Source organism: Limanda limanda, chromosome 2, assembly GCF_963576545.1.
Source record: "Limanda limanda chromosome 2, fLimLim1.1, whole genome shotgun sequence".
NCBI lineage: Eukaryota > Metazoa > Chordata > Actinopteri > Pleuronectiformes > Pleuronectidae > Limanda > Limanda limanda.
In genome coordinates, this window is record NC_083637.1 from 14,331,558 (window position 1) to 14,403,646 (window position 72,089).

General features: G+C 43.0%; 1 protein-coding gene and 1 long non-coding RNA gene across 3 annotated transcripts; one reads left to right on the forward strand and one right to left on the reverse strand.

Annotated features, from left to right (window-relative positions):
* Positions 1-4,395: 4,395 nt before the first annotated feature.
* Positions 4,396-46,008, reverse strand: ndst3 (N-deacetylase/N-sulfotransferase (heparan glucosaminyl) 3). 2 transcript variants are annotated; one of them, XM_061090943.1, is made up of 14 exons: positions 44,767-46,008; positions 33,423-33,510; positions 31,509-31,663; positions 29,519-29,704; positions 23,902-24,030; positions 15,218-15,400; positions 14,591-14,687; positions 12,553-12,676; positions 11,835-12,009; positions 11,274-11,444; positions 10,206-10,315; positions 7,077-7,179; positions 6,078-6,188; positions 4,396-5,492 (listed from the first exon to the last, which is right to left on the reverse strand). In XM_061090943.1, exons 1-14 carry the CDS (start codon positions 45,763-45,765, stop codon positions 5,463-5,465), a joined length of 2,661 nt encoding a protein of 886 aa, XP_060946926.1. In that variant the 5' UTR covers positions 45,766-46,008; the 3' UTR covers positions 4,396-5,462. The 2 variants fall into 2 exon arrangements, with proteins under 2 accessions (XP_060946926.1, XP_060946934.1); XM_061090951.1 differs by having other exon boundaries at positions 5,454-5,497.
* Positions 36,666-38,747, forward strand: LOC133028449 (uncharacterized). Its single transcript, XR_009683303.1, has 2 exons — positions 36,666-36,736; positions 38,164-38,747. It is a non-coding gene; the product is annotated as an uncharacterized LOC133028449 (long non-coding RNA).
* Positions 46,009-72,089: the final 26,081 nt, after the last annotated feature.

Consider the following 72,089-nt stretch of genomic DNA (forward strand, 5'->3'; position numbering starts at 1 on the left):
AACCTCATTTCAAGAATTTGCCATAACTTAATGTCATGTGTGATGTTTTCTTGTGATATTGCATACCACACTGTCATGCATTTTTCTTTCTAGGAATCATTTCTTGCATTTACTATTTTGTTGTAATTTATGATATTATTATTGTGAAAAGGGACCAAGTACAAATACAAACAAGCATGCATGAAAAGTAAGCAATGGCATGGTATGAATTTGCAGACTTGCACGAAGAACTCTCATTAGGTACTTAACGCATGTGGTTCGGTGCTTTTGTGTCAAGCACAATAGTCATATTGACGTCACAAGTGAATTATGTCTTTAAACTTCAAGTCACTCTGGTTATGAAAAGTTACTCCATTGTACTTTCTGTTTTTTGTGTGAAAGGCAGATTGCTGGTCTTGGTAATTACTCAGGCATTTCTAATTTATATTCAGTCAGTATTTGTCCTTGTGTCTCCAACAGTATTTCTAAGTGTTGATTTGTTGTATTGACACTGTCATTTCATGTTCTTTAGTCTTTGTGGGATGGTGAAGTGTTGTCGTGGGTTTTGACGGCACTGAAGGAAGACAATCTGGTACACTTGAAAACAAACACTACACTGCCTTCTCTTTTGGTGTTTATTGAATCTGTTATGTTTTAATACTGTAACATTTCTTCATAAAATAAGATTTTGTAGAAAAACTGGTGTGTGTTTGATCTAACTTTGTAAATACTTGAGTCACAATCTCTTGATGTACACTGTTACTGTATATACTCTCGAAGAGGTTACACGTTTCCATCATTCACACAGACATTTTAAGTTGACAGCCGTTTGAACAACAGACTTCTTTTAGCCTTTACTGCAAACTGTTAAAGTGAGCACCACCGTGTCAGACAATGCGTATGCACACACACTCGCACACTGTCTCACTGGTATGTCACACAGTGACAACAGGAAAGGCAGCCACTTTCCTGAGAACTGGGACCAACTACTACAATGAGAAGCTGCATGGAATCTTGGAAAAAAACATACATTGCATTTAAAGTACATTATCCTGGGATTTTATATTTTTTATGCGTTTAAAAAAAATTGTTGAAAGGTTATCATACATTTTCTGTTTGTTTCGAATGAGATCATGTTATGCAATTGTGGTACAGTTTATCTCCTCATAGGACAAATAAATAAAAATATATTTATATAGATATATACACAATATATATGTATTTATAAACACACCATTACCATGCTTATTTTAATGGTACCTGTTCTTGTATCTTATAATGACGAATGCATCATCAACCATATGCTAAGATTTATGTTCAAAGGTTGTTGAGAACTATCATAGAGAGAATAGAGTTGTAAGACTTGATGGTGCGTGCATGACGTTTAGTTCATCTGCATTTGTTCATGTATCTTATTGAAAAATGTAACTTAAGGGGGGGGGTCACCTAGTTTCATTGTCTTTCATGAACAGATGCAAATAAATGTGTAAGGTTTGGGATCTTATTGTTCGATATTCAATGTTGTCTTATCGCTGTTAATGTTTCATCACTTTAATTCCTCATATACAGTTGTTTTGATCAAAATTGTATTATTTTATTAACCGGACTCAATAGTTCCACACTATTGTAAAAAGTATTTTGCACAAACATTAACCTCCATGTAAATTGTGTGTGCATATTACCTTTACAATAATGTGTAACTATTGAGTCCAGTTGATACAAATAAATAAATACCAGAAGGTACAACATGCTGCATTCAGATCTTAAAATATGCAACAACAAAATGATCATTTATCTGCTTTTACTTTGGCTGAATTAATTCCCTGGTCTAACAAGAACTTACAGCTCCAACATCTTTGTTGTAGGAGAGCACCCCCATGTGGCAGTTATCACACATTAAGAAAGAGACATTTATAGGAATATTTATAAAGCTCTATTATTGCAGAAACAAAAACTTTCAAATATTCGGTGTGAAAAGACATTGTGACATACAACATTATTAGAAACAATAAAAAAAAGGTTGATCACAGATAATTAAAAAGGACATCAATTGTAAAGAATTAAACACAGAATATAAATGAAAGATGTTTAATTTAATTTTTGTGTAGGTTGTTGTGTTATTTTAGTTTTTCAAACCTTTGTGTTTCCATTTTATTTTAGTTATTCAGCATAGGGACATGCTAATAACAACCTTCCACAGACATACTCAAACAAAAACGATAAAAGGAAGCAGAAAACATTTCCCCTTTTAATCTTTCATGGATTGTCGTTTTTTTTTTTGCTATTCACATTGAATCTCCATCTATAGATCTCTGCACTAATGAGTCTATATGAGATGTCACCAGAGGTGGTGCAGCACAGAAGGTCTCATTATATACGGATAATTTATTTCCACCCATTTCCTTAAACTCTGGCATCACTTGGGGAAAGCAGTGGGGAAAAGATCTGAGGATAGTGATTAAACCTGAATAAGGGGGATCTCATGCACATCAAATTGGCTGCTATGGAGACTCCCTCCTCGACCAGCTTTGAAAGTCGCTGCAAAAAACACTCATGAGCTTGAGATGTGTCGTTATTCATATACATCTATAACACTTGTGTGTACTTCTTTAACTGAGGCGGTTTCTCTGTTGTGTTGGAGGGGTTCAAGAGGGACTGGAGTGAGAATAACAACTCTGTGGTTACATGCCTTTGCCAACTGTGAAGTTTCAGGCTATAAGCTGTTTTCAGACGTGACCAGAGTTATTTATTTTCTTTGCGTCTGCAGGCTTTAGAATCATCATCAACCCTTTTCTTGTTACTTTTAACAAGAAAAGATTGTGTAATTGAAAGATTATACAGTTGAGTTTCTTTGCATTGAAAGGTTTTTGGTGGGTATTATGTGTTTAATCCCTTTGTGTTTGTCTTCAAACCATAAAAAATAAACAGATCTCCAAGGGAAAAAAGTGCAAATAAAATAGTATTGTCCGACCTCCCTTTAAACGGCACCAAAATGCACACATCAGCATCCAGATGAATCAAGGGCATCCACAATACCAATGAAGATGTAGCAGCAAATGAAAAAGCTCAGTGAAATGAAGAAATTGTCCCTTAAAGTTTTACTGTGTGGAATTTGTCATAAAAACTCAAAAGGTGTCTAGTATATCCAGTTTGGACTACAGTAATAAACATGGCGACTCCGTAGAGAAGACAGGCTCCTGATGTAAATATAAAGTCCCATCAAAGTCAGCATCAGTCCCACTTCAACTCCTACACAGTTAGCTAAAGTTGTTTTGTTTTCCTACTTTGTGTGGTGAACACGTGTTGAGCAGCTGAGGAGGTTTGAACGCAGCAGCTCAGCAGCACCTGGCAAGAGTTTGCAGGTGATGCATTTAAGGGACTTGTGTAAACCATGTAAACTACAAATACCTTCAGGTGCTGCATTTAAAGAACATCTGCAAATACTTGAACATAGTCACCTGGACACGCTTGTGTTTCTTGGGCCTTTCGCATATGACGAACGCAGCAGCAGATTCTCCGCTCGGACGCTGACATCTCTGCAGTTTTCAGGTGAGGGGGTGCTGGCTCTCATTTACATCTTTCTCTGTCTCCTACGTGCATGGCATCACTTTTTCATACCAATATAATTCTTTTCTTTTTCATCAACACGCTAACTTACTCATGGTAAGTCCTGCGGTGGGTCTCCTGCTGTATTCTCGCATCCGCTCCATCAGTCACTCTGCGGACTTAATCCTCGGGGGCTGGCTAGAGAAAGTCAGCAGGAAGTCGGTCTCAGTTGCACATTTTGCATTTACACATCTCTGGAGTTCAGTGAATGTCTGATTCAGCAGCAGCTTTGAAGGCATCACCTCTCATCCAAAGGGCTCCTTCAGTCTGACTGACTAATGACAGGTTTCAGACCTCTGTGGGTCGCTGAGTCAAAGTGTGAATGGCCGTTTATACCTGATACCTAGCCAATGTATCTCAGAAGCAAACAGGTCTTATTTCATCTTAAATATCACAATTGCTTTATAGTTTGTATTAACTATTAGTAATTTGAATCTGCAAAAGTAACATATTTTACCTTGACCTTTACCAGTCCACCAAAATCTTATCAGTTCATCACTTGAGTGTTTAATATCCTGTTCACAAAAATGGGACTTATGAAAAACCAGGACATGTAACGCCTCCGTTCATTGGCTGTTACCGGTGCAGAGTCATAAACACAGGAATCTTGAATATGGTTTTTGTTTGAGTGCAACATTATTGGATAGGTTATTTAAATGTGAATATCTAACAGCCAACTTGCATGCATTTCATTTTCAATTATCTCTGAGGCAATCACACATTTAAACCCAAAGATTGAGAGACGAGTGTGCGTGTACAGTCTGTTCATGTGTGTTGGCTTGTTTGATAAAAAAGAAAAATAAGACAGTGTCAGTCATATCCATTTCTTTAATTTTGGTTTCTGTGTTTGACATTTAGGGAGTTTTTTTGCATTCAAATTGAAGCTTAACAATGTAGGCCACCGGTTTTTAAAAAAAAGGAAACAGAAGGAGGGTGAGACACTGACAAAACATAAGCAGTTAGAGTAGCTACTTAAAAGAGTCTTGGAATTAAGTGCCATATCCATTAGGCTCAGTTTGGTCAGGTTGATCCAACAAGCTCACGGCTCCTCGGTCCTCAGCGCTGAAATCAGCAGCACTCATGCTTTGCTAAATAGACAGGGCGTTCTTCTGCTTTGCTTGTCAGAGGAAGATAATGAGCAGGCAAATATAACTTGGTTCAGATAATCATTTCCAGTCTAAGGGTGTACAAGGTTACCAGATCTACCAGAAACTAACCAAAAAACCTATGAGAACCTATCCCGGGAAGTAACAGCCTGTCACTCACCCTGAGTCTATGCACATTCTCTCTCAATGAGACAAAAACAACCTTTAAAAAATAAAACCACATAGGATGCATCTGTTTGTCTCGGAGGAAAAGAACTTAGTGCAACATCATCTCTATGGGAACCACACACAGCTGACCAGCGCTGTTCTGGGATCATAAATTAAAGGTTAAAATAAAATGAAACAACAAAAAAAAAGAGAATAATCAATGTCACTGCAGGTCTGCACAGGAGTTCACCACAGTTCAGGGCAGGGTTTGGGCATCGAAGACTTATCAAAGCCATATGCGCCTCGTCGCATATAGTTCTCTTTGCCGTAACATAGGGTTTCTCCTCCAAGTCCCGCTTCCTTTAGAGCTGTCTGAGTCACCTGAAACTGTCCATCCATCAATCCATGAATCCATCCATTCATCCATCCGTCCATTTAGAAGTTCAGTTCCAGCACTTCCTCAACTTCTGCTCTCTCTCTCTCCTCCAGCAGCGTCACAGTCACGAGGAGAAACAAGACACCCTGTCCTCGCCGTCACCTCAGGGTTCACTTAAAGGCCACAGACAGTGTGCATCTGAAGGTCAGCTGCTCCTGGTCGCTTCCCGGTCTTCGACCCTTTGACCTTTAACCCCGGCTCATGGATGCAAAGGTTATCTAACCTTAAGTAAGAGGTGGAGAGAGGGAGGGGATTGAGTGGGAATCACAGGTGGGAGGGGAAAGAGAGAGAGGGAGGAAAGTCATTTCATTTCATTCCTGTTTACCAGGACAACCATGAAAATGAAAGAAGAAAACCTGCTGTGAATGGACTGGATGGACTCCCTCTGATTTAGAAACCTTGTTTACTCAGTTCAAGAGTGGGATTTAAAATATACTATGACCCTGCCCCTTCTCCCTGTCTCCCCAGCCTCACCGATTGGTGTTTAGGTTTGTGACATCACAAACACCGGGCGTTTGAATTTGTGTTAAGGTGGAAATACTCAGCCATGCTGCTGACAGCTTATTTCACTCAAAATATATCTTGTATCATATAAAAGGCACAAGAAGGACATGTTTATGTGTTTAGAGACTTGTTTTTTTACCAGAGAGGGACTTAAATGTAACAAAGAACTGATTTAAGGGCCTTGAAGGACTATGTTTTCATGATTCAGTCTAACCAAATCCATCTGAGACAATCATTTTTAGCTGATCTTCACATTTACATGCAGTGAGATGAGTGTGATAGAGTTTAATGCTGCTGACCTTCTGCAGCTCCTCTCTTAGCCAGGAAGGAAGGGGCTGTCCGAGGCGATGCAGCAGCTTTGACAGCTCCACGTTGTGTTCCCTGTAATACCTGGAGAGAAATGCATGAGCCTGCAGAGAGAAGAAGGGAAGACAGGAGGGAGGAAGTGCAAGGATGGGTAAGGGAGATGGAGAGAGGGAATAAAGGGAGAGAATCAAAGCGGTGGAAGTGTGGAAGGATGTATGGAAATAGGTCAGAAAGGAAAGGAAAGCATGAACAGAGGAGAAAAAGAAGGATAGAAGTGTAGGGAGTGGAAAGGTTTGAAAGGAGGAAAGTTTAGAATAGAAAAATAAGAGTAGAGGGAAAACAAAAAAAAAGAGAGAGATTAATTATACGTCACCATTTTTTGTTCTGTTTATTTCTCCTTAATAGGGCCACTAAATACAGAGTGGTATGAAAAGAAAACGACATGAAGGATGCATGATAACAATTATCGCTCTCCCTACTGTGTGCATCCTCCCTCTCTTTCTCTCTCCTGCCTCAAGTTCTCGCCATCTCCTCCCTCGTCATCTGTCCCCATGCTGGAAACTCAAATGCGGTTTAATTACAGTGAGGTGCAGCCATTAGCCACGTGTGAGCGCATGCGGGAGGACAAATTGTAGATTTGTGCGTTGGTCTCTGCGGGAGAGCCACTGAGTGCGTTGTCTACAGATCTGGTGTCTCTTCAACAGCGAGGCCAAAGAATTATGGATCGGATTTTCTCCGTCTACTGTTGTTTCTCCGTCCTAATCCCCCACATCCTTTCTCTCTCAAAGGCGTTCTGTCACTCCTGAGTCCTCGTAATTAGGTTGTAACTTTCTGGCTGGATCTGAATGGCTGACAGTTTCCAACCCTGTACTGACTCCTGGGGGAAATGTTGCCAGGTGATGGAGGGTGGTGCGATGCTGCTGTCAGTCATGTTGGCATGTTTTCTTTATCCCTGAGCATAAATCAGTTTTGATTAAAATGTATAGGTTTACCTCTGGATCCATAAGAGGGTATTTCCTCCCTTTGCTCTTTCCCAAACATTTTGTCTTTCCTCCCTCCAGGAGCTGGCACCAGAAGCCTTTCTGAGGGTCAAACCTGAGAGAAGAGAGAAGCAAAGGCGTCAGACAGAGGAAGATCGTGAACATCAGCGCTGCCACATTGGACATGATATTCAGACGTGAGCCTTGTTTTGGAAATTAGACCTGAAAAATTGAGCCGTCTTCCTCTCACAAAGCAGACATAAATGTCATGACGCATTGAGCACACTCACTGCCTGTCGCTTACTCTTTTGCTGCCGGTGTCTCTCTGACATTCAAGCTGTCTTCATTCATCTCTCTCTATCGTTCTCCCTCTCCATGACCCCCCTTTCTGCTTTGCAACATCTCTATCTCTCTCTCTCGCTCTCAATGCAGACTCACAATGGCTGCACACAAGGATATTCGCAGATGAAGTTCAGTTTTTATTGTCGATTATGTGTCTGTCACAAGGATAACTTGAAAGCTACTGAGCTCTTAAAATGGACTAACACATATGAAATAAGGCTTCATATTCTTAACTTAACTCACCTGATTTGAATACCTGGAATTTGGTTATTTATACCAGTGGATGCATATATATTCATCCAGTCGCATATGTTTTTCCTTTATTAATTTCTTCCCCTCCTTGGGGAACACCAGCGGGTACAGAGGGTGGGTGTGTGACTACACTTCCATCACATATTTATAGACACACTTCCACTTTTATTTTATTTTCATCTAAGCATAGACACAAACCCATTTGAACACTATCAAATATGATATATACACAGTATGAATTTTTCATAATAAATGAAGGGCATCTGACTGTCATGACCAGTTAAGGAGAGGGATCTTCAACATTCATATCAGAAAATTAGGTTCTCTAAAGTAGTATAAATAATAAAAGACTGTTGTCCCCCAGCAGCATGTTGCGTGACAGACAGCCTGTTATATACAAGGACACGGTGGGAGACTTTCAGAGCCACGCGTCATATAATATAAATACGCATTGAATCATTAAGTGTAAATATACAGTATAAATAATGGAATTTAAAGGGTACATGTTTCTCAACTCCATCTATAATGATTTCTAAAATACATTTCAGTTATTTATTCATATAACTATTATAAATATCTGTGAATTATTATAACTGTATTTATGCACCTTGCTTCCGCAGTAGAAGCAAAGATATGAATAGATAATTACTGTCATTTTGCAGAGTATGAGGGTTAATGTGCAAGTGACTGAAAGATGCAAATATGGTTCTTTATCTGCATGTTTCGTTGGGTGAATAAAAGTTAGAATAAACGAGTTAAGTGGTTCTCCTTCAGTTTTTCTGTGACAGGACAAGAGGACGGAGGGAGAGGGGGGATTAAATAAATAGGCTCCAGTGTTGAGGATCTGTCAGACTGCTGCGATGTCAGAAGAATGAGAAGGAGAAAGGAAAGATTAGGCTTTAGAATAACGCGTTCTCCACCCAAAACACACACACACACAGCGTGGTTATTATTCTGTCAAAATGCATCTCTTTACAATTTATTTGTATGCATGTAGGCTTGTGATTCAAGACAGAGGCACTCTCTGTCCCGATCTGAGCTACAACTTCTGATGTCCCTGTCTGGAGATTTGAGGGCTCGCAGGCCGGTTGCATTCTGATGAGTGGGGCTTGAGAAATAAACTGTTTACCACTGTGCCCAAACTTTACGGTCACATGCAGCATTACTAATGGAGGATGAGTTGAAACTGAGTTGGACTGGCTGAAGGTTTCTCTCTAAAGAATTTGGTTGACATGCATATAATAGGAATCCTTCCCAACAAAGCAGCAACAAAGATATACTGTATAACTGCAGTGACACTGAGTAGAGTGCATAACTCGGCCAGTCCCCTAATGGAAATTTAAAGTCACTAGATCCTGATTTTTATTTGGATCTGCACCAAACTCTACAAGCTCAGATATCAGTCCCATTCCTGACTTTTTCATCAAGATCAATGAATTATTGATTATTAATGCTGCTAACTAACAGACCAACAAATAAACAAATGAACAACGTGGTTTTAACGTAGCTTGCATCTACGTCTCAGAATAAATAAAGTGTCATTTAGATATTGATCTCTGATTTTGTTGTTTTGACAGTTTTAAATTCTTCAAGTGAATTTTAAGTATACAAACAGGATATGTTGGTTCAAACATGGTTCACAATTATACCGATTGTTTATCCTCTGCTCACTTGCCCTTTTCTTATTTACGGTGCAAAACAGCAAATGATAGATTCAGTTTTGAAATGTCACATTAATAATTTAATTTGGTTCCTGGCACGGGTGTCTTTGCTGTTTTATTTCTTCTGGATTGACACTGTGCACAGCGCACTAACCTTTTCTAATTGTCAGACAGCTGAGACACAGACAGGCAGGATGTGTCAGTGAGACCACAGACCTGTTGGGACTCGATCCCAGACCAGCAGCTCAGGACGCTGACACTTCAAGTCAGCGTCTCTTGACAAAAATCAAATTTTTATAGCAGAAAAAAAACTAAATTCAAGTTGTTGCATAATACAAATATCTTTCATAAGTCATGCATGACAAAATTATACAAACGATGTTAGTGCGTTTGTAAGCGTTGCCGGAAATGAGAGTGCCAGCCAAATGTAAGAGTGGAATTGATTTGTGACAATCAGAATAAATAAAGACTTTTCAGGTCATTCTTCATTCTAAATAAGACATTGGAAACAATTACTTGCTGTAATTTCTGACACACACCCTTGTTTTGTTTATTTGCCATTGCACTGAAGAATTTCTGCCTCCTACATTTACATGTGACAGATTTGAAATAAAATGACGCTTATACTCATTATGTTACCATCGCTCCGTTGTGAGCTGCTATTGGTTGATGTTTGGTGCCATGTTTTTTTTTACTATTCACAGCACCATGGAAGAGAAGGATATTGCCAGTAGATGTCAGGCTTCACACAGATTTGGGTTGAGGTTCTTCTTACTGCTTGAATCTGTACATTAGTTCTATTGAACCTTGAATTGATGACACTACGGAACAAAAGTTCGAGAGGGGCAGAATGACAGAGAGATACATACTCGAGTGAGACACTTACGTAAGAGCCTGGGAGTAGTTGAAATGGGGCGTGACTCCCAGGAACTTCTGCACCTCGTCCATCACCGCTGCAGGGTCGGTTCTCAGCTGGTGACCATCTATGATCATCACCTTCACACAGATATAATCATACTGTAACACTGCCTGCTATTGACTAATGGGTTAATGCATTAAAACCTGTTCAGGTGGCGAGTACAAATAAATCACACTACGCCACAAAAACAGAAACAGAGAAAAGAGGTATGTAATTGCTGCCGGCAGTGTGCAGGGAATTGTGGTTCTCATTCAAAAACTCAATTAAAGAAACTATATCCACTCAGTGACCAATTCATTAGGTACACCTTTACTTTCTAATGCAATTCAACTCAACAGAAATTCCATCAAATAGTGATTTTAACGTGATTTTTAATGAGAATTGTGTAATACAGTAACAGCATAAGCGGATATTAAGGTGCTATTGTTTTTTTTTGTCATTTACATTCATCAACTTTGACTTGAATGTTCCCGGTTTGAATCCCGATTTGGCCAGTGTCTCTCTGTGTGGAGTTTGCGTGTTTCTCCCCACGTGTGTGTGGGTTTCCTCCGAGTACTCTGTCTTCCTCCCGCAATCCAAAGACATGCAGGCTGGAGTTGGGTTAATCGGTATGTCAGCCCTGTGATGCTCTGTCGACCCCGCCTTTCGCCCAATGTCAGCTGGGATGGGCTCCAGCTCCCCCCCCCGCGACCCTCAAGAGGATAAGCGATATAGATAATGGACGGACGGATGGATGGCGCTATGACCTCAGACCTTAAATCTATAATTCAAATCTATGACAACAAAAACCGAGCCCTGCAGGATCAAGACTTGAATTGGATTACATCAGACCGCAGAGGTGAAGCTAATGAGGTGGCCGACCATTCCTTCAGATGTGTGGCCTATTGCAATAGATTTTGATGAATTCAGTTAATCTCCATAATCAACGTCGAATCTCACTAAACCAACACAAGGCTTTTGCATTAAATATGTATTAAGCGTTGCCTGTGCATGTGTTTGGTTTCCCCGTGTGTCTGCGAGCGTGCCAGTGCATACCTGGTTAGCAGGGTAGTGCGTGAGCCATCTGTCTAGGTGCGTGGAGTAGAGGCCGGGGATCAGGCAGCGGCTCTGTAGGGATCGCAGCTCGGCCGGTGCTCCCGGTCTTGCGCTGATGACATCATAGAAGGTGAAGCGCAGGGCGGCGTGGTCCTCATGGGCCCTTTGATGCTGGGAAGGTTAACAGATGCCGTCAGACAAGCTTCAAAGGACTCGTCTTGCTCGTACAAATTGCTCAGTCTCTCGAACGTCACGTAATGTATTCACAGCCATTTATATTGCGGACAAATAAAACACGGTTGAGATTCATGTCTCGCGCGTGAAAGATGTCAGGATCGTGTGACATTTAGCCCACTGAGATTTACACGGATAAAGTGGCCTCATCGACTGCACACTCAGACAGAAACGGGAATACAAACACAATATTGGAAAATAACTCAATTCAAATCAATACAGAGATGAACCGTGTCATTTGATGAAGAAGGCGGCTGTAGAGAGTTTAAAAAAAAAAAATACATGTGGTATCCAATATATTCTGTGTGTGTGTGTTTGAGTGTGTACCTGATACCAGCTGTAGGCCCTGTCAGCAGGGTTGATGAGCAGGGTGATGATCTTGGCCTTGGGCAACAGGGCAGCACCTCGCCTCGGGGACTCCTCCGAGGGGAAATAGTTAGCGCTCTTCTCAAACAGAAAGTCCGTGCTCACATTAGAGGGCACGGGGAAAAACTCCATATACCTGCGGCAACAGACACACAGGAGCGAGAAGAAATATGAATGCGTACCCTTGTGTAAACATGCGACATCCTTGCTGCCAACACAAGTCACCCAGAGCGCTTATTTTTCTAAATACTCCCAAATTTTGTCACACACAACTTCTAAAGTCAGAAAGTTTGAGCCGTCGTCTGTGTTTAGAAAATGAGCCCAAATAAGCTTGATGATGTAGTTTCCGCTGTGTTTAATGACAAATTTTCAGAGTCGAGTCTTTTTTGGATGACTTCAGAGAACGCACCAGCTGTGTCTCTGACAGTTAAGTAAGCCATTTATGGGTCAATTTAGGCAGCCATATGTCTGCTGGCTTCAATTCCAAGGATGAAAAGATCATTTTAAAGATGCCGTTTGAACTGTTTCAAACCTGCTTAATGCATCATTGACGACGCGTCTCCAAGACACGTGACAACAACATAAATAAGGGTTGTTTACAATCTTTTACTTCACCTTTGGGCTTGACTAAGGAAAATACAAAGAATGATAGTGTGTGTATGTGTGTGTGCCTCCTCACCAGTCAATTCCTTTGTGGTAGTTGTTGGTGTTGAAGAACTGGACCTCCTCATACGTCTTTGGACTGGGGAAGTTACTGGAGATGGAGGGATGCATGAGCAGGAAGAGATAAAGTGCTGTCGTTCCTGAAAGAAAGGGCATAATTCATAACCGGCTCGTTAATTCAGCTCAGCTGAGAGTAGCCGTGTGTGTGTATGTGTGCGTCCGTGTGTGTGTACGTGTGCGTCCGTCAGTCAGTCATAGACGCGGCTTCCCTTTGCTGCACCAGACAAATTTTCTTCCCCCATAAAGAATTACAGCCTAAATGTGTCAAACGCTAATTTATGTCTCTCATATTTCCTTATAGCATTAATTATATATGATTTAATAACCTATGTGATTGTCAGAAATAATAAGCCTGGCTCGTTAGCCTGTATGCAGTGGTGGGAAGAGTAATGGAGAAATGTTTGCTCAAGTTTAAGTGGCTGACAATTACTCAAATTTACTGAAGTAAAGTTTAAAGTTCAAAATTACTACTTAAGAAACAAACCCAAGTAAAAGTTGTGAAAAGAAAATGATGCTGTTCATACTCAACTCAGCTGACTCAGATCTTTACAATTTATCACCCACAATTGCTCATCATAGACTAAGAAACTTGCTTATTAACATGGACAAGTCATAGTTTCTGTGAAGTACATGAAAGTAATTGTAATGAATTTATAGAGGCATAAGGGCAAATATATCAAAAATACTTCCTTACGAGTAAAATTGAAGTTCTGAAATAGTGTTGATGTTTTCATTTTCTCCTATTTTGGGTTAGGGATGGTTACAGTATTAACTATAGTAGGGTGGGTTCTATTTTTGACATGTATGACTAAGGTAAAAAACAGTTCTCAGTCAGAAGTGGTCTCTCCTTCAGAAAAGGACGCCAAGACTTAACACTTTTTATTTAAGATTTAAGAATGACACTCTGTAAACATCTCACTCTTACTTTCTTCATAGCTGCATATATATTACCTCAGCCAAGGAGGTTATAAATTCAAAAATGGCTTTAAAAATCATACATTCCCTATAGCGGTGAACTTATATTAATATATGTACAGTATATACATTGCTTTACTTATTTGATATTTGATATTAAAACCTTGGGTTGGCCTCATAAATAGCTCACTGCTGTGCTGGGCAGTTCTGTCAAGGACCACGCAGGAAGTGTGTGTGTGTGTGTGTCCGTGTGTGTGTCCGTGTGTGTGTGTGTGTGTCCGTGTGTGTGTCCGTGTGTGTGTGTGTGTGTGTGTGTGTGTGTGTGTGTGTGTGTGTGTGTGTGTGTGTGTGTGGTCACACGAGCACGCAAAGATCACAGGCCTCAACCATCAAATGATTCAAAACCATTTGACACCAATCAGCACTGGGGCTTTGGTTGTGCCCTCTGATTCACCCTCAGCATCTCTCTCTGCTCTCTCCGCCCCGCTCGCTCCACCGTACATTACTCCCATACGCTACCCCCCCCACCCCCATCCCCACTCCCAGCCTGTCTCCTATTAGAGTCAACATCTCTTGACACGTGAGGCTCAACCTTGAATACAATGAGAGACGTACTGATGGGCTGAGGTCTACTGTTATTGTTGTTGGTCTGCTAATGTTGGGAAATGATCAGCTGTTTAATGAGCAGCATGACTGACCTTCCTCACCTCTCACACCCAAACACCAGTAATTAGAATTCCTGGAATCTCACTGAGGCATCACTCACATACTGAAAACAGATGAATAGATTGATAACTGTAATGATCTCCTCCTCTCTGTGTACCTCTGACAGAGATGGAGCAGGAAACAGAAGGAGGCAGAGGGTGGCTGCACGGTACAGTATCTCCATGCATCTAAAGCAGGTAGTGTTTGGGTGGAAGAGAGGAGGTAAGAGCCTCCTCCTTTGTCTCCCTCTGACAGGACCAAAGGAGCGAGAGCCGGGGGGGATTAAATGAATGGGCTCTGAAGTGGAGTATGCAGACACCTGGTTACACAGAGTGGGTTTCTCTGCCTCATGTGCGTGTTTGTCTGCAGCTTACCTGTTTTCTGTGGTCCTATGACCATGAACTTGGGTAACCGGTCACAGGTTTTCTCTTTGGACCAGATGTCTTTGTGTCGTTTGTCATCACATGGGTTCTGCAGGATTAGAAGTCGGAGCAATGAACACAAAGCAATGCATACAAAGATAAACGTTCATGTGTAGAATAAATGTAGAATCAACAAATTACATTTTTGTTAGGTCATGCATATCACATTTTCCAGCCTGCATGTGATTACACCACAACGTTGTATAAGCCAGTATGTTTCTGATAAATAAAACAAAAGAAAAGAAAACCATCCTTTGCAACTGTCATGATCCAATATTCAGATCTTCATTGTGTATTGCAGAATTCATAAATCACCAAGAACAGTCTTGAATAATATTCCAGTCATTGTTTTTCAGAAAAATCAACCAACAGTAACACAATGAACTTCAAACCAATTGTTTTCTTTATCTGTACACAAACATATTTTTGTCATTTCATGGACAATTTATTCATTTTTTCTCCACTCCACAGTCTGTTTAACAGGTTTTTTTTTTTTTACAGTCTGCATAAAGAGAGTACCTTACTGCATAAAAGTGCACAAGCCCATGCACGTGGACGCAAATACCCACGCAAACACACCTGCCAGAGAGGGTTCCTTTGTTCGGGAAATAGCTGGAAGTATTTGTGTGCCAGCTGCAAGGGCGGGAGCGTGTGGAGTTTCAGGTTCGTCCACGAGCGGAGGAAAGAGGCCAGGTGGACGAACGTGTAGAGACCCAGTCGATCGTTGCCGTAGTTGGACAGGTGGGTCATGAATATACTGATCTGGAGTGGAGGACAAAATAGAGGGGGAGAGAAAGAAAGAAAAACTTGCTTACTAATTATATTGTGCAAAATTGGGATTGTCAAAATCTCATTTCCCAAATTCCGATGTTTGTGAAAAACTCAGCGGCAGAGTAAATCTAATTACTGCCGCAGTGGAAAGCAAACATCTTCTTTCTCAGAGTGTGTGTCACGGTTTTTGAATCGCTAACAGAGCAGCGGTCCGCCGGGTATCAACATTTGCTATCACTCACTTTTGTGATGTAAGATTGTACATTAACTTTGAGAGGGGATAAAAGAAAAAATACAATTTCAAGTATAAAGAGGGAAGGAAAAACTACCGAGATAAACCTGAAACTGATGTATTCACCACTTCCGACAGATAAAAGTTGAGAAGGAGGGAGCACAATGCTGCTCGGATGCCAGTGGGAGATGGGAGAGATGCAGCTACACACAGCGGAGAGGGTTTCAGAGTGCAGCGGAGTGTGTTCATGATAGTTAATGTGTGTGAGGGAGACGGAGAGACTCAGAAGGATTGGAGGAGCGTTGGTGTGTTGGTCCAGGCTATCTGTCCACGCCTCAGTGCTTTTGTAGGCTGATCAAAGAGACAAGCTGAGATAGCTGACACACACACACACACACGCTTCTTTTGTGATTGGAGGGAGCTCGGGAACTAGAAGTGTCTGGATGAAATGGTAACATCAGCCATTACGATATAAATTATTTGTTGGACTTGAGCATGTGTGTGTGTGTGTTTGTAGGTGCCTGTGTGTCAGTATATTCGGGCGAACGACTGTGACTGTGAACACAAACACACACACACACACACACTGTGGGTATTTCCTGGTGACAGAGGACTGTCGCTGCTCCTCTTTAATGCTGAAGGTTGCCGTAGATACAAAGCGACACAGTGTCAGGGTTTGATGGATCAGCGTCCGGCCGACCTGTAAAGCTGTTCAGAATATTGATCGCCTCTGAATACTGATGGCAGGATTTGTGTGTACGTGTGTGTGTGTGTTTGTGTGGATGCATGTCTGTGTGTATGTGTGTGTTCCACTCTGTGGGAGGGAGAAAGAGGAGCAGACATATGTGAGGTTGCTTAAGTGTGTGCGAGTGTGTGTCTTTGTGACAAAGAAAGCAAACGGGAGAGAGGAGCGAGAGTATGCATGTCACAGTGATATTTTACGTGTACGTGAGCGTCTGTGCATGTCAGCGTGATTGTTTATGCGCTTGTGCGTTTGTGCATGCCAGAGCAAATTTGCGAATCTGCCACAGCCTCCTTATCTCGTGCTCAGGCCAAGCAAACCAGCAGCGCGCCATCCAGCCTCGCCTGCTTCATATCAATCTGGCTGATGTTAGAGCAACAAAGTGGAACCACTGTCAAGGAATCACCCGGCACTCAGACGCTCGCCAGTTTACAGCAGTTTGCTTGCTCCTCTTGTCAAATGAGCCAGACGCTTTCTTTCCAGCATGAATTGAGAACTTGGAGCACCACTCAAAGCTCTTGTAGTGAAGTACAGTGAATGCAGGTGAGTGTGACCTGAATAAATAAAGTGTTTTAAAGCAGGGGAGTTTATCAAAAAGCGATTAATGTTCTTGTCCAATAACTGAAAACTACAGCCCGACCGATAAATCAGCTGACCGATAGAGAACTGACGTGAGCCTGATGTTTCCTTGACTACAGGCATGTGCAGTGTGGAGAGTCACAGCCGAACCAACGTGTCCCAACTTGACCCCAACCAGAACATCTAATCCAATTTTATCGTTTGTTGATTACTTTCTATATATTTGGTTGTATTTGTGTTTTTTTTATATTTTTTTATAGTTATTTATAGTACATAAAGCCTCAATTACATTTCTGTTTCAAAAGAACTTGATAACATAGATACAGATATATAGATACACAGGCTTTTAAATAAAAATTTGAGGAGACAGGGTAATGGCTACTGTACATATATGTTTGTGCATGTGTGTGTGGGGGTGCATGCGTGTGTGTGTGTGTGTGTGTGTGTGTGTGTGTGTGTGTTGAGCTGAGAATGACAGAGAAAAGGAAAAGGAGGGGGGGGTAAAAGAGGATCAGAGTGTTATTGAACATGGAAACATTCATTATGGAGCTATAGCACTGGCTGCCAAATGAAACAAAGGCGGAATTGAAGATGATTTGTGTTTGTAATTGGAGGAGTGCAGAAAAAAAAGCACAGACGGTGGGGGTGGGGGTGGGGGGGGTTAACAAAGGGAGAAAGACGGGGAGAAGAAACCTTGGCAGGTGACTCTGAATTACAAAAAAAAAAAAAAAAGAGCCACTTTTGAGACTGTTAATCTCCAGACACTGTGCGAGCCCCGAACCCTTTGATGGAGGGACTCAGTGTGGCTAAGAATTCAATTAAGTGAGCCATGTAAACCTTTTCTCAGCATCTAGCGCCACGTCTCATTTCCTGAATATTGGATTGCTCTGAGTGCCCTTTGTGCCTTTAATAAAGAATATTGCACTAATAATTTAACACCACATTTGGGCTCAAGTCCAAACCTGGAGCTGGCCTGATAGAGAAGTATAGACATAAGAGGAAATCCAGCCCGACCCCAACGGCCTCCCTCTTTTTAATCGTTGTCCCTTGTCTTTTCCTCTCATTGCTCCCATGCAGCTTCATTTCCTCCTTCTCCTCTCTTCCCTTTAATGACTTGCTCTCAATCACCATTCTTCCAAAAGTCACCACGTTATTTCTCCCCCTCCTCTCTCCGAATCTCATATTGACCTAGATGTGCTGATGAAGCATGTCAGTCCAGCAGTGGGGTGATGTTCTTAAAAATCCATACACACACACACACACACACACACACACACACACACACACACACACAGATCCCATGTCTCAGAAGATTAGTCAGTCGTGTATTTGAGTTTGTGACATGTTCCAATCCTCCCTAACATGATTGCATTTATAAAAAGAAATTACTTGTTTTACTGTCCTTTTGGTTGCAGATGCATATTTCCCAAATGTTATTTCCTTGAATCTGTCTATTCAGTTTCAATTCAATTATATTTGATTTGTATAGCACCATACATTTTCAAAAGGGACTTAACATAATAAGGACCTTATAAAAGAGCACAAAATAGTGTAGAGAAACGCAACCCTTCTCAGGTGATTCTTAATTAGACACGGGTGACCATCTGCATCCCTTCCATCCATCCATCCTTCCATCCATCCATCCATCCATCCATCAATCCATCTATCCTTTCGAAGAGTTCTATTTATGTCTATCTATCTATCTATCTATCTATCTATCTATCTATCTATCTATCTATCTATCTATCTATCTATCTATCTATCTATCTATCTATCTATCTATCCATCTATCATCTATCATCTATCATCTATCTATCTATCTATCTATCTATCTATCTATCTATCTATCTATCTATCTATCTATCTATCTATCTATCTATCTATCTATCTATCTATCTATCTATCTATCTATCTATCCATCTATCATCTATCATCTATCATCTATCTATCTATCTATCTATCTATCTATCTATCTATCTATCTATCTATCTATCTATCTATCTATCTATCTATCTATCTATCTATCTATCTATCTATCTATCTATCTATCTATCTATATATCTGTGTCTGTCTGTCTGTCTGTCTGTCTGTCTGTCTGTCTGTCTGTCTGTCTGTCTGTCTGTCTGTCTGTCTGTCTGTCTGTCTGTCTGTCTGTCTGTCTGTCTGTCTGTCTGTCTGTCTGTCTGTCTGTCTGTCTGTCTGTCTGTCTGTCTGTCTGTCTGTCTGTCTGTCTGTCTGTCTGTCTGTCTGTCTGTCTGTCTGTCTGTCTGTCTGTCTGTCTGTCTGTCTGTCTGTCTGTCTGTCTGTCTGTCTGTCTGTCTGTCTGTCTGTCTGTCTGTCTGTCTATCCATCTATCTATCTATCTATATATCTGCGTCTGTCTGTCTGTCTATCTATCCATCCCTCATCCACCCCTGTCTCCTCTGCTGCCCTCTCTCTCTTCTTTAATGTGAAGCTGTATCAGTTGGTTTCCCATTACAGACCACTTAGTTCCACATACATTTCTCCCTGATTGAATTGTTATTGCTACTAAAAAGAAGTCTGCACCAGCCCCCTCCCCCCCCCTTCGTTTTCACTCTCCCTCCCCCACTGTCATTGTCCTCTCCCCCTCCTCGCTCTTTTTCTCTCTTTCGTTCTCACAGTCCGTCTCGCTGCCTCCGTCTCATCAGTGGATAATTGAATGCTGAACGTCAATACCGAAAATGATTTCGATTCAATTATTTTGTCTGCTCCAGTCAGCCTCTACCAGCCCCGTCAACTCTACCCGCACTTTTTTTTCTATGTTTTTTCTTGCTTTGCTCTTACTTTTTAATTTGTCCTCCTGTTTGGATTGTTGCTCAGCGTGTGTGTGTGTGTGTCTGTGTGTGTGTGTGTGTCTTTCGGTAGCAATCAGCAGTGGCTACAGAGAGATGCAATGAAGGAGCAGAAATTAAACCAAAAAGAGGAGTTGAGAGATTCAAACATTGCGAGTGAGGACAACACGCACAGGTTGAAAATGAGACTGGCCGCAGTAAAGTGACCGTCGGAGCTGTGCACAGGGGAGGAAGGGTGAGGGATGTGAGGGCGTTCACTGGGGGAGACTGAAGGATCGGAAAGGAAAGAGATTGTGCTGATATTTGTTGTTTGGCTAATAAGCTTAGTGGCAGAGCTACGCGCTAAATGTCAGCCCTGATGTATGTCTACAGCTCTGCCTATGTCAGCTAAACACACATTTATATAAATATACACACGCACACATGCGCAGATGCTGGGACGCTGACACACAAACATGCACTGGGGTGTGTTTGTGTGTGTTTGTGCGTGTGTGAGTGTGTGCACCACTTCCTCTCTGTATGTGTCTGGATTCTCAAGTGACACAAGATGCCGTGACCTGAAAATTAAATCTCAATCTGTCTGCCACCTTCTCACCCAGCTCTCCTCGCCTCTCCTCCCCCCCACCTCTCTCTCCCTCACCATTTATTGGAGAATGACTTGTGCCCTATTGGCTATGTGCAGAGTCTAGGTCGTCCAATCGATTGTTGAGCTTATGAGAGACAGGAAGCTCGATGACTGCTGATGCAGCCGTGAATGATGCAAAAGTATCCAAACCTGCACACACACACACACACATGTTTAGCACATGCACACGCACGACACACACTTGATGGACTATGTTGGATGTTACCAGTGGTAAACTGCCACCACAGGCCACGTGTGATTTAAAGTCATTGAAAGGGAAGTGACAATGTTACCAGTGTGCAGCTCATCAAACAATAGGAAATCCCCGGGGGACTAAAGCAGTGAGCTACAGAACACTATTGATTACACACACAAAGTGCACACACACTAATGAACGCTTGTGTGTCTGCAAGTAGAGCAGGCAGAAGAGAAAATGAATCATCACTCTGCATGTATGTGGGAGCATGTGTGTGCGTGTGTGTGTGTGTGTGTGTGTGTATGTGTGTGTGTCATGGCAGATAGCTCTCATTTAGTGTTTAAATTGCTTTTACATTTAATAGCTCTCTTCATTAAGAGATACAACACGAGGAGGGTTTCATGTTTTATTACGCAGAATAATAAAGGGACGACGGGGGAAAGAGAGAGAGACAGAGGGAAAAATGTAATTCGCCTCCGCGTTTCTAGCTTTCAAGGACAATCTCAAAGCCTCTATGTAATACGAGTGTGATTGTGTGTGTGTGTATGTGTGTGTGTGTGCGTGTTTGTTTGATGTGTATTCAACAGTGGACCTCTCAGTCACATCAACAGGTGATATTCTCGAGTGCCAGATGTAGCGTTGAGCCATAAATCAGGCTGTAATGAAATGTATTCTTTTCATTTAGTCTAATTACAGCTAAGAGTTGACCTGCAGGTGTTAAAGAGTGTTAAAGTCAATTCTCAGTTCTTCCTCTAAAGCTATTAGTGGAGATGCCGTCGCATTAGGCTCACTCAGCGGTAGTTTTTTTTAACACTCCTCCACAGTGTTAATGTTTATAACCCCAGATAGGCTTTCAGACTGTACATGTACTGACCCTCTTCCACTGGTCAAAAAACACACTTACACCCACTGATATCTGGCTTTTGTCTGGCGCTAAAACAGCCAGGGACATTTTAGTTTTTTACATCTTCAATTCAATGGGCAACAGTGTTTTTTTTTCCTACATATTGCGCAAGATGCAACACTGGCAAGACAGCGAGGTGAGAGAGCTTCTCAGTTTACATTACACCAATATCTGGCTTCAGTCTGCCGTGAGAATGGTAACAATCGTGAATCACTTTCGAGTCGAACTCTGCATCAGACACTGTTTTTTAAATCGGCTCTATAGCTCTGATCGGCAGTGATGAAAAAATGACACCCAGGTGAATACACTGATTTCTTTTTTGGCATGCTAGTTACTGAACATTTGTGTAGCTTGGTGTCATAGAAAGGAGTCGACTGCCTTTTTTTTGTGTTTAAAAATGTGCGTATCCCTACAAATTTGTATGTTAAAGAGGAACAAGTTGACTATTTGTCAGGCTGTGAACTAAACAAACCAGTTTCCTTAAACACTACTTTTGTAACCTTTCAGAAAATAAGCATCAAGCTTCACTCTGTATTTAATCTAACACAAACAATGCACTGCTCCAACGGTCCAAGACTCAGGGAGTCAGAGTTCTGCTGAAGAAGTCTTGAGGTCTCGGGTTCAATTATTAAGCTGCTCTCTAAATTTTTAAATGTGGAATGTAGATAGTGTGAACTTCACTACAGACAGAATGAACTCCAGCATTTCAAACACAGTGTGGTGAACTAGGCACATTTGTCTGGTGCAATGTCCCCACTGACTCTGTGTATTCACACAATAAGTCTCACTTAGTGTAACAAAACAACAAGCAATTCAGGCCCGAAAATCCCATCATCCGTTAGACAGGAAATGGTAAATTACATTGCCTCTAATTTTTAACTCCGCACCATCCACATAGGCCTTTGTCTGTTATTAGAAAACTAAAGCTGCTGCTATGGGAAATTTAAAACCTACTTTTTTGTTGGATCTAAATTAGTCCAGACTTGTTAGTTTGGATTTCAAGTTGGAATTTAGAGACATACTTATGCCCTGTTGTCATCACCCACATTGGCTGCGTCTACCTATACTTTATGCATCTGCCATCGGATAGTTGTCACTGCTGTGTGTAGTAGTCTTTCCGATTTCAGGTGCAGTGCTGGACGCTATTTCAAATGTACCAAATGAACGTTCTCGTCATTCAAACCTCCGAATGAGGCAACTTTCACAGCTTCGGACTAAACTGAAAAGTCAGACAGTCCAAATAAGGAATGTGTGAAAGCTTCCTTAGAGAAGTCAGGGACAGTGAAACAGATCAGTTATCAGATAATATTGTTAGTTTTAACTGGATATAAAACCATTCCAATTTGATTAGATCAGCGGTAATAAGAGCATTTAATTTTCTTCAATGCAAATGTCACATATTATTAAACAGGGACACGCTGACAGAGATACAGAAGATAGAAAGAATGAAAGAGACAAAAAATATAGCTCACTAAAACAGCAAGGAATGGAAGAAAGTGGCGAAGAAATGATAAGCAAAGGGGGGAAAAAACAAGACAGAAAAGATGTCAGAAGAAAGGGACGAAAGAATGAAAGAAAATGAAAAAGAGTGAGAAAAAGAGAGACAGACGGAGACAAAGCGGTGCAGAGGGAGAAGAAAGGAGGAGATTGGGTTGTTGTGCCGCGCTGCACTCGACTCTGTGATGTTGCCTGAGTTCTGACAGCTCCTCTAGTTCAGCACTCCCCTACCTGACACTTCAATGAAGCCTACTGCTGCTGCACCAGCATCCACATGTGTGTGAGTGTGTGCTGATGGTCGGACTCTGAGAGAGATTGTTGGATATATTCCTGTGAATGTCGATGCCTACTATTAACTGTGGGGGTGCACATGCTCACCAGCATCTTAAATGCCACCAAAACCTAATTCTGTTCCTTAATTCAAAGCAGAATCAAGTTGAGCTGACATACGCAGCAGGGGTTAGTGCGGGGGGGAGGATGTGTTTTGTGTGTGTCTTTGTGTGTGAGTTCATGTGTGTTTGTGTGTGTGTGTGTGTGTGTGTGTGTGTGTGTGTGTGAGTGTGACAGCAAACCCCCTGTGGTGAGACCTAATTTAAAGTGGGTAGATGAACACAACTTCACAGTGAGACACAGGCCCTGACAGGGAAAAAGACACACACAGACACACACACACACGCACACAGATGCACGCACCACGAAAGAGAATCAACCAGACAGAGAGGAAGTTACCTCTACAGTGAGACAGTGGGAAAACCCAGTGGCTTCCTCTTCAAGGTGCACACATCAAAACAGAGAGTAACAGTCCTCTCGGCTTCACGCTCTGTGTTTCCGTTCGCTTGTGTAAGAGAGTGTGCGTGTCTTATTGTGTGTGTCTTATTGTGTGCGTGTGGTGGCTCTGACTCACTGGGTTGAGAAGCAAAGTGAGAAAAAGCTCTCCCCCGTGGATGCTTTTGTCCAGTTCTTTAGGTCCGCCCGGGTATTCCTTATAGTAGATGGTGTGAGTAAACAAGCCGCACGTCTGTCGAGGCAGCACCTACACACACACACACACACACACACACACACACACAGAGAGAGGGAGAAAATGCAAAAAAAGGGAGCAGTTGTTAATATCCTTCATATCTGTGCAACTGCAAATTAACTAATGGCTTAGTCAAGTCTGAGACAATAGAGCCTCTATGGGAGGAAATGAGATTTTTCAAGGACCCATCAAAGTGCACTCCACAGATTGTCTCCTGCACTCATGGAACAGGGGAACGTTTTCATCCGGCTTCCCTCAGCTCCCGCTGGAGCCCCAAAAATCCTTTATGCAACCTTTTGCACATGTGCATTAGCACTCCCGGAGACCTGTAAACACACTTTAATATGTACAATCAGCTGAGTTTTCCCTTTGAGGGCGTGTGGAATCACCCTGTAATGATTTGAAATTAAAAAGAAAACTTGAACAGCTGCTGTGGCGCGAAGTTACCGATTCCGAGGCCGCGCTGCAAACAAACCAGCCACAAAGAAGACCAGGCAGCAGCATAAAACATGACAGATGCACGGCCATGTAGAGACAAGTTTTTTTTCTACACAGCAGTTTCTAAATATGAGAAGCGGGCAGCAAAGCAGGTCAGGGTTATTCTGATGTGTCGTGTCTTCCTGCCTCTGGGAATGTTAATTATGGCAGAGAAGAAGAACAGATAGAGTTCTACAGATGGTTCGAGTCATGTTCTTGCAGAGTGTAACAAACCGTTTTTCTGATATCGTGACGTGTAAAAAGCCCACGAATCATTAATAACAGAAATGACGGCTCCGTTCCATTTCAGTGCTCCAGTTCCAGGACTCTGCTGTGCTGTGCATGGCTCGCGCGGGGCACTTCTTATAGAAAAACGGGTCGTAATTAAATGTTATTTTTTCCCCTCTGACGTATGCGATGGGGGAAACAAAGAGTCAAACTAGGGTTTTCAAAGGACACAGATATTAGTGCGTCCTGTGTGTTTGTTCTGTGAGGAGCTGCTCAGCTCAGATTTCCATCACTCCGGCAGCAGAGACCCTATTTCCATGCAGGTGCACAGGACTCGATGCTTTGACGTGCACCAGCAGGTGAAGTTCAATCTTCCCGGGGCACTGTTGGTTTCTTTTCTTGTCCACCTCCACTACACCTGTTTGGTATTTTGGTTACTCTCTGTTTACCGAAGTAGGACGAGATAATAATGGATTACTTTTAAGCCCACCTCGAACAGGTGCACCGTGCACCCCCGGGCCTGAAAGTACTACAGGCAGCACACTGCCACAACTTCAGTGTGAGTTACATACAGTATATATCGGTGGGCCTTGACTGACGAAAAGCAGGTTTCAGATGTCAATTTCTCTGATTCTCTATATCGCAAAAATGTTTATGGTTGTATTAGTGAAAGCAGCAATTGATTCAACATCAGTGACATTGTTTTAGAATTGAATTCTACAATCCATGATCAGAATTGTCAGAAAATCTTTATAGCTCTCCTCAACTGCATGTGCCAAACCAAAAAAAGGCCAAAATGCATAGATATTTTTATAATTTTAGGTCATGCTTAAGGAGTAGAGCCGAGAAGAGAAGAGAAGAGAAGGGAAGAGAAGAGAAGAGAAGAGAAGAGAAGAGAAGAGAAGAGAAGAGAAGAGAAGAGAAGAGAAGAGAAGAGAAGAGAAGAGAAGAGAAGAGAAGAGAAGAGAAGGAGGTCTTTATTGTGAACTCCTTGTGGAGCACTTCCCTGTGTGAAATAAAGAGTAAAGGCTGGAAGCGTAGATATTGGTTTATCTATAAAACACTGCAGACTGATTCACACTCACAAGATAGAGAGAGAGAGAGGTGGAGAGAGAGAGAGAGAGAGAGAGAGAGAGGGGGGGAGAGAGAGAGAAACAAAGAAAGAGAGAGAGAGAGAAAGAGAGAGAGAAGGCCACCACAGACACTCAGCACTATTTCACCAAACCAATTATCCACAGAGCTATAGCTCAAAGTGATATAGTACATTTTAAAAAGAAATACACACACACACAAGTATGCATGTTTGTACGGGTGCATGCGCCCACACACACACACACACACACACACACACACACACACACACACACATACACACACACACACACACACACACACACACACACACACACACACACACACGGAGTCCCATATCTCAGTGTGATTTGTTCTGATATTGTGGGTCCAGTGGGTGGCTCTCAATCTGCTGAGAGAGACACACAAACACCAATATTACAGCCTTCAGACAACGTCCTGTCCTCCTCCGAGCAAACAAAGATGGAGAGAGAAGCGGAGGAGACGGAGATTAATAGACAGAAATTTCAAAAAAAATTAGAGGTGAAAAAAAATTAAATAATAAAAAGTGGAAAAGTAAAGAAAATGGGGCGGGTTGTGAAAGATGTCCCGGAGTAACCTGACGTGAGGGGTCAGGAGACGAGATGACTTGTCAGGGTCTGAAAAGATCACTGGCCGGTTTATGGGGGAGTGATTTAAAATTCAAATTCTGCATGGACGGAGGGGTACACACAAACACACACACACACACACACACACACTAATACAAACTGCCTTTCAGAAAAAGGTTCCGCCTGCATGAGCTAAGTTTTTGAGTTAGTCTTTTTTCTTATTTCTTATAGCCTCCTTTTGCTGTTTAGTCAGTGCAGCATGCAATGTTTCAGAGCAAGAACAGCAGACTTTTCTTTATTTTCCTCCACTGCTTTCACATGGCGGCACAGTGTTAAATATTTAATGGTGGCTACGTCTGAATATGTCCAGGCATGTTAAATGGTTTAGAATTTAAACTTTATGTCAAATCACTTAATGCAGAGATTTGACATGAAATAAGACACAATATTAAGTTAATGTAATTATCAACATAATTATTTCATCATAACTCAACAAAATAATGTTTCAAACTTAGAAAGTTAATCTAAATCAATATATTCAACTTTTTTTTGTCTTGCTACCATGCATCTTATTAAGTTGTGGTTACAGGTCACCTGAAGTGTAACACACATTTGTCTATTTCTACAGCTTTGAAAATACAATTTCACAGAAGCGGTCAGACCTCAAGGTCAAGTAGCTGCTGTTGTTGTGGCTTTTTGATCGTATCACATTTCATGTTGTCAGCAGCTGGCGATCGTTTGGTTGTTATGGAATTGAAGCTTTTAATGTATGATATTTGATTATGAACATTTTGGGGACATTTTGAAAGTTCACTCTCCACCTTAGATACAGCAGTTGATCAAATAAACACATTTATTTGGTCAACATGCTGATAACGATAATGGGATATAATGAAAAAGCTGCTGGTGGGTGTTTTTTCATTCCATCACTCTGGATTCTGATTCTTATTTCTTATAGTAAATAACATGATCAACAAGTCAAGAAATCCTACTCCTCACTAAATCCCTCCTGTACCTGGCTGACCTCCCCCCCATACTCCATCCTGGAACCTCAGAAGCAGGTCTGCTCACCATCCTTGTCTCCAGCCTGAGCACCTATATGGTGACAGGATATTCCACAATAATTAATAATTTCTTCTATTATTTTCTGTCCTAATTTTTTTTTCATTCATATTCTTAATTTCCCTAAAGCTGCCTCGGATTCCTTGAAAGGTGCTATCCAAGTTATCATGACCTTCGTCAAGGAGGTTGTGCTTTCATCTGCATCTGTTTGATAGTGAGCAGGATTATGCAAAAACTACTACTACTGATTTCCATGAAATTTGACAGCGGGGTGGGTTGGATCCTGAAACATTTTTTCACTTTCTTTGAAAGTGCGAGAAAGAGCGAGTTTCAACATTTGCCATGATTTCTTGATATTGAGTGTGTGCAGCTTGGTGCAGATCCAAATAACTGTTGGGCCTTGCACTCCACATCCTAGTTGCTGTTATTATCCTGCGACTTGACAGTTTTCTTGAAGATTTAATTTAACTCCCTTGCTCTATAATTTCTTTCAAACATTACTTTCTCCCCGGTGGAAATTCAAATATATTTTTTGCTCTATTATGTGCTGTCGTTCTTTGTGATATGTGGTACAGTGTTAAATACAGTGTGTATTTTTGTTTAATGGCTTCGCATTGTATTGAAAGGAAGCTGGATTAAGTGGCTTGTCTTTTATGTCGCCGTGACGAGATGACAAGAAATAAAAGCGGACTTTGGTGACTGATTAGGGAATTGACATCGCTGTCTGTGCAAATTGTTTGCTCGAAACCTGAACACAGCCGAACAACATGGCCCGGTAATTTTGGTGTCAGATGTGATTGGTTCTTTTCGTCAATAAGCGAGCAGTTGTGCACGCTAACAAAGAGCCTGACTGACAAGTGAAGGAAGAGGAGGAGCTGGGACAGAGAGAGGGAGGGAGGAAGACAATGTGCTTATAGGTGAAAGGGGTGAAAGGAGTAACAGTCGCAAACAGCAACTGATGAAGCATTTATTGAAGCATTTAGGGGTGAAAATAAGGATCATTACTTGATTCTTATTCTGTTTTATATAAAGTACAGAGACACACACATACACAGAGAAAAACCCATCCGTTCAGCCACATTGGGAATCCATTAAATATTAAATCAACGTGGGGCTGAGCATGCTGTGGTGAGACGAGGTCAAAGAATTCATATCGCACACAGACACACACAAGCGCACGTATGCACACGCGGAGGTTACACACCACACACAGCGTCATTGATTTTTTGTTTAAGACCGCAAGAAACAATCAGCACACAATTTACTACTCGGCAAACACTTAGATGCACGAAGAGGCAGCAGATAAAAACACTTTTTCAAAGTGAGATAAAAAAGAAAGCGAGCAGCGAAGCCACGTACCCCCGACGCTCTCCTGTGACTAAATGATTCTGCGTTTAGGCTCGCTTTGATTTTTTGTTCCTCGAGCAATTTATAATTCATTGTTTTAATTTCAGTCGGATGAATTAAGCAAATCATTTTCTCCTCCTGGCGGACAAGGAGACTGCATAACGTGCTGTGAGTGTTGGGTTTGATTTAGGAACGCTGCATGATAAATGGGGTTATGTTAGAGAAACACATATGATAACTTCAAAAACAGATTCATCAAGTTTTTCTGCCCAAGTAACTCAACCCTTTTTTGTCAGAAATCACAAAACACACATGTCCTGTTTGCCAGGGCTGAAATATCACACAGCACCAACACTGGCTTGTATCTACAGGGATGATCACAATAAAAAGCTGTGGAAAAACAAACTTCATGAGGATAACCTCTAGTCCTACAGAGACGGAAAGAGTAAAGGAGGGAGAATATGAAATAATCACAAATATGTATTTCCTGTCAAATTTCAAATGAGTCATTGCAGCAGCATGACAAACATAATTTTCTATCATGTGGATCAAATCTTAGTTGTAGTCTGCAATCGACTTTCATGTACCTGTAAAGACGTGAGAGTTGATCAAAGTGGTTCATGGACATGCATGTGTATCAGGACATTTGCATGTGTGACCGTGATGTGATGCTTGGAGTGACTGACACTGCACTGTCTCCTCACCATGATGTTGCTGTGGACGAAGCCCTTGCGGTAGCGGGCGGGCTTGAGGTGCGGGTACTCCTCGGTGCTGGTGACCCGGATGTTCCACACGCGTCTCCAGGCCTCGTAGAGTTGCAGGTGAACCGGGTACACGCCCGAGTGGTGAGGGGCCACGGCGTAGCCCATGTCCACCGGGATGTTGTGCTCCTGGAGAGGGGACACGGACACACATACATGAGGGTTGTGTGCATGAAACAAAAAACAGTTATGGTCAATACAACTCTTGCAAAAGGGGATGACGAACACACACAGCCGGACGGTGTGACCTTGTCCAAGAAGCACACCGTCTGTGTTGTGTTTGTTACGATGTCGGCCTTCAGGTTGGAAATTAAAAAAAATATATAGTTTGTGAGCGTGTGTGTGAGGGTGTGAGGGTGGATGGTTGCCGGGTACATCTCACAGACTGATGGTGTTGTCCTTGGCTGTGACACACACCTACACACACTGTCAAAGCCGAGCATCAGCGGCCAGCGGGATGAGGGAGTGGCGTACGTATGTGTGTTTACAATAGAGGTTAGGGATCACACTTTATGAGCACGCTCGCCTTCAACAACATGAACCACCAGCCCCCCCCTTTTTTTATTGTATGTGCGACAGGACACGGTCATCCAAATCATTGACACACACACACACATATGTCAGAGCCGAGCAGAGCAGAACAACAAAATCTCTCGACCTTGTGGACTTCAGATTAAAAGGGGCTCAGATATGTCCCTGTCAAAATAAGCCCATCATCCCCCACTGAGATACTTGACAATTTATGTTTTTGAAAATGAAAACATAGCAAAACAGAAACTCTCCCATATGCTATCTCGTGGGTGAACTGCAGCATCTAAACTCATCCGTCATATCAAACGAAAAGGAATTTCTGACAGATATTTACTGAAAAGATTCTATTGAAAATTATGATAAAACGCAAGGACATTTTTCTAAGGCAATATGGCTCCAAACTTGTCCCTGACAAACTTTGTTTCCATAGATGAGAGCAGGCATATGTCACTTCCGTGTCGCCTGGGTAACTTCAACCCATTTTGGGTGATAAACTGTTGAAATTGAAAACCCTCCCGGCACTATTCCTAAACGCTGCCGCGCTACATTTTGTACATCAAATAATAATAATAAAAAACGGTTTATGTTTTTCCTTGCTGCCATAAAGACAAAAGGACGATAAACTAAGAGATATGAGGTCTGTGAGCTGCGGTAAACTGTGGGAACTAGCCAGTCAATAAATGTTCAACATCTTAACATAGTGAATATTGATTCAAGGAAAGGGCGGTACAGAGAAAGAAATAAAGGAGACCCCAATTTAATGTTATCCTCTAGAGCTAATGTTAGCTCACCCGGACTACCTGCAGTATATCAACATATGACACCTCTGGCCACTGAGTGGAGTCATTCGTCTATTAAAGTAAAGGACACTGGGCAAATTATATTTCTTTAACTTTAACAATGACGCAGATGATGACATAATGTAATTTTGCCTGACTATCCATAAAGGACTTTGACTCTTAATGTCTGAAATATTCTCATTTTACGCTGTTAAACTAGCAAAGACCTCATCATTAGTATTTTCCACCAGTCAAATCAGCGGGTATGTCTTCACCCAAAAATGGGCGGGGTCATGACACAAGGGCAAAGTCTGAAGATGAGCTGCTCTCATCAATGCAGCTAATCTACATTTACAAGCATGTAATCTACATAATAGGGCCATGCTCATAATGAACATGGGATGTGAATTCCCAGTGTTCACATGAACATCATGTCTGTAATCTGCCGTGACAAAGAGAAGCAACGATAACGATTGCAAAACAGCAACAGACGTCCTTGAAGAAGAATGCAACCGTGGGAAGTGAGCTTGATTAAAGGGACACACGAGAAGAAAGCAGCAACCGAGCAGACAGCTGCGGGAAACGTGCGCACATGCAAGTGTGCTTTTGAGCATCCATCTCACCAGAGCGAACTCCTTGTTGAGCACCATCTGCTCCAGCAGGGACGACTCGTTGTGGAAGAGGTGAGGCTGCATGTGGCTCCACATGTGGGGGAACCACCAGAACTCATCCACATACTTCAGCAGCAAATCGTCTCCCTCATCCTCCTCCACCGTGCCTGCACACGCACACATGCACACACACAGAAAAACACAAGCACACACACACAAAAGGACAGAGAGTGAAACATGTAGAAATGTTTGCATCATGTAGATCCTCATAGTTCAGTCACACACAGCGTCAGCGCATCATCAAGCAACTGGATTGTCTCGGGTCATCTTGCTAAATAAGGTGCCAGTCGGATACCATGGTGATGAGAAGCGATGCCATGGCAATAACAGATGCTCCGATAATTAGTTCCATTCGATATCAGACTTCTTCTAATTATAATCATGTTCAGTCTCACCTCTATTGTTTTTTTCCCCACTGCTTTGTTCTCTTGCTGCAGATTTAGACGCCTAAACTAAAATCAATAAAATCTGTCCTTGGAAACGCGAGAGAGCTGAGAAAGTAGAGCAGCCTGTCACAGCCAAACACATACACCTGTATATTCCACTCAAAATGTAGAGATAGTACGACACTGAAACAAACGTTTTTTTATGATGATAAACAGTAATATGTATTATACACTCTTTACGCTTAAAACTATGTAGGGATTATTTCTCCCACAAAGACCTTTGTGCTGCAAATTCCTTTCTTCTTAAGTAAATCATATCTGGTCCTTTGTTTGTTGCTGCCTTTAAGAGTAATACTCCATATGTAATTCATATAAACATATTTTTGTACTGTAATTCGATTTACTGCAATGATTAAATCTGAATTAAAAACCAATCAATTAAAGTCTCTGTTACTCATTTGATATCAGGGTGTGAAGAGTGGGACGAGAGATGCCTGCTTCCTCTGCACAATATATGAGATGCATGATGGGAATCGTCAATGTCAACATAATGACTTCATATCAAACCTTGAACATCTTTGTTTAACTGCCTATGGCTATATGTACAAGTGTCAACACATAACACACAATATCTATTCTAAACACAATTAACCAAAGACTGTTTTTCACACTTACATTTGTCTTATTGACTCTAACTGACGTTAAGTGACATAAATTCTAAAGATGTCAACCTTGATTTCGATTTGTAAAAATGTGTTTAATCCTGACCCTTCATCACCATGACAACAAATAGCAGCTGAGAATGTTTAGGTCTGTTCATGATCTTTTATTCTCCTGTAAAGTTAAATGTGACAAAAGACATGAAACTATCATATACAACATGTTATGATTGGTTTCAAGAAGTTATATATTTAACTTAACTTGAATCGAACTAGTGGGCGGGCGCCTCAACCACACCTCTAATCATGTGTCAAACTTCATCCTCTTCTCCCTCCTTCCCTCATTTCTTCATCCTCCATTCCCTACTTCTCTCATCCTTTCCCTCCTTCCCTCATCCCTACCCATATCCCTTCATCTTCTTCTTCCTCCCTCCCTCATCCTTTCCTCCTTTTCCCATCTATCCCTCATCCCTACCCATATCCCTTCATCCTATTCTCCCTCCTTCCCTCATCTCTTCATCCTCTTCTTCATCCCTCCTTTCGGTGCATACCTAGGTACTGACTGGGGGACCCATAATAAGCTCGGTTGGAAGGATGTCTGAGACAGAGACCTCCCACACAGAGTCCTGTGCTCTCCTGGACACGCCTACATGAAAACTTTCACTTCTAGTATTTGGGATAGTAGGCTGCAATAAACCCAGAGGAATTGAATGAATAAAAGGCCGGAATCCTTCAGTTTACATTATAAAACAATAAAGGTTTATGGTGAGCATTTAGTATATTGTTGTCATTGGGGTTTAAAGCGTATAAACAGTACTCACCTGTGTGGTAGAACTTCCCAGAGAAGCCAAGGTTGAAGGTAAAGTTGGAGATCTGAGCACGAAGCTGTTTCTGAATATCAAGGAGAGCCTGTAGATAGATAGACAGATAGATAGATAGATAGATAGATAGATAGATAGATAGATAGATAGATAGATAGATAGATAGATAGATAGATAGATAGATAGATAGATAGATAGATAGATAGATAGATAGATAGATAGATAGATAGATAGATAGATAGATAGATAGATAGATAGATAGATAGATAGATAGATAGATAGATAGATAGATAGATAGATAGATAGATAGATAGATAGATAGATAGATAGATAGATAGATAGATAGATAGATAGATAGATAGATAGATAGATAGATAGATAGATAGATAGAAAGAAAGAAAGACAGATAGAGACTTTAGTGACAGAATCGCATTAACCTCCCTGTAGACAGTAGATCAGCTTCATCTCTCCCCAGCCTACACTTACACTTGCAGATAAATGCCCGACCTGTCTGATTCACATCTAATGTCTCTCTGTTGTATATTTAAGTGAACTCTTACTCCCCTGAGAACTATCAGATGAACTATACATCCGACAGCGATGTATGTGTTTGTGTGTGTGTGTGTGTGTGTGTGTGTGTGTCTGTGTGTGTGTGTGTACTCATGTCTGCTTGTCCTGGCTTGACAATGGCTACCAGTCACCTGCGTGCTATAGCCACAGTGTGCGTCACCGTATTTCTCTTTTTCTTTTTCCCCCAGCGTTCCCGTGGCCGTTCCCTCCCTTATCGTTCCCTCGCTCGCTGGTTTCAATACTTGAATCAGGATTTTCTCCACTTATTTAATGACTTCATTAGTTTACTGGCCTTTAAACAAAGACTCTGTAATGAGTGTTAACTAAAGAGAGTTGCACAGTCGCACACAGTCACACACACCGACAGTAATGCCAGTTAATGAAGGTCAGTGCATTAGTAGCCTCTGGAGGGTGGACTAATAACCCCCCCCACACACACACACACACTCCACCCTCCTCATCATCCTCTCCATCCATCCCTAACATTACCAGGTGAAACCCCCCAACCCCCCTGCCCCAACCAATTCTCTCTCCCTCTTCCACCTTTTTCAGATTTGCCCTCTACTCTTCCATCTTTCCACTTCTGAGAACATGCAGTCGCCCGCCCCCCCCTCCACATTTTTCTTCCACCCCTCCCTCCCTCCCTCCGTCCCTGCCTCTCTCTCTCTCTCTCTCTCTCTCTCTCTCTCTGAACCTCCATCTCTCTCTCGCTCTCGCTCCGTGAAAATGTCACATTCTCAGGAGACGGGGCTGCTCTAATTTGAAAGGAAGGCTGAAGCAGCATGGAGGAGAGATCGCTCTCTCTTTTTCTTCCTCTACATATACTTTCTCCCCGTGCTCTTCCTCTCTCACATCCCCCCCCATCCTATTGCTATCGATGCACTTTTCCCTGTTTGCTCCCGCACAAACAGTTTTGTTATTTGTGAAAGTCTCATACTCTCTGTCCGTCTCAGACTGCCGGGTGGCTCTGATGAGCTACATGTCACATCTCTGTTACCACTCTTTGTCACGCTGCTTTTAATCGATTCCCAAAGAACCTTCCCTGATCTACTAGACCTGAGCAGCTGATGTCAGAGCAGGGAGTCACTTCCAGGCTGAGTGTCGCTTCCTGTGTGTGTGGGTGTGTGTGTGTGTGTGTGTGTATGTGTGTGTGTGTGTCCCAAACTAACAAATATACAGACACATGCACGGAGCGTCTTCATTATCTCTAATCTAATGGTGTTGAAGATGGCTGCATGCTGACAGATGTGCAAGGCTCCCTAATCTGATCCCCTGTCTCCTCTCTTATGACATCCTCTACATCTTACACACACACACACACACACACACACACACACACACACACACACACACACACACACACACACACACACACACACACACACACACACACACACACACACACACACACACACACACACACACACATTTGTCCAGCCACACAAATATGGAAATACAAAGACTTAGGAATTGAAATTAAGTTTGTAGCTCAGTGCTTTGCATTATAACTCAATATACACTCCCCGATGCACTTGGTCGAAATGCATTATTAACGTGTGCGTTGCTATCTGCAAGCGTTGGCACAGGTGTGTGTCCAAGTGTGCAGTATATTAGCTTAAACACCTCATTTGTATTCTGCTGCCTAACATCAATAGCAGAAAACACAATGGCCTGACTGTTCTGTTTTCAGCTGTGATAACATCGAGCTGCTTTTAATTACAACAGTCAACATTTAATCACCTCTAATGCCACTATAACCAACAACCATTTGGAACTTCATTTGTTGCAGCATTTAAATAATCGGTAAATATTCTTCCGAAAAGCTAAAACAAAAAAGTTAAAGAAATGTTGTTTTCCAAGGTCATTCCTCGGGTCAAAGAAGTTGTTCTGCCTCAAATCTAACGCATCAGAGATCAACAAGGAGTGTGACCATTTCTGATTCTGAACTCCACCTCTCTGTTACTGGTTTTCAAACGATAACCATTACCTGCAGAGGGACTTACAGCAAAAAGTGGGTGTTTTACGTTAGATCGGTGTTTTTAGAAATTAATATAATAATCTAATGAATCTGGCAAACCTGAGATTAAGTATAAATCCGGTATCAGGGCCTCTCGGATAATCTAAGTAGCCTAAAATCTCTGCATTTCCATTTTATTTTCGCTACTCTGAGTTTGTGAGTGTGTCCAGTGCAAAGATTCTCCAGAAAATATGATAAAGGTTTGTTTAGTTGTGTGTTTGTTTTGTTGTCTCAGGCAAAGAGACTAGAAGGGCACTGAGTAGAACACATACCTACAGGCACCTTTAAATTCAATCAAACTGCACCAAATCTCACACACTCATAGATATCAGTTCCCCAAACATGCCAGATCGTTTTCAGCAAGAGAGATGAATTATTCCCTCGGTGCAAATGTTAAAACACAGCGTAAAGAAAGGGAAGAAAAAAATCCTGGAATCTGCCCCAAAATCGAATGGCTCTTTCTCTGGCCCATGTCCCATCTTCCACCGGGTTTTGTTGAAATCTGTTGATTCGTTTTTGCGTAATCCTGCCGATAAACAAACAGACCAACAGACGGGCTAAAACATAACCTCATAACCTTGGCGGAGATCATCAATTATTAACATCTGACTGAACCAAACACTGAGCAGGGGAAATTGAAGCAGTGTGCTGTCATCAAACCGGAGGCCTGAGCTCTGAGACCACCACCACCACCACCGTGGATCCTCATGAGGAGGAAGCACTGCAGGTAAAATCAATGCCCAGCAATAAAAAGGGAGCAGACATCTCGCAGGAGAACATGTGTTACAACCACGACTCTGAGGGGCAATGAAGTCCCCGTGCTGTGTTTTCAGAGAGTAGCGGCAGCAGATCTGGGGTAACGGGTGGGGGGGCTTTAAGCAATGTGGATCCAATCTGTCCGTTGGATACTGAGCCCAGAGCTGAAGACAGCTTTTAAACCACAAGAGATATGTCATGAGAACGAATAGGGGGGGAGGATTTGGATTAGCAGGAGGTGGGACTCTGTAGCATGTGAGAGATCTTTACTATCCTGACGATGAAGGTAAACACACACTGGGATTAGCCGTTAGTGATAGCCCTCATTTCTCTGCCCAATCCTACAGCTGCCTGGTGTCAGAAGCAGTGCCAGTTGGTTTCTGTGTGCGTGAAAGCGACAACGTGTGTGTGTGTGTGTGTGTGTGTATGTCCTTGCATGTGTAGAAGTGGAAGAGGTGCCAGCTAGATGTTGGGGTTCAAACAGATGGGAGACAGGCATCTGGACAGCTGGCATTCACTGCCTTTCACAAACCCTTTACAGCAACCACCTCTCCTCCATATCCCCATTCTGTCACTCTGCGCACGGTTTGTTTTTGCTTTTCTTCTCGCAGCATTAAGCCTGGCTGGGAGAGACCTAAAATAACAAAAGTAATTATAAAAGAACTTATTTGCGCTCGGGATTTTGACGTGAAAGCAGATTGGAGGGCAGGTCGAGGCGAACGAGAAACTAATGTGAGGTCGGCAGGGTTTAAAGTCTCGTAGAAAAAGCAGGTGAAAGTTCTTGATTTTCTCTGCATGAGTGCATGTGTTTGTTTCTACGTGTGCATGTGATATGAACACCAGGCCAGCACATTTAACTGGGTCAAGCATCTCTATTTGATGAGCAGGAGAAGCAGTTTGCCCGTTAATGCCAGTCTCCCTTTTGCTTACTCTCTCCTTCTCGGTCTCACTTCCATTCTCGCCTGTCAGGTTCCAGGCAGCATGGCTTTAAAAAAAATATTTACATAAATATATATTTTGGAGAATTTCACAAATTCATCTATTCACTTGCATTTACAGATCTAAGGTACTTGTGATTGCTTTGGCATTGCTACACTTTACACTAAATTCTACTTGGCAGCCCCTCAAGGCTTTTGAGTTTCAGTGATTGCTGTGACCACAGAAAAAAAAAAACCTGCCTCAGAGAAGCGTGGCACGCTGCCACGTTCTCCGAATTAATTTTGAGTAAAAACAAGAAGGCTGACGAAAAAGTTATTAGGATAATTTTCTTTTTGACGGATGCTTTCTTTAGAGTGTTCATTACAATGACGCTGCAGTGATTGTCTTTTTTGTAGTGTATGTTAATTTCATTGTTTTTCTTTCTAATAGTGTAACTGTCGGACTTCTTCTCCCCTGCAGGGCTCACTGTGATCATCCCACTTGTTTACATCAGAGGGAGGTGAATGGTTCGCAGAGTACCCAGCTCTCCTCTGTTGTATTACATGGCGTCTATTTTGCTCTTTTTTGTTTTACAAACCCACCGGTGCAGAGCATGTGGAGCGTGACCTTTTGTGATGTCGTCAAAAGGGGTGCGGCTCAGCTCAGAAAGCTGTGGTTACCATGGCAAAAGGCAAAGGAGCTGAGGAAAGTTTACAGTTTGAAACGGTGGGGAAAAAAAGTGGAATCTCTGACTGTCAATTTTCCCCACACCCACTCATCCAGAAAAAAACTTCAGCGTGCACTTCCTTCTGTCCTCGGCAACACAGCGGCGACGTTTGAAGTCCACCAGATGAGTGGTTGTAGAGAAAAATAAGATACAGAGACAGAGATTAGATCTAAAGCCTTATCAGAGGTGCCGGCCTCTGCCATGTATTAAATGAATGCAGCCGTCTCCTTTTCTCCCTTTTCATCTCCCCTTTGGTTTTTCAACTTTTTTCTCAACTATCTTTTCTTCATTACTTCTGTAATAGCATTTGGCAAAGTAATAAACGGATGTGGAATGAGCTCAGTTGCACTGACTTAATATGCATCACACTAAATTAGGTCTAAAGATTAACTCTAAGTAGGTCTGCACAATAAATTACTGACTGCTAAGCTGAAAACCTTCAGTGACGTCAGAACTTTTCCCATATTGTGTAATTCAGTTTTTTCCTTTCAATTCTAGGTCATTTCCAGACCAAGTGATCATCAGCACATGAAGAAACACTTGAGCCTCGACATTTGCTCATCATTTGAAACGTCCCCACTCTATTATCTGTTAAAGTCACTCATAATCCTACATTCTGCAGTGCAGTGAAGTCTCTGCATGTAAAGTCACTACCTTCTCACTGGATAAGATGTTAAACAGGCTTTTCCGTTCTCTCCTCGGGGGCGAAATAGGACTTTATGGCTTATTAGGCCACATGAAAGTAGTAATTATTACTTGGCAAATTAAACAAAGTCATGAATTTGCACAAAAAAAATAGCCCCACTGCCTCCGCGGAGCATGTTTTCCACAGACGCAGCAATTATCCCTTTGCACGGAGAGAAGGGGATGGATCTTCACAATGTAAAATAGGCAAAATTGACAAAATTTCGTCATTGCCTGGTCTAAACTAAGCCCACCGAAACATTGGGGGTAATTGCACATAACAAAAAAGGATTCTGGGGTTATATGAAGTATTCACTGAGCTACTATAGATCCCTTTTAAATGGAGAATAAGTGCAAAGAGATGTTGGTTTGCTTCCACATGCACATTTCCACTGGTCAAAAATCTCACGGAATCTATCAAAATTCTGGCGGTAACAGGGGTGAATGTGCACGACAGCGGAAGCGAGCACCAAGTGAGAGATCTCCTATGTTATTGTGAGAAGTGTAAATGAAACGGGAGGGAGAAGTATAGAAAGTGGTGGGTCGCCATTGATAATTAAGGCGAAACACTGGCTTTTGACTCTGCAGTAGAAACATTGTTTTGTCATCTGCGGCTCCGATTGGCTGCGATGGAAACACGTCCCCCACTAAACAGGCTAATCTCCCTTTTTCTTTTTGGCAGTCTAGACGATGACGCTACACCTTTTCCAGAATGTCGTGATGATGCATATTGATTGATGACATCATTTGTGTACTTTGCAACGTGCGACACCGATTGTGCAAGATGCCACACCGGCAAGACAGCGAGGGGAGAGAGCTTCTCAGTTTTGAAGACACAGCAGGGGAAAGAAAAAAGGAAACTCCTCCTACTGGTAATTGTAGAGGAGTTAATTTCCTGTATTTACCTGAGTTCAAAATACTAATGCGGATTTTGGTGTAAAAGGGGTTTATCTGTGTGTGTCCCCTCAACTCAGACGACACGGCTCCCGAAAGCTCCAAGGGAAGGAAAACAGTGAGGACGACTTGAGAGACGGGGTTTAGGAAGGAATACAAATAGGCCGGAGATAGTGATCAATGACTCAGCCGAGGAGGGGGTGAGGAGGAAGGTGAGCGGCGGAGGAGGAGAGGGAGAAAGGGGGAGGTGATAAAGAGGGATCTGAACATGAGAATCAGACACCCGCCTAATGACCACTCCAAGGCAGAGGAGAGGAGCGAACCCTACACGCATGAATTAAAAAAACACAAGCAGCCGACACGGAGCGCGTCAGTGATGGGAGTTTTTGACGGGCATCATCCCTCATTTTGAGAAATGTCATCGGCGGGGTGCCTCCCTGTGAATCATTTTAATAGAGGAAATACAGCTGTGTGTGAGCGGGCGTGTGAGTGTGTGCGCAGACAGGAGGGGGGGGTGTAGGTATTGTTTGTCACCAGATGAACTCGTGGGGTGAGTCTAATGAAGAGTGCAGAGAGGAGGAGGCTGGCATTTTAATTGGCCTCTCTCTCTCTCTCTCTCTCTCTCTTTCTCTTTCTCTCTGTGTCATACTCCTTCTCTCTTCTTCTCTCTGGGAGAACAGGAGACTGAACGTTGGCTTCACAGAGGTAAGAAGGGATTTATAACAGTGGCACTGCAAACGCCTTGTCCTACTAATTGGTCAATAACACATCCTGTTACATACTTTGATGCCGCGTTCCACATAAGCTGCTCCTGGAGCACGAGAGGATGAGAGGAGGATTTACAATTTCACATAGTTTGTGTGTCGTTCATAATTATGCTTTGTGCTGTGGCGTCTGTGCAACTGTGCAGAAGAGACAGTCATTTCTGCAGAGCGGGAATATTTAGATTAATAGAGAGAATATTCAGACCTTGATTTTTACCTCTGCCGAGGAGGTGATGTTTTCGTTTTGTTGTCTATCTAGTAGTTAGTTAGTTAGCAGGATTACCTAAAAGGTACAAGATGGATTCCCATGACACTTGGTGGAGGGACATGATACCGGTCAGGTTGGCGCAGATTCAATTTGAAGGGGTGGATCCAGGAATTTTGTTTCACGATCTCTGCAATGTGTTATTTCAGGGCCTGATACTTAAGAGTGTGTACAATTGGATGCAAATCCAAATAAAAATCTGGATCTAGTGTATTTATATGTGGTTTCATGAGGGGACTGTTGGGTTCTCTTTCCTTGGGCCTCATCCGGCCCCTCCACTAAACTGCATGGGAATCGGTTGAGTACTTTTTGTTTAATCCTGCAAACGAACAAACAAATGCAGATGAACACATAACCACAACTCCTCTGATTAAAAGTTAAGTTACGTTTTACATGTTTGACTCCGTTAAGATCATCAGGGCCCGACGGATTTAACAGCTTCAATTTGACTCTGTTGAAACATCATTCTTTCATGATTAATAACTCCTTGAATTCTCACAAGCAATCATCTTTTTAACGACAGGCAGATTCCTTCTTTTCAGCTGAAACCATCACCCCGAGCTGGATGTATATTTGACGCCTGGTCATCATGAGTCATCCTTTCAACAGCTTTTCAATGACATCTTGCCAGAGGGTGAGACACTTCCATTTATGGGCCCTTCTGAAAACGAACTGACGTGATTTACTAATCAAACAACCCTCTGTGTCGTGGCAAAGATAAAAGACTTTAAGGAGAGATCACAGTGGAATAAGCTGGTGGATGCACATGATCGTGTGTCTACACATGCGCGCTCACTCGTCACTCGCAGTAAGCCTTGTTTAAAGTGTCAGCCGACAACTCCACCTGAGGCTCCTCGTCTCTGAGGGGACGGCTGCTGCAAATCACCATATTCCTGCTCCTGCAACCCCCCCTTCCTTCAGCATTTAGGTTCTCAGAAATCGCAAAGTTGGCTGCTGGCCCCCCCCGAGCACCACACTCCACCTTCTCCTCCCTTCTCTTCACCCTCGAACTTCTTTCCTTCCTGTCCTTTTTCTAGATCTTCCTCTCTGTGATTGCCAACTATCCTGGAGCAGAGAACGCGAGTGGAAATGTGGAAGGAGCGTGAGCGTGTCAAATGGCATCACTCTCTCTTTTTTCTGCCCCTCTCTCCATCTATCTCTCCATCTCGCTCTTGCTCTCTCTCTCTCTCTCTCTCTCTCTCTCTCTCTCTCTCTCTCTCTCTCTCTCTCTCTCTCTCACTTGCTGCTTCCTCCATCCACATCTCCCTGTCCTTCTGTTATGGCACTGGTTCATCCTCATGTATATTTATGCTACAAAGCTGAAGAGTCAGACAGACTTAAAATGAAAACTCAAACTAGAGAGAGAGCGTGTGTGTGCTCATTTTGTGAATCTGTCAAGCACAAGTGTGTGTGTGTGTGTGTGTGCACTCTGTGACTGTGTGTGAATATAGACTCCTTCATCCTTTTTGGATACGAGTCCCTTTTTTATATTCAGAGGTGGAATTCCTCTCCACTTGACCACTCGCTGCACTCCTGTTCTCTCAGCTTCACCATTTCTCTCATCCCCCTCCTCGAGTTTCACAGACAGGTGCCTCATCTTTTTTTTCCCCACCAGTGTCTGATGGGACGGGTGTCAGCCACTGACAGAAAGTGACAATCTAATCTAAAGTACTGATTCAAAAAACACCCACGCACAAACACACACTCGCGCACACACAGACACCCACACACACACGAATATCACACACACTTTCCTATCATGTACATCCAGTGAGCCCGGCAGATGCCTCAAGTCTTAGCGCACGCACATCACAGCATATCTCACCTGTCTTACAGTCCTACCACACACACACACACACACACACACACAGACACACACACACACACACACACACTAAACCTAATTTCTTTCCCTTGAATGGCTCAGAGTAACGACGAAGTGGGAGAATGTGATCACAGATCTCAAACTAAAATCCTACCTGTCACGTTTTATCCCTCCAGCAAATCTGAGTGTTTTTTTCTTTCTCTTAAAAAACATCACTAAACCACAGAAATTTCGTTTTTCTCTTCCTCTATGTGTGTGTGTGTGTAGGTGCACGTCTGTCTGCATGTGTGTGTGTTTGCCCGACGCAAGTGTGCGTTGAAACAATGGACGTCTTGAGAGGCGGCCCGCGGGGCTGACTCTCCTTTAGTTTCCCTAAGAGGGGGAACGTGGGAAAAGAGGAATAAGTGCCATTCATCTTTTCACTGGCTCATTCACCACCTCTCTCTTTCTCTCGTGCCCCTCCTCTTGCTCTCTTTCACAGCACTTCTTTGCCCCCCCTTAAACGGCCTCTTTACTTCTGGCTTAAGCTCCATTGGAGGTAAATGCCCTCTCGCTGTATCCTCAACACATATGCACTTAGTAAACAGCGCCGAGACGTTAAACATACACACGCACACATGAGCTTTTACTAAAAACCCTTCAGTCAACACATGCCTGGGCTGAAATCTATTTAAATACACAGCGTTTAAAGTCTTTCCTCTCTGCAGACTTACAGTGCAATAAGTCAACACTGCTTATCTTCCTCAATACACGGCCAACATCACGTAGTGTTGTCAGGATAACTAAATTATAATTATAATAATTATAACTGTGATGACAACTGCATAAATATCTTGATACCAATACTGAAACACTAACAGGACAAAAACCTAAAAAATCAAGAAGAGTAACGGAATAATAGATTGTATACGGTTTCATCATTCACCTAGTTTTTAAATCTAATTTGACTAAATGGAAAAATAGAAAATAGAGCTATTAATACATTTATGTCCAGTCTACTTCAGTGCACTACTGTGATTGGCAGGCTCATAATGCTGGGATTGAGCTCACAACTTTTAGTAAATGCCATTCATGTTATTTTTAGGTTTAATAGTTGCTATATTATAGTTTAGTTAACTGTTTTACATACTGACAATGGGTTAAAACATTCAGAACATACAAAAATTGGATTGTTGTAAATATATTTTACAATGTAAATTGAAGCTTTGACCTTATGTGTGCAACTACGTTTAACTTATTTCACAGCATTTAATAAGACTCAATACTCTGGTGTCTACTGGGAGCAGTTTCTCACAATATAAATAATTATTTACAGAAACGATGATGTCATGATTATCATAGCTAGCGCTGATTGAGTACAAATTGATTATTTCTAACTGGTGTTGTTGAAGCACGTACTTGTGAACGCCTGCTTTTTAGCAGATTGCAAGTTATGGAAAAGTGAAAATTATCAATGTGACGGTTGCATTTGAATATAGACACGTTCGCTAAATCAAAATCACCCTCGGCTGCCTCATCCAACTAATGTCATCTGCTGCTTCTTGAGTTTGTTTTGTAGACAAGTCGTGGGTGTTATTAGCAGCTCAGCCTCTGGGTCTGTGATGCTGAAAGCTCAAAACATGTCCATTATGCCGACAGGAGGTGGAGGCAGAGTGATGCCCACACAAACACACACACACAAACACACACACAAACACACACAGAAACACACACACACAAACACACCCACACACACACACTACTGATTTCTTACAGGTATAAGGTATAGGTGAATATACCCTTCAATATAACCCTCAGGGACAGTTTTAAATGTTGATAGCAAAGTGACATATCTGATCTAACCCCACTGACCCCACACTATCTCATCCTCTCTATCCCACTCTCTCTCTAATGCACATTATCTCACACCCAACGCTCCAAATACCTTCACATCCTTGGCGTTCATGCGTGTCCCTTCCTTCCCGACGAAAATGTCATCTATATCCACCAGTACGTGCCGGTCCAGACCCAAAGTGAGCTTCCTGTCTGTGAGGTAGGAGATGGCATCCACCAGGATGAGTCTGTGGAGCCAGTAGCCCAGTCCCTGGCCAAACAGTACCCTCCTCACGCCATCATACAGTCCCATGTCCTGGACCACGGTGGCTTGGAGGCCTAAACTGTGGCCTGAACCTGGGTTGTCACCGCTGCCTGCCCCTGCTCCCTCCTTGGCCCGTGCGTGCAGCACAGCCTGGTATGTGGAGTGATTGGAGGAGAAGGAGGTCCAGTCCTCCCCAGGTAAGGCCCCTCGGTCTGAGCCAGGCTTGGTCAGGTGGAGGAGGGGGGAGCTAGACACCACGCAACAGTCCCAAAGTGCCTGGTTGGTCCTTAACACCAGCGGGAAGCCCCTGAGTTTGAGGAGAGGAGGGGAGTTCTCGTTGGAGCGGTAGAAACCGATGATGCCCACTCTGAACTCAGTGCAGTATTGATGCAACAGTTGTCTGTTCCATGTGTCGGAATGTGCATACTTTAACAGGTTCTCATAAATGATTAGCGAATATCGTCCACGGCCCTTTTCCGTCAGCGGCGGGAGGTCGCCCTTCCCTGAGGCAATCTCCATGCGGAACTGGAAGTGCGCCGACTCCAATATAGCCACAATGTCCTGGCCCAGCTGGGAGTACTGGGACTCCACCAGCACCAGCACCACTGGGTCAGTGTGTACATGCGTGTGAGGTGGGTTGGGTGGGTACGGATTTGGGAGCTGGCGGTACGGAGACATGGAGAGGGGCTGGGAGCAGGCGGGTTCGGGAGATTGTCCGAGCTGCATGGACGGAGAGGAGTTGGTGAAGAGAAAGTAAGCCGAGAGAAGGAGGGAGAGGAGACAGCAGGAGGCCAGCAGGAGCAGGAGCCGACGTAAGTGGCGACGGAATCGCACGGCCACCGTCATCGCAAACTGGGAGAGGTGTTGTGCGTGGGAGGAGGAGATATCTCTTTTAGTTTGATGGAGACTTGAAAGCGACTACACGAGTTTGGGGGGGTGGTTGACGAGCCCGAGAGGTTGTCAGTGTGTGTCTGAGAAAGCAGCCGAGCCACTCAGGAGTGCGTCATGTCACCATGGCAGATGGAGAAGGGGGCTGCGCCGGATGTCGGGGAACAAAGGTCGTCATTCAGGGAAACGCGGTCGACGACAAACTCGTCTTCGATCTTCACGGAGGAATCCCTCGCAGATATGGAGCGAGTGATGATGAGTGTCTGCCGAGAAAGAGGACAAGGAGAAAAGAAGAAAGAGTGAATGTGTTGGGCAAGGTTGAAGAGTGTGCATTAGTTCTCTGCCTGCCTGTGTGGGTCTGAGTGTGTGTGTCTGTGTGTGTGTGTGTGTGTGTGTGTGTGTGTGTGTGTGTGTGTGTGTGTGTGTGTGTGTGTGTGTGTGTGTATGTGTGTCTGTGTGTGTGTATGTCTACGTTGTACCACCCTTGGGAATGTAAGGGCACAGCTGGTAACTACAGAGCTGATTGAAAACAACTTGCATCCTTGGGGCTTATCCAACCTCTGGCACACACACACACTGACACACACAGACACACACACACACACACACACACACACACACACACACAAAGTGACATCACAGTTAAAAGCACAACACAAAAGTCCATCCGCGCAAATAAACAACAGCTGGTTGTGCGTTAACATGGCCGTGTGGCGAGCAGGATGGGAGCTCAACTAATCAGTCCCGTAAAGCTCCACGGAGAATTCCTCTAATTGCGCCGTACTCTCTGCACTTCTGTCCTATTTCTGAACCTAATCATCTGAAATACCACAAAATTAGAGCTGGAATCCTTTTGCCAAGAGCGCTAATCTGGGGGGAGCCTGTGACAGTACAGAGGAAATGGCAAGCGGGAGAGAAAACTACAGGAATAAGAGAGACGGAGAGAGAAGAGGGCAGGGAGAAGAGGAACAAAACGCAATGAATTATAGAAAGAGACAAAAAAGAAAAGGATTAGCATCTTAATGTATGTGCTGGGAGCCAGGGAAGAAGAAAAGATCCCAGAGCATCTTTTCCTCTCTCCTTCTCTCTCCCTCTATCTTCTTGCACACTTCTTTCTCCCTTTCTGTCTGCTCGAATATCAATCGTCTTTCCTCACATTCCCACCCCATCCTTCTCTGCTCGTTCCTCGCACGCTCAGAGAAGGTCACAGAGAAGGGACTCCAGTCCTCAAAGGCCTGAAATGTGATACTAAAAAAATTAAATAAGAGGATTAAAAGAACTCTTAAGGAATTTTGTTTGTACCTTTTCCAGCACATTTACTTCAATAAGAATACAAACTGCATTCTAATGGATTTGTATTAGTTTTAATACACAAAATACTGTCTCAAGTGCCAAGAAAACTCACTCAATCTTAAATTGGGCTGGGATGATTTAATTCAAACTTGTGTTTTAAGTTTTCAAAGCAGGTAAAAAACTATATCTGACACAAGGTGAGTCCTGGGTGAGCCTGTTACCATATAATTTGTCTCACTGTTCTGAGCCACAAGAGGGCGCTGCAATTGAATTACCACGTGGAAGTTTTGGTTTGTTATTTGAAGAAATGGCCTTCAACTCTAAATGATATCATAAATCATGCAAAATTAAAAAAAAGCTTCGTATGCTGTAAATCTTGTTTAAGCAAACAATGTGTGCAGAGCAACGCGAAAAAGTTTTTCAAGCATTTTAAAATTAAATGAGACAATGGGAAATCTAAATGTTTCCCATAATGATATTAATTGTGAGTCTACCTCCAATACTTCCTTTATAATATATATATTTCTTACACAGATAAACATTGAGGTCTGGAGCTCGCGATGAAAACACTTCAAACTGCAGGGAAACTCACAGTTCACAGTGTGTTTGTATCGTTAAGTCTCAGATGAAAACGCAAACTAACGAGTTTCTCCATCCTCGCTCGTCTCCCTGCGGCCGAACCCAAGTTTCCCTGGAGGAACAAACACCGACTCGTCCTCTTACCTTCAGCCGAGGCGGAGGCGCTGCCGAGCGGGCTGCAGGCGTGCCGGCGGAGGAGTGGGCTCCGGGTCTCCGGTCTCGGTAGCGCACCACTCCCGTGTGTTTTGGATGCTGAAGCGTTGTGCCATCACTTCCCCCCCACCCCACACACACACTCTTTCTCTCTCCTCTCTCCCCCTCCCTCTCTCTCTCTCTCCTCACCCTCCACTAGAGCAGCAGGGGCGGCCAGGCGGAATGATCCGCTCTCCTCCCCCCTTTCACCATTCTTCTCCTTCCCCTCTTTACTCCACTCTCTCCCCCCCGCTGTGTCCTCTCCTCACTTCCCTGGCTGCGCCCACTCGTCCCTTGTATCCCTGCGCTGCGAGGAGGAGATCAGGCTGCGAGGAGGAGATCAGGCTCCGAGGAGGACACGGAGGAGATGGAGGAGATGGAGGAGCACCGGCGTGGGGATCGTGCGTAAAGGCTCCGGTTTAAAGAGTGGCTGCACAAGTGGAGGCGATCGAGGAAGAGAGAGAGGAGAGAGGAGAGGGGAGAGATAGGAGGGGAGGCGTCTCGGTTTGATTGACACAAAACAGCCTCTTGCTCGGGCATCAGCGACCACGGGGCCCCGGTGAAAGCTCACGGCCCGTTAGGTGGTGTTAGCCGGATGAGGGATGTCACAAGCGGATACGCACCGGTGGAAGCTCCGTTGTTGGATAAAGAAGAAGAAGCAGCAGCAGGGAGGGGGAACCTGCACCAAGCCCATTGTCACACACACACACACACACACACACACTTCATGATCAAGTATTCCACATACACTTGTTCCCTCACATGCATCAGGCCCAGTGCACATGGGTGTCACTCACCCGGGCACAGCCTGTCAATCATACAGTGTTTTAACTTGATTAGCTGTTCCCCCTTTCCCCCTCGCTACTAGTTCATCAATCTCCCTAACCCATTTGCACTGACACACACTCACTCACTCACACACACACATCTCAATGGAGCTGGTGGGCCCCTCATTCTCATTGTAATGGCTTTACAATAGAGCTGATTCAGTGTGTGTGTGTGTTTGTGTGTGTGTGTGGGTGTGTGTGTGTGCGTGTGAGAGAGAAAAGGAGCCACAAGTGTACAGAAAATGTCTGATTTCTCGATAATAGACCAACAAGTTCACTGAGAGTGTTGTTTAGGCCACATTCAACTTTTTTTTTCTATATTCTTTATTTTGACAGTTGTTTGAAAAATTACATCAGCCCAAGGGCAATTTTCTTTCTTCTGCTGTCAAAATTGGGTAACTTTGTACATTTTTAGGAGAGGTAAAGTGCGTACATGTAGACAATAATCACAGAGCAATAGAGGAAAACAAATTAATGTATAAAAACAAGCCAAATAAAAAACAACAACATGTTAGTGGGTGACTTGAGAGAGAATGGGATAGAGGTCGGTGTGGCTTGCTAAATCAAGGCAAAATTACAGGGTCATTCATTCAATACTTCCACAAAGTCTGGCCTTGGGAGTTTTGCATATCTCACCCATTTCTACATCCAACTTTAAATAGATTTTGCTCTCTTCAATGTGATTTTACAGCTATAAACCATATGATCACTGGTTTTTGATGAAATACATAAATGCAGTTATTACCAAATTTGAAAAAGGATACATATATGGGTTGAACATGGCTCAAAACAACGCCTAGTGTTTCAAAAGGACTTGGAGTTTACAGGGCTGAGGCATATGTTGAGTTCACCATCTCTCTATGTCATGATATTTTTATATTTCTATATATATATATATATGTATATATATATATATATATGACTAGAGGAAGTTGACCTCTAGTCAGAGATAGATGGCCCCCTGCCACAGGCGACCATTTGTGAGTGGAAATCTTGAATCCTGCCTAAACCACCACATCTTACGGAGATGTTCCTCATCTTCTCCTGCCCCTATATGTCTTCCGCCATGGCTGCTTCAACCCAAGCTGACTCTTTCACACACAAACACACATACATAGACACACACAGACACACACACACACACACACACACACACACACACACACACACACACACACACACACAAAGACACCTACCATGGTTTGGTAATAAGCAAACTCCGGAGGTGAGAAGCCCTCTTCTTCATATACACATTTCTGTCATAAAACTGTGTTTGCTGCTACTTGAGTAGTCGCTCTTAGCTAGACAACCTAGATACCTTAGCTTTAGCAAGCTAATGATATGTCGTTTGTGTTTGTGTTTGTTTATGAGGTCTGTTGCTGTGTCTCAGTTCAGGGGCTACATCCTTCAGAGGCTGATATTAAAGACTGAATGTGTCACAGCCATTTCGAAGACTCAAGCAAATGTGGCCAAAACTCTGTCGGTAATGGAAACGAAGGCTCCAATCTGTGGATTCTTCCTGGGCCAACATGTCCCAGAATTCATTACGCTTCAACTCAACTGAACAGCTGACGATGTACTAGAGAGAGATGTAGGCACGTAGCAGCATTGACATCAAAAGAGGTTTTTAAAATTTGCAGGAAGCGACACTTTAAAAAAAAAATGTAACGTTAATTTACACCTTGAGCACATGAGTCCCATATAAACACAAACATATGCACGCACACACACACACATACACACACACACAATGCACTTAAAGAACACAGAGCACTGAAAAAACAACACATTTTCGTACAGGCACAGTCTTTTTACTTCATCTCCTCTTAGTTGGAGTAGTTTAGACATTCTCGGGTCATATTCATCTCTGGGAATGTCTCTATTTGTGTCTCTCGGTGAGTGTAATGACTTAGCAGTGGTGCCTGCAAAACAAAGCTTGAATGAAATATAACAGCCAGAATATCGTGCCCTACAGAATGGAATCCAGAGATAATGAAGGTTCAGATTGGAGTGCGATTGTGTTCGTATGTAAATTAGTGTCAGTGGGTGAAGTGTAATTAGAGAGGCTGTTCACCCATTTCCTCCAAATTACAAGCTAAGAACCACTTCGGCTATGGAGCTAGCTGGAGACAATAAGCCAGAGATGAACACTAGACAGCAGCACATGGGCTACAGTGCAGGCTGCAGAGAGTCTGTGTTTGTGCTAATTGTAAAAGATAATTACGGAGACTCTTGTAGCTGCAAACAAAAAAACAATAGCCCCTGAGAAGGCTGAAGCACAGAATGCATGCACATTGCACACACACGTACGAGTGTGTTCAAGTGTGTGTACACGCACACACACGATATACAAACCTATGCACTGACACACAGGCCTTGGTGCAAGAACACAGAGCCCAAACCCAGCAGGAGACCGAAGCAGGCCTGTGGTAGAAACTACACTGCACGCACAGATGTTCACACACTCACATTTGAGCACGCACAACAAAGGTGTGAAAAGTGTCAGAGCTGCCATGTTCAACTAGCTCCCTGCCTGTTAAACAGAGGAGAGCGAGAGGCGAATGAGAGAGGGAGCATGAGAGAGAGAGAGACTGAGGGAGACGCTTGTTGTCTTCATCAGAGGCTTTTGTTAAGTGAGAGATAAGAGAGGAGGAGCGACTGATTCCCCCTCTCCTCTCTCCCTGCTGAGAGCTAAATGGTGGCTCTGCGATTTTTTAGAGGCCTGAAGAGAGCAAATGGAGTGCGGGTGTAAAAACAGGGAAAGACATTATCACCACGAAGCGCTGCATCATCCCAGGAGTCAACCCCCCCCCCCCCAAACCTCCCACCCCTAATTAAAAAACAAAACAAAAACATTGGACAGATTGTTGCATATACTTGTGCTGAACACATATACTAGACCCTGAGCCCTGGCACTGATAATGATACTCTCCTGTGCTGGCTGCTGCTCCCACAAAGGACAGGATCTATTGCTCAAACTCGCAGCTCTCGCAGATGCATCAGCTCTCTGCCTCCCACAGTGTAAACAACAACAGGCTCGCGCTCCGCTGAGGTGTGCTGGCTGCTTGATGCTGTTGCTATTTTAATGATTCCTGCTCCTACCCACTCCTGACCCCTCCCCGTGCCTGGAAACGGTGATAGATAGATGTTCTTCCTAAGAGCTCGGAGGCTAAGTGAAAGCTGTCGCCCCCCCACCTCCCCTCCTCCCCGCCATTCCTCATCCGCGAGCACATTAGAGGAAATATCTTTCGGCCAATCGATACAGCCCTTACAGATTGATAAGGCTAAAGATACACATGCACGGCAGCACACACGTGCTCACACACACATAGAGAGATGGAGGAAGATATATTCTTCCTCCATCTCAGAGTGTAGTGTATAGAATAACCAGTCCGAAAATCAATGTGTGACTGGAAGGCTGCCAGTAGCAGGGTTATCAGAGCAATGCACACCAGCAGATGATAGGCTGATATCAAATGTGTTCTTCATTTAACCATCCTGGATAAACTTCTGACTTTAGTGTAATCCATCCCTCTGTATAGTAATAATGCAATGTACAGTCCCATAATGGCAGACCCACGATGCATTGCTTTGATAGAAAGAAAGAAAGAAAGAAGAAGTATTCAGAGTGGGCGGCACCAAATTTATGAAAGTGTCGTGGTTAGGGTTGCAAAGGGGCAGAAAGTTTCCGTTAAATATCCGGAAACTTTCCGTAAACTTTCCATGGGAAGTTTAGCTTGGGAATTTTGGGAATTTTGAAAAAAAAAAAATACGCAAATTAAACGCTGAGCAATAAACCCCATCCAATGTAGAAGGAAAGGCTGTGTACATTTGCAAATACTGTGCAAAGACTTATGTTAAGAATGACACAACGATGCAGAAGCATATAGTCAAGTGTCCAAAGTTTCCTCGGGCTCAAAAGTGCCTATGACACAACAAAATGTTTATATTTATGTCTGTATATGACAAGGTAAATACAGTTAGTTTAAATTACCCACAGAATTTCCAGTTTATTCCCGTTAATTCCCGTATATTCCTGTTTATTCCCGTTAATTCTCGTATATTTACGTTAATTCCCGTTAATTCCCATGGAAAGTTTCCAACTTAGAATATTCCCAGAATTTTGCAACCCTAAGTGCTAACCACGACTCGTGGTTAGCACTTTTCACCTCTCAGCAATAAGATTGCAATGTTTCTTAACAAAGTTTGCATGTTCCCACGTGTCTGTATGGGGTTTCTCTGGGACCTGTCCAAGGAGTACCCTGCTCCTCGCCTATTCCAGCTGGGATTGGCTCTGGCTAGAGTATTGGACTGTGTACACATGTAAAGCTCCCCAAAAAAATAATTGGAAAACATTTGTATTGGCTCTGAATCATTTTTATTCCAATATCCTTTAACGATGTCTATGGATCGTTGCTTCAACATGGGGGGTTAGGTTTGTTGGCTTGTTTTATAAGCAAGATAACACAGAAAGTACTCGAGGGATTAACGCAAAACTTGGTGGACGGATGTGGTATTGGTCAGGGTCAATTTAGCTGCAATCGGGATCAGAAAGTGGATTCAGCAATATGTTTACACTTTGTTTTTCCACATTATCATCATTTTCCTAGGAAATAAAACATGGATATTGATGAAAAAACTCTGTGGTATGTGAAATCTGGTGCAGCTTTTTTTGAACGTAACGGGACTTTTTGCTCTTTGCAGATACATGCACTCCATTCAGGTCAGATGTGTTAATGTAATAGGATAAAGAGCATTTAATTCAGAGTTGCAAAACAGTTGTTGGTTGGGAAAAAAACAGTTCAATCAGACATATGTGTGCTGGGATCGTAGTAGTGTGTTTTGGTACGTGTGTGTGTGTGTGTTTTTCTGTGAGACTCATTGAAAGACAGGATGTGGTTCACCACCAAGAACAAAGTTTTTTGACATATCCAGTAACACTACTGCCTCCACACAAACAGAAACACACATAAATGTGAACACAGACCCACAAGATCATGCTTAATGCTCGCACGCCTCGGTAAACAACCCGACACCCCCACACTTTTACAAGCCACAAAACACCGGCAGGCTTGTTGTAGTGACAGAGTGCACCTTGATCTCATATCATATTAACACTGTGTCTCAGGCCATGATAGCAAGTGATGAAGCTTCTGACATGAAAAAAAAATGTCACAGTGCAATGGGAAGGTTAACAAACAGTGTGTTTGTGTCGGATGGAATCAGCATCTAATTGAGAATTTGGAAAAAGAGAGGACAGGACTGAGCGGAGGACAAGGAGGAAGGAGGAGGATGTCAGAAAGCACAACAGTGATCAGATCACACAGCACTCAGGGGAGGGGGGGGGGGGGAAGTGATCCATCTGTGTCTCTCTCTGACCTTGTTCACTCTCGCCAAAAACCTGACTTACAACCCCAAACTAAATATGATACCTTCCCTCTCTGACTCCCCCTTTCTCCTCCCTTAGCCTCCCTCCCCCCCTTCTCGCTCTCTCTCTCTGGTAATAAATCGTGCTGTAATTACCAGGCAGGATCGATAACGGTCACATCACTCCTCTCCTCTGCCCGTCTCCCTCGTCTGCAACTGACACTAACGTGTTCATCCCTAGCTGTGCGCCACTCTCATGGATCTGTGAGTGATAGATCACATCCTGTTTGGTCTGTGTGCACTAACATGCGTGGAAGAACACAGGTACGCACTCAGAAACTGCACAAACAGAGGGATGAACTCCATACACACACACACACACACACACACACACACACACACACACACACACACACACACACACACACACACACACACACACACACACACACATAGACAGTGACAACCCCAGGTAAGGGAGCTGGATGGCAACAGAAAGAGGCCAAAAGGTCTAATTTGCCATTAGAGACGTTTCCTCAGCTGAGCGACCGACAAAGTTACCGTTCTCTCCCAGAATAGCTCACACGGCCCCTTGTCTAATTAAATGGAGGACAAGGATGAGCATCACATGGGCAGTCACGCAGTGTGAACATGGTGAGTTTGTCTTTCACAGAGAGAGACCTATATAGATACACGTGCGTATGTGTGTGTCAGTGCACAAGTGTGTGGATGCACGTGCATGGGTCGGCTGTCCGAGCATGATAATGTGAGTAGAGATGGGAAATTGAAAATATCCTGGTGAGCAAAAAAAGATTTCACACTTCAATATTGCTGACTGGGAATATTCCACCAATCCAACACTTCTGAGAAAGAAAGAGAGAGAGGAAGAATATATGTCTTCATCAGCATGTCATATCATATCAGCATACTTGTGCTTTATCTGCAGCCTTCAGCGTAACTCGAGACTGGGAACAGAAGGTGTTTTGGAATAGGTCGCTGTTGTGGTTTCTCCAAACCCTCCTCCAGCCATGTTTTCCAAATTGACCAAACTCTATTCATAACTGTAAAGAAAATATAACTTTAAAATTGCCAGAGCCTTTTTGCTTGTGTTGAGCTGATTAAACGCAGGCTTTTGCAAGATGTACAGTTTAGTATTTGATATGGCGTTCTTCAACATTTTCTCTTTTCTCAGATGATAATTAATGGGTCTAGATGACAAAGACTTATATCTATGAGTGTGTGGAATTAGGACTGATCTGGCAGTGCCATTTTAGTTATTACAAATTTTCACTCTTAAATCAATGCTGTAAAATTGTTAGCTCCTCAGCAATGTGAAGGAAACTAAGCTGATGACAGAGGGTAAATGTGATTTTGGAAGTAGGAACAGTTAAAACCTGTGTCCAGCACTGCATGTGAGGGATGCGTGGGCAGGGCTGTGACTGCTGGTCGGGCTGTGAGGCAGATGTGGTGGGCAGTGTTCAGGCAGGTGACGGCTCCAGGGACAAACCTGCTCCTGAATCTCAATCTGCAGACAAAGATGAGAAAGCAGGAGTGGGCCGGGAGTGTGGAAATGTTTATGGCCACAGAAACTGTGTGTCTGTCCTTGATGTCTGGAGGCTTCGATCTCAGGATACCCCGGGTGAGACACTTTGTATCTTGTATTTCATCTGATAAATGCAGTATATGTAACCTGCCAAGGCCAATAGAGGCAAAGGCAAAATCCACAAAAAAACCCAAAGAATTATGTTCATATTGGATGATTGTGCACCATAAGATGTATTTTCAGAGCCAAAGCAGAGTGAAAGTGGAAGAGGCAGAGAACAAAGCTGTGGAGGTGAAGGTGGTTGACATGCATGCACCGTCTTTAACAAAACTGAAGTTGCTCAAAGAAGCAAACGAGAGTTTCAAGCTTTGCTATTTATTTTGATCGTTTCACTTTCCACTTGGTTGAAATTAGGATGTATTATCTTTGTTCCACTTTCATGAATTGTTTGCTGCAGCTGTGTATTAATGTAGAATACGCCTCTGTTGTCAGAAGCTCATGAACTTTTGTGTTTGGTTTTGGTCTCCTTCCCTTAAAATATAATCAATTTAATCAATATGTCTTTAATTTCTATTAGTGTCCTCAATATGTGTAACAACAAAACACAACAACAACAACAACAACAACAATAATAATAATAATAATAATGAATTTTATAGCACCTTTAATACATGAAATGCAGCTCAAAGTACTTGACAACAATGAAGCGATTTGTGTTGGAGTCTAACAGTGCACATGGTTTCAGACCGTGTTCTGGGTTGTTCGAATACTCGTGACTTGTCAGTTCGCTTCCGTCCCGGCTGACAGCGTCAATGAAGTCCACTTAAAACTGAGCCGGACCCTGGAAGTGACACATTTCTCACCACATTTGTAGCTTCACGCATCAAAATCAAGCATAAGCCCACAGTGCGTTCACACTTCACTGGCTCAGATGTTTCCCAAGTTCAAGGCTGATTCGACTAAACTGCAGGCTTCCTCCATACTCGGCTGTCTTCTCTGAGGACCTCTCACCACCGCCAAAGGTGACAACGCGTGGAAAGTCACAGACTTCATCTCAACGCAGGTATCCTCTGTGGATCGTTGTGATCAAAGAAGATGAAATCCACTGCAGCAGACGCACATTAGCATCTCTGTCACAAACGGCAGCAAGAGTTCAAGACATTGAGCTTCTGATTATGTAGACACTCCACTGATATTGCAGATTTGGATCAGTTTACTCATCATGGGAAGGAGGATTCAGTCAGTGAAAAACAGCCGTACAATAATCTCAGTAGCTTATCTGAGCGGGGCCCTGGAGACTATAAATTCATATCATAAAGCCTCTGTTGTAAAGCTTGGGCAGGAAATTGAAAGATGGGAGAGTTCGGGGAGGGAAACATGAAAAAAAATTGTGTTAACAAGTTGTATCATGAGAAGTGTAGGACCTTGCTTAACCTTCCCCACCTTCTACAGGGACTAGACATCAGGAAACACAGTCCATGGAGTTTGACAGTTCTTTCTTTTGTTTTCTTACCATCTCCTTAAGGAGTAATGCTTTCACCCCTGTCTTTTAGTTTGTAAGCAAGACTAAGCAAAAAGTACAAAACAGATTACCACGAAATTTGGCGGAAAAATGCAGTATGGGTAGGAAAATAACTTTTTTCAATTTTGGTACAGATCCAGATCAGAGGGATGATCCAGGAATTTTATTTTAATCACTTCCTTTAACATTGCATTGGTTTTTAGACACTTTCACAGTTTTCCCAGGGAATAATTAATGGACCTGATGAAAGAAATCAGTATGAGTGATGATTATATTTAAGGGCTTTTGTAGTTGTTTTTTTGCAAATTTTTTTTTGCAAATTTCTCCAACTTTTCAAATCGTAAAATCTAATTTGGGATAAAATTTTACTGTGTATTTAATCCCTTTTACATATTTAAATTTTACTGTAAGATGTGTCACTTTACAACTGTCTTTGCCAATATGTGCTTAGCTCCATGCTGTAAAAAGCATCAAACACATTTAAGGAAGTAGAATATAGAGGCAATAGCTCCAACCAAAAAGAGTATAATATAACAAATGGTGCCAATCGCGCACTGGGACTTTAATATCAAATATCTTTTTTTTTCTTTCGTGGACTTGTTTGTGTTTTTATTACTCTCAAGGGAAAGATAAGACAGACGAAGGGCAGGCACAAAAAGAGTTGAAAAAAGTGAAAAATACAGGTGGAAAAGATAGATCCTCTGTCTGCCTGAAAATGAAGGTGTACATCTGGACACACGCGTGCACAGACACACACACATGCACATGCGCACACATAGGATGCGACCTGCAGAGAGTGTATGATTAACTGTTCTGTCAGAAGTGAGAACTCTCTGGGGCGGGAAGGATAGAGGAGGGGGAGGAACGAACAGAGGAGAGGATGAATTGGAAAGGGATGGAGGAGCATTAGGAGGGAGGCTGGGGTCTCTGGGGTCTCCAGAAGGAGGTCTCGTGGGTTTGGGGAGGCAGAGCCCGAGCCAACTGTTGCTGCCTGAAGGACTTTTGTGTGTATTGCGTTTCAGGGTATGTGTGTGTGTTTTTTTGTGTGCGTCCCTGTCCCGTGACAATTCTACAGAACCCTCCTTGCAGACAATTTTCCTTGCAATCTATATGCAGAGTCCAATGCCCACTGCAGACTGGAATGCAATTGCTGATTAGGTGAATGATTATGTGTGTGTGTGTGTGTGTGTGTGTGTGTGTGTGTGTGTGTGTGTGTGTGTGTGTGTGTGTGTGTGTGTGTGTGTGTGTGTGTGTGTGTGTGTTTGTGTGTGTGTGTGTGGCCCTTATCACAATTCTGCAGTGCAATAGAGTCAGAATGGTTGACTGAATGTCCCTTTTTCTCAACAAATAAGGATCGCACACACACACACACACACACACATACACACAAACACAAACAGAGAGCGACGCCTCTATTTTCTCCCATTCGTCACAGGGCTTGTTGTTCTTATGCCACAGATAGGTCTGAGTTCAGGGTCCCCCAGCTGCTCATGACAGGCGTCTCACTAAGAGGGGGATATAGGCTGAGAGAGGAAGTGAGAGGGTGACAGAGAAAACAGTTTGAAAACACCCTTATGCAGATGCAGCTTGTTATCAGAGCTGCAGTTATCATGTGTTTATGTGTTTTTTACATTCGGAGCGGTGGAGGGAAGAGCCTTAAGGTGCTCAACACAGCTTTAAGCTCAGAGGGAGAAGGGGAGATAATCTCTGGGAGCCTGCAAACCTGCAACCAGCAGAGAGGAGAGCCTGAAGATTATTTACAATACCAACCCGATCCCCAAACACACACACACACACACACACACACACACTCACACACACCAACCAAGGCTTGGTGAAGAATACAAAATCCAAACAAGATCATTGGACTCACTTTGGTCATTTTGAGACAATTAGGTCATGACTTTCCCCAGAGTTTGTCTTTCACTTATGAGGAGAATTTTCGTCTTTGCATGATAGAAATGTCATTAATACGCCCACTCGCTGAACTTTGGTGAACTCTACATATAATATCCTGCCGAATTCTCACATGGGCTCACTTTGACATTCACCAGCATTTCAACAAGGGGGCTGGCAGTAAAAACCTCCAGAAAATTTCAGGGAATATATCTAGAGTTCGCCTTAGTCTGAAACTAAATTTACATTGGTTCCAAAATATTGCTTTACAGCTAGAATGACACAAAAGTCTCGACACTTTTCAATTTTTTTCTCTCTCTCTCTTGTTTGTGTCTTTATCTCTTTCCCTCTGTCCCCCGTCCTCCTCTCTGCTGAAGTGTCTTCTTGCACATAAACACCGACTTCCAAAACACTTCACCTCTCTTTATAGCCATGAACAGCACCGTCCTACACGGCTCCTCTGGTTGTTGAATGTTGCTTATGAAAGGGTATTGTTTGCCCACTTCAGCTGATATTGCCCCGGAGCTGTAAATCACCGGTTACTACTTAGCTTACTAACACTCCATTCAGGAGCTGGACACAATAGATCCACAACACATTCATTCATCCTCTCTCCCACTCCCACCCCTCTGCTATTCAACTTTACTCTCCTCCCGCGTTCGCCCTCTCACTCTCTTCTCCCTCCTGCTAGGCTAAGCTGTTTTCTCTCCTTCCCCTTCTTTCTTCTGTATTTCTCACCCCCCCTCAATTCCACCACTCCAGTTCCTGATGTGGTTTTGTCTGTTGCAGGGGCCAACTGTTTCCCATGCACCTGCCTGGTCGTAGATATGTCGAAATGGTCACACAGCCATGCGTGCACGTGCACGTGCACACACACACACACACACACACACACGCACACGCACACACACACCCACACAGTCAGATTTTATTTCACCTGAAAGTTCAAAGAATTTCCTCATGTTATGGATGAATTATCAGCCAGTAGATTCCATTTGTGATGAGTGTGAGTATGCACCGTTGTGTTTGAAGTCTGAGACACACATGTTTGTAATTCTATCTTAGTGAGGACACTCATTGACATAATACATCACCTAGCCCCTAACCCTAGCTTTAACCATCTGAACTAAATGCAAAACCAGAACCCATACCATAACCCTAATCCTAACCTAAACCTAATTTTCCTCACTTTCCGAAAGGGTCTATAATTAAAATGGTCCTCATAAAGATATAATTATAGGAACACACACACATATACATTAACAATGACTAATTCATATCTTACCACTGACCTTCACCAGGATCTTAGAAATTAGGTTTGGCCTCACGAGGACCGGATTTGGTCCCCACGAGGTCCACTGGTCCTAACAAGGCCGGTGTTTATCCTAGGAAATGTCCTCAAGAGGTAGAAAAAACAAGTACATACACACACACACACACACTGCTCCACGGAGAGGAGCATCACTTCTGATTGGTCTTGACATTTCAACAATCTTTTCTTATTGGCTGTGGCACTTCCAGAGTATGCAGTTTCACTCCCTATCTGTTGGGGGGGTTAAAGCAGTGATAACCACAGACACACTCACATATGCGCACACACACCTGGATGCAAAGAACACCAGCATCGACTGTCGGGCGCAATCACCTCAAAGTATGCTATACGTTCCATATAGGCAGGAAAGAGCGAGGAAGAAGGAGGGAGAGAGAGAGAGAGAGAGAGAGAGAGAGAGAGAGAGAGAGAGAGAGAGAGAGAGAGAGAGAGAGAGAGAGATGCCAAGCAGTGATTTATGGCCTGAAAAGACAGATTAACTCCACTGGCTGCCTAACTGGCCCTGAAACAAGCTGAATTACAGCCCAGACCAGGAGGAGAGGAGAGGTAGAGAGATGGAGGGAGAATGAAACTGAAAGGTCAGTCATATGGCAGGATGGAGAGAAAGTGTAGACGACAAGATGGAAGAGCAGATTGGTATGGAGGTAGTGAAAAATGAAAAGGTCAGAGGTAAAGAGGAAAAGATAGATTGAGGACTGCAGGGGGAAATAGAGATGGAGAGGGGTGGGTATGGTCCCCCCCCCCCCCAAAAAAAAGAGAGACATGTGATGTGGATTTTGTGGCTCTCAGGTTTGTGTGATCTGATGAACCCTATCAAGTCACGTGAATCATATCAGATTCCAAAAAGCCAGGGTTAAGGTCAACTGTATTTCACCTGCTTAAAGTGAAAATCCAACATTTTCTGTTCAGAGAAGAAAAGAAAGCAGAAACATATATAAGTAGAATTAAGTAGAATTAGGTACAGAGGTTCTCTGAGTCTCTTTGAGTCTTGTTTGGATTTTTGTCAAACTAAATTAGTCTAATGCTCCTTGGACAACTCATAAGGATCGTTCACGCGTATTTAAGATGGCAGAGTGAAGTTATAACTCACACCAGCGAGTCACGTAAGTAGTCAACAGGTCACTCAAGCTGCTGTTACCAAATGTTACTGTCTATTGCTGGAAATGGTAAAAGCTAAAGATAAAATACAGAAGTGTCTGTCTGTATTTCACTCAAGTGTCTGTGCACTTCAGCTCCGTATCAGTAACAATATCTGTCAATTCTAAAGGCTCATCTATGGTCAACGTTAGAACTTTTTAAGGAGAGACTTTACGAGTTGGTTAGAAACTATAGGAGATAATGGAGCTGAGGTGAGACTATTACTGACAGTAAGTGCTATCAACGCTTTGCATTCACCACTGGAAGTCGAGTTGTGTCTGATAAGAACAAACCAGGAAGTGAATGCAGGTGACTGCATCATTGTTTCCTGTCTCAGTTTCTGCTCGTTCATATTAAAACCCAGCCAGTACTACTTTTCAGTAGCTGCGTTTCCTTCAAGAGCGTTTCAGAATCTTTGTTTCAGGTACTCAAAGACTCGTGGAGTGTTGCAGCAGCTGTAAGTGGAAGAGCAGTGATGCATGTTAAACACAGTTGTGTGGATGTGGTCATATGATATATAGAGAGGTGAGAAAGTACAGGTACCTATGTTACCTCACCCGGGTACTGGGACAAACAGCCAAAACCACAACCTCCTCCACCATCGTTTTGTTTGTCGTTGTCCGAAACACTCGGCTAGGCGCTCCCATCTCTTTTGGTACGTGAAGGCAGCAGATAAGAGCCTCAAGACTGACAAACACACTAAACCTTTAGTCAAAGCAGCACAGACTGGCTTCATTACTTATTCATCTGACTGTCTGCAGTGACCACGTCTGCACAGCACAGCAGCAAAATGTGTTTTTATGGGGCTGGTTATTTTGTCACGACCACAGGCAATCACGATAAGGATTAAGAAAAGTATTAGATTAAGCTCAGACAACTAGTAATCCTGTGATACACGGGAAATTCAATTAGACTGGTGGACAGCCGTTGGAGAGCAGCTTGTTGGCTGCTGAGAAATGTCCAGTGAAGACGTTTGCAGTCTCTGGTGTTGGCTGCGTGACACCCATGCTGAGGTAAACAGTACTAGCAAAAAAGATGAATTACGCTGGCAACATTCAGAAAATGTCAGAATTGTAAGTCATCTACGGCACTCCAAGGCTCGGAGAACCATTCCTCGTGCCGCTTCCATTCCGGGAAAAAAAAAAAACAGCGACATTGACAAACTGCATTTATATTGAGCGCATTGATTCCACCAGGTCAAACACAAACCTCAGATGTCATCCTGCCAAAGGTGAGGTGGTGCTTTCCCTTATGTTTGATCATGGAGCGCCATAAAGGTCAAGACAGTGGCTTTGATACAAGATACTTGCTTGGATACGGTTCTCTATAAATAAAAGTCAGCAAAAATATGTCTTTCTCCTCTTTGGCCTTTTCCACCTCACCCCTCTCTCTCTCTCTCTCTCTCCCTCCTTCTCTCATGTTAACTAAACTAGCACAAAAAAAATGGCAGAGTAAAAGCCATAAATACAAGCAGCTACCTCTTACAAAGCATTCAATACGAGCTGTTGACAAATGAAGTAGCTGTTCACCAATCGCCCCAGGTCCTGTTAATGTCTCTCAAGTTTATTAACTTACTGTTTTTATGGTTATCCTCTGCTGTATTTCTGCACGCACTCACCCACACACACACACCCGGTGACACGTCTTGTTCCATTAGGCGTGAATGTGTTTATGTGTGCCTGTGTGTGAGTTATGTGACCAGTCGCTAATTGCAGACAAATCGCTTTGCCGCACACAATCATTCCTGTTTTTTTGATGTTTAATTTCACTAGTTGATTACCGGCGGAGTTTAGCACCGCCATTCCTCTTCCTCCGCCACCGGGACGACTCATCCGTCTTCTCGCGCTTTCACCGTTGTGCATACATAATGAGCTCGCTTTGACGAACAGAGGGATGGATTTCATAAATCATACTCTTGTTTGTAACAGCTTTTCTCTCTCTTTCCCTGTCTCTCTTTCCCTTTCAATTAAAGGAGCAGGGCTCATTCTAAATGTTGAGTGCCCTGAGACATACAGTCCAAGTAAATTATTTCCTGTATAGCTTTTCGATTTGTAGCAATTTTGCCGCCCCTCTCCCAATATCCTCCTCACCGCACCTGCCAAATGACACTGCAAAGCATTAACAGGGCTTTTCCAGTTCACACTGGGTCTCTGTATGTTTGTTCACTTTCCAATAATAAGCACCATAAAGTCAGTGAAGTATAGACACAGCATAATAGGACAGCAGTGGGCCGGGGATGGGGCGTAGATTTTTGTGTTGTTAAATAGAAGGCGTTTACTGTGTATTGGTTATGACACTGTACATCTGGTGAATAGAAACACACACACACACACACAAATGTTGCGGCTGCTGACGAAGGCAACTGTCTTGCACAAATATATTCACACACACACACACGAATGCAATGCACGTAAATGAAAAATGCAAGCGAAGCTTAGCATTGGTGTGTGATACAGTTTTTATTACTCACTGTTCTCTGTGATCGGAAAATAAATCCGGCAACTAAATTGATTTATTTGTTTTTATCACTTGCTCGGTAGCTCACCCCCTCCTCGTCACAGATTGGATCCTCATATAAACCCGGGAGATACACATTTTTACAACCTAGTTTAAAGACATGTTCTGAAATGGCAGGGGCTGTGGGGTGGGCCTGTGTGTTAGTGTGCTCTATTTAGGCTTAATTTTCTTTTGTAGCATGCTGTCTTTGCTCTTCACACTCTGTGACCGCTTTAAAAGGGGAGCGTGCCTATATTCCCACAGCCCTATATTCCCACAGCCCTATGTTCCCACAGCCCAATGTTCCCACAGCCCTATATTCCCACAGCCCTATGTTCGCACAGCCCTATGTTCCAACATTTCCAATATTCATTACAAAATTAGGCCCTATGTTCCTACAGTTCCTACATTTCTACCCCTGCCTGGTAGTTAAGGGTTCACCATTCCGTAGGTGGCGATTTGAAGGAGCTAGCTAGCTTAACACCGCTAACCCTTACCCTAATCCTCTATTTAGCTCAACACCGCTAACCCTAACCCTAACCCTCTCTTGAGCTCAACACCGATAACCCTAACCTTACCCTAATTTTCAGAAAATCTAGAAATGTGGGAACATAGGGCTGTGGGAACATCCGGACTAATTTTTTCAAAATAAATCTGGGAATATAGGTCTGTGGGAACAATTGGCTGTGGGAACATAGGTCTGTAGGAAAATAAGGCTGTGGGAACGTAGGGCCTAATTTTCAAAATTGTCAGTGAAAAAAAAATTCTTAGAAATGTGGGAACATAGGGCTGACCCCCTTTAAAAGAGCCTTCCTGGGTTAAGGAGAGAGCCGGTTCTCTGGGGGTGTTAGCGTCTCTCCCTCACAGCCCCTCCACTAACAGGTTCACTCTCATCAGCTAAATAAATAGCACCTTTCACCGTTCCTATTCAACGCGCCCCCAGGCCACAGAGGTTCACTTACACAGTCTGTTTGTGCGCATGTGTGCATGACACGCTGTGCTTCAGAGTGGCTGTGTTTGTGTGCAGGCATGCACCTTTACTCCCAGGTTCCAAATGATGTGGTTAGCTCGCCCTTGGCGTGGAGGAAATTGGTGTTCGATCCTTTGCAAGGCCGGCGTGCCTTCGGGCTAGCTATTAGCAATGTGCTAAGCTAAAAACAATGCAAATGCAGGCCCAGGGTCAAGCAGGGGATCATTAACAGGCACTCAGCCTCTTCAATTATACAACAGGTGATGCATGGCGACACTGAGGGGATGCTTACATCCATCGTTCCACAATAAAGCTCCAGTGACACTCACTTACCAAAGAGGGGTCAAGAGAAGTGCACTAACACATGAGCAAATTTTGAGATGGGGCCCTGACACAGTTATTGTAAGGCTGAATTCAGCGTGTGATGTGTCACTGCCATTCCAGAGACACTGATGAGATGAGGACAGTCGGCTGTTTCAAGAGGATGAGGGAGCGCTGCACTGTTCAGAGCTGTTACAGGCTTGAATACATGGTGCTCTCACTTTGATCATGGTTTCCTGGGAGAACACATGGACACATGTCACCAGAGGCCACGGCGAATACAGCTACATTCAGCTTTTACTCCAGGGCCTCTATCCATCATGACCGAGGTAGGTATTGACCAGCTTCTCCTACTAAGACTTTCTTTCTTTCTTTCTTTCTTTCTTTCTTTCTTTCTTTCTTTCTTTCTTTCTTTCTTTCTTTCTTTCTTTCTTTCTTTCTTTCTTTCTTTCTTTCTTTCTTTCTTTCTTTCTTTCTTTCTTTCTTTCTTTCTTTCTTTCTTTCTCCTCTCTCCTTTTCCCTTAATTTAACCCCCCCCCATCACACACACTCTAACACAAACAAGAAAAGAGCCTGTGATAAATAAGTGCGTGTGCGGTGTCGATGCTTGTGGCCACTGATGTTAATTCATCCAGACTGTGTGCATTGTGAACACTAATAGACTCTGGCTGTGAGTGTGTACTGTACGCTCAGTGTGTGGCTGTGGCTCTCAGTGAGTCTCCGAGAGCTTTTTACACATTAACATACCACCATCGCCCTATTTTATCAACCCTACTATGTGTGTGGGTCTGTGTGAGAGCGTGCACGAGTATGAAAGTGTGTGTGTGTGTGTGTGTCGGCGCATGTGTGCAGCAGAGCTGGTTGTTCCAGTGATTCCCTTTTTGCTGACAGGAATGAACACGCTATTGGGCTGGGAGTGCGGTGAGCCGAGACGGTAGAGGAGGAGAGCGGAAGAGAGGGAGAGGAAGAACGACAGGAGAGGAGAAGCACATCGGACACCACCTATTTATCACCCTGACTCCTTCTGTCCACTGCCAAGGAGAGAGGGAGAGAGAGAGAGAGAGAGAGAGAGAGAGAGAGAGAGAGAGAGAGAGAGAGAGAGAGAGAGGTGGGGCAGATTAAGACAGCAGGGCTATAGAGCGATAGAAATAAAAAGCTGGGTAAAATGTAGAAGGGGAAAATAAACAAGGAATTGGATCTGTATCTCAACTTTAAGGCCTCTCTCTTTATGCCTGTGCTGTTCGCCATGGTTCACGCTTCTCCCCATAACCCTGCAGCCCACCCCCGCGCTCCCTAAAGCCCTCGCCCCCAGCTGATTTGGTACAGCAGCCGAGGATGAAAAGAATAGGAGGGGTTTTGGGGGGCGGTGTGGGAGGGTTGGTGGTAAGGGGCTCCCCACAGAGAAAGCTGCTGTTACCAAGGAGAGAGCGAAGGAATGTCTATTTCAACAGGAATGAAAAGAAAAAATCATCGAGTGGAACAAAATATCAAGAGAAAGATTTTTACCTCCAATAAAAGCTTGATGATGAAAAGGTCGATATCCAGCAAAATGTTGTGATCTGCAGCGGCAAAATTATAAATTTAACTTCCGTATCCAAAGTCACTCTTCACACCGTTTTATTTGTGCGTGAGTGTCTCTGTGTGTGTGCGCGGCTGCCGCAGGGCAAACACGATAACGGCTTTCTTTACGCTCACAAACCAATTTAGGCCCTGAAATGAGATCCAAAGTGGCGACTCACCACGCTCCCATAATTAATTGAAAAGAACTAAAATAATGATATCTGAGCAGAGATATCGATAGCCGTGGTTTATTTCTGACAGCTGGCTCATGCCGAGCTGCGAAACACTTTTTTGTATTATTAAGTCAGAAAGAACAAAAGATTCAACATCTCCATGGATGCTCAGCATGCCATGGCTTTCTTCCTTTTCTCTTTTTTTTTCTCTTGATAGAATATATTTGCTGCCATTGTCGGTGTATGGATAATGAGAGTTAGAGAGAGAGAGGAGCAGGGAGAAAAGAGCAAGGTAACACAGAGGTGATGTTGAACAATAGCATCATATATTTTTAAGCTTTACTTTGACATTATTTGACAATTGTTTGTTTTTGTTGCTTCATATATATATATATATATATATATATAAAGAGAGGGGGAGAGAGAGAGGAATTGTTCTATGGACATTTGGACTCAGGCAAAGGTCCCAACCACCAGTGGGGTGATAAATTGCATGGTAAAGAAGAAGGGACACCTGTCAGCTAGCCCCTAACCAGACCAACACTACAAACGAGGAGACACACACACACACACACACACACACGCTCATACACACATCCACACAACAAACACAAACCCTGTACGCGGAGCTCACGTCACAGAACGCAACGCTGGATTGATTGGAGGGAGCCGTCACCTTGAACTGTCAATTCTTTCATCTAGAGCATGTACTGAGCTGTCAGAGCGCAAATGAAGTGTGTGTAACTCTCTGAAAAGTGTGTGTGTGTGTGTGTGTGTGGGCGCATGTGTATGTGTGCCAGCATGGCTTAGTGTTTGTCTGTGTGTGTTTATGAGAATCTGTGCGTGCTAGCCACTTTTCAATGAGCCCGTCAGAAGTCGTGACAAGCAGGAAAAGATTGGTGCAGAACCTCGGTGGCATTCGGTGGTTTTCTGTTAATCAGCTAATGATGATCTTTATGTGATGCACACAGGTAAAGTACATGCACGCACAATCTGTGAGCAAATCTATGGAAATGAATAGAGACTTGCATCAGTTTTTGCAACTCCGAGCATCAGAGAGTTGATTTGTCTGTAGTATAGAGCACAAGTTAGGGTATGTGCAAACCACATGTGGATCTTTAGAGTTTACACAAAATGTCTGTTAACAGATAAATGTAATTTAAATTAAATTTGTAACAACCAGCCCAAGAAATGTAACTGTAATGAAAAAGTAAAAGTTGTACACATCACAGTTTAAAAAAAAAATATGCCTGTTTGCAGTAATAACAATTGAAAATAGAAATGGAGAAACAAAGAGAGACACAAAATAAGCATGACTTGTCAAAAAATCTATAAACATCTGACTTTTGTCATTAACTCCCAGGTCGAATAAATGAAGTAGACCCAGTTTTTATCGGCAAGGGAAACATGACACCTGAGTGAAAGCCTTAAGTTTCTTCTTCTTTTCAGTCTGGACCTTTTTCTGCAGCAACTCAATGACGCACATTGAACTTCTGGGTGTTAGCACGTAAATAGCTGTGAAGGTTTGTGTAAAGGACTAAGCAAGGCCCAGATGAAGTACTCAGACAACTGGTCTCAGGGAATTAGAGTTTAAATGAGTCGTTTTGTCAGACTGATTGTCGGTGACTGGTATCTGGAGTCTCTGGTGTGGTGCGCAGCGTGGTGTGGATGTGCACGGTGGCATCTGCAGGAAATGAAGCCCGGAAGACTTCCACAGGGTGATCGGCAGGAGACAGGAAACAGGATACAGACCTCAGACTGTACTAGGCGCCGATGTACGAACAGATCATGCCGGTGACGGGCAGACAGGATTCAGCCAGGCAAACAAATCGGCTGGCGGACCAGCATCGAGGACAGGCAGAGACACAGAGCGGGCACACACTGGTGACCCACAGGGAACCAGTGATGACCAGGAAGTTACACTAACGATTTTACCGGGTATTAGAACTGAAGACCAGAGTTTTTATACTTGAGCAGGTGATGAGTGGTGATCAGCTGCAGAGGCACCTGGGACCAAACCAATCACACACACACTCACACATGTCAGACCAATCAGAACTCATTCTCACTCACACACACACACACACACACACACACACTCACACACAGAAGGGAGGGGCGGCCATGGTGCAGACCATGACAGTTTGTATACTTATAGTTTTGTTTCTTTGGAAACATACTTGTAACAGTGATTTTTATCTTTGTATTCTGCAAGTTGCAACAGTGGTAATACAGAAAAAGAAAAAGAAAGAGAGGAATTTAAAAGCTCATAAGACTTCAATAATGGTGCGGTTGACAAAAACAAATAAAGGCCAGACCCAAAATACAGGCCAGAAAACAAGGCTAGATAAACAGGGTGGATGATCATTTATACTTATCAAACAGGTGAAATTAGAAGTAAAACCCTCGCCCCTTTTACAACCTTGCCTCAGATGGAATACCATTAGCTTCAGCTGAGGTGAATAGAGGCCCCAGCTGAGTTTTTGGGGAAATACAGAATGAATAAAGCTCATATGGGCCAGAACAAAGTCCACAAAGTCAGTATTAAGAATACCTCTCCTCCGTGTTTGATCGCAGCTTACATTTTAGAGCTCTGCTAATGAGTCATCTGTAACAAGTTGTCTTAGATAAGAGGATTTGAAAAAGTGGGATCAAAATATGTGTTTCTTCTTGGAAAATGTGGATATTTCACAAAGAAAACAACACAATTTTTAACGTGTGATAATGATTTTATAATTACTTTGAAGGGAGCTGATTCTCTTCTCCACTGTTTGTGTACCATGAACTCCAAACCAATTAACTCCACACACTAATTGGCCTTTTGGGGTGCGGCGATGTGCACGTCTCAGCAGAGGAAATAAATCCATCGTTCACTTGTCATCTCTTCTTTAGACACCAGGAAAATAAAGCAAGTTAAGAGATTTATTATTACTGTGAAAATGCAGACCTGTGACTCTTGACATGTATATATATATATCCTACGTTTTAAGACAGCAACACCTTGATAACACAGGTGCCTATATGAACGAGTGATTCACCCATATCTTAACCTCTGTAATGTAATGATGTCATCAGCCTTTATGCTGGAGATCATTGTTTCCTATATTTAACTTGGTTGATTGGGAGGAAATTAGTTCTTGTTGATTGTGTGACTGCAGTCTCCATTCATTAAGTCCTCTGCGCACCCACACAGATGTTTTTTTTAATCACTCTCACTGATTGGACTTGGTCAGGTTTTAAATGAGTGGAACCATATCGGGAATTTATGATGACTCAGACCTCGGAGCACAAATAATAACAGGTCAGCGAGTCCTCCTGCTCAGACAGGTGGAGACGTGAGAAGATGTCCAGTGAGGAAGGACAGTAGGTGCAGAGGCTGTATCTACAACATAATATCATATTTTCAGTTATTCACAAGATAAATCGCTTTGTGCAAATTCCACATATGCTGGATATTTAAAATCTTGAGTTGCTTCCCTCTTCTTCTTCCATTTTGAGCTCTCTGTATAATAATAATGAGATACATTTGTTAAGTGGATGTTCAGAAGATCCCTGTTGGTAGTGGCCTGCATTCAGGAGCCTGTGACGATTTAGGTCTGTGTGTCATGGTTGAGTTATATTGTCCAAATACTCAGCCACAAGGGAACTGGGGTTTCCTGGTTGAACGGCTCCTATCTTATCATCCATGAACAAAATACAGGACACATACATGAAGCTCGTCACATGTGAGTTGAGTTTAACAGATGTGTTCAGTCCATGGGACTAATCAACCAACCTGAGAGAACCACGGCGCCTCCAGGTGAGGCTGCTGTTGTATCTTGGCAACAAGGGAGAATATCTCCAGTGTTCCAGGAGCAGTCCACAAACTGTTACAGGCTGATGATAAAGCAATGGGCCAATCCAGCTGCGTCTGTGTGTTGCTGCTCAACATGAACGTGGCGCCATCCTGGAAGGGGCAGGGCTGGGGGTTTTCAGATATTTTGGGACACTATGGTCTTTATTGATTGGACAGAGTTTAAGTGTAAAATGGGGAGAGAGACCAGGGAAAGTCATGCAGCAGAAGGCAGGCAAAAAGAAGAGAAAGCATGGAAGGGACCCGCGGTAAACGGTCGAGCCATCTGGGAATCAGACGGGCGCACTGCTCACAATATTTGCTCCCATGTGATACGCAACATTACAATTAAGCTAGCAGGTCGCCCAACATCCCCAAAATGAAAAGTGCAACCTGGTCAAAATGTCTTAACCTATTAGACATCCATATACAGTAGACATTTCTGCATGTATAATTAGGAATATCATTAAATATGAAAGGTGTCGCCGTATGTACAGGAAAAGGTTCCGCATACATTAAAGCTGCATAATATTTCAGAAACAGTAGTTGAATTAAGCATGTAAATGTTGAACAAGTGTTTCAGATTTGCCGGTTGTTTTAATAAAGCCTGAGATTTGAAGAAAGCTACAGTCTACCTGTATTTCTTTATATCCCTTATTTATGATCTCAACAATAATTATGTGAAATTCCTTCTAAGAATTTAACAGCTCAGCTTATGATGCATGACAGACGATTTCCCTTCTTTCACGTACTGTGCAGGAATCCCGACGGAATTCTTAGAAAACCTTTCCACATGGTCCGTTCCGTTTTATCCTGCAAATCCATGCTGCAGGATCATTTTGGATTAGGGACGATAATGAATCTGAAACTATGTAGGCACATTTAAAGGAAAACACCATTTAAAAGATAGGAAAGGGATCATTTTCATTGGTTGAAACTTTAAGCATATTCAGAGCCTGTACCAAACACAAACTGTGTATGTGTACAGCATTTGTGAAGTTTAAGAGGGTGAGAGAAAGGGTGTAAAGTTAGCATGCTTTCTTGATATACATTAAATGTGTTTTATCTGAATTCAGCAGTTAATAAAGGAAAAGAGAAAGAAGTCATGACTGCATTTATACATTAATAGTCAGGAATTATCACCTATTGCTGTGAGGCAGAGCGTGTGAACGAAGGAGCCTCTGTTTTCCATCTCCACACACATACACACACATCAAATTAACAATAAATGCCCTTTGCGATGT

Coding starts and splice junctions, on each gene's coding strand:
- ndst3 (XM_061090943.1), bottom strand. CDS start 45,765: ATGACGGTGGCCGTGCGATTCCGTCGCCACTTACGTCGGCTCCTGCTC. Junction 10,316..11,273: donor CGCACTACCCTGCTAACCAG/GTATGCACTGGC, acceptor ATCTGTGTGAAG/GTGATGATCATAGATGGTCA. Junction 7,180..10,205: donor AACTACTCCCAGGCTCTTAC/GTAAGTGTCTCA, acceptor CTCTTCTCTCAG/GTTTGACCCTCAGAAAGGCT.